Below are 72,089 nucleotides of genomic sequence, written 5' to 3'. Positions count from 1 at the left end.
TTATATCCCCCACACATGCTCTATTTTAATGTCAGAATTTTTACCTTTTTATATTGTATTTCCATTAATGCACTTTGGTGCTTATTGTTATTTTTAATATTTTGTCTTCTCACTTTTATAACAGGATTAAAATAGGTTATACACCATCAGATAGTATTGAAATATTATTTTTTATATATATTCATCTATACCAATGAGATTTAGACTTTTGTATGCTCTCATATTGCTGTTTAAAATCCATTTACTTCAATTTTAAATCTCTGTTTAGCACCTCTTGTGAGGCAGTTTTATCAATGACAAATTCCCTCAATTTTGCCTGTCTGGACAGTCTTTATGTCTCTATTTTTTAAAGATACTCTTGCCCAGTGTAAAATTTTTGTTTGGCAGTTTTATTCTTTCAGCCCTGTGAATATATCATTTCATTTTCCTCTGGCCTGCAAAGTTTCTACTAAAACATTTGCTGGTACTCTTATGGATGCTCCTTTTGTATTATAAATTCATTTTATTTTGCTTTCAAAATTCTCTTTTTGTCTTCAACTTCTGACAATTAATTATAGTAAGTCTTGTTATGGACCTTATCAAATAAGTCATGTGGGCTTCTTTAACCTGGATGTCCATTTCCCTCTCCAGATGTAGGAAGTTTTCAGCTATTATTTATTTAAATAATTTTGTATGTCCCCCCTTTTTTCTGAGATTCCCATGATACCTGTATTGTTTCACTTGATAGTGTCCCATGAATACCACAAGATCTCTATATTATTTTTTATTTTTGTTTTTCTGACTGTATGATTTCAAATGATCTGTCTTTGAATTGGCTGTTTCATTCTTTTGCTTGATCGAATTTGCCATCAACATTTCCTATTGAATTATTTAACTCAATCCTCTTCAGCCCAGAGTTTCTGTTTGTATCTTTTGTCTTGGTTTGTATCTCTTTGTCAAACTTCTCATTTTGTTCATGTATTGCTTTCCTAATTTTGTCTAATTGTTGATTTGTGTTCTCTTGTAGCTCCTGATCTTAGGAAAAAAATATTTTGAATTTTGTGTCAGGCAGGTTGTAGATTTCTCTGTCTTTGGGGTTACTCACTGGAGCTTTATTTTGTTCCCTGTAGGGTCAAGTTTTTTATTCTTCATGATCTTTGTATCCTTGCATTGGGGTATGTGCATTTAAAGATGTAATCATTTCTTTCAATCTTTAGGGGATGGCTTTGCCAGGAAAAACCCTTCAATAGCAGCCTGGCCAAAGATTCTGGGCAGATAAGTTGGCTGGGTCCATGGGCAATCAAGATTCGGGGACATGCAGTCAAGCTTGCTGCTGGGGTTTGTAAGTGTGCCTGCTACCAGGGGCTATGGGCTGGCTGTGAGATTGTAAAGTGAAACCAGTGTTCTTACCTTTTTAATAAATCTTTTCTCCTTTCTGTGTCCCACCTCGGTGTTTTAACCTCTAATCTGAATTCTAAAGACCTAATGAAGGTATTTTTCCCACTAATAGTTGTTAAATAAGTTTTCCTGTGAGGGATGAAGGCTGAGGCCGCCTATCCTACCATCTTTATGACCTCTTTCCCATTTTTAAAATCAAAGCTTATGCCAATTTCTTAACAAAGAGTGGAAGTTAATACTCTTTTCCTATGTATGTATGTGGGATGTACATACACAACTAATAATGCTTCACTAAATTTTTTATATTGCTGCAGATTTTTTTTACTACAAAATATTCATAACAGTATAAAATGCTGTAAATTTGAAAGTGGATTAATCCATTTTTAAATAGTATTTCTGTTTTCTTTCTAAAGTTTCAAATAATAATATCTTCCAATATTAGTGTGGTGTACCTAAACAAGATAGAACCAAACTGTGTAGGATAAATTTACCGACTGAGGAGCACCTTTTACAAAATAGTGCCTGAACAAGTTATCTATCGGTATGGAGGTGTCCCAGTGCCATCACTGAAAGTCAGGCCTACCAATCGAGGGAAAATGGAAAATCTGGAAAGCATCTAAATCATTGTGCAACTTTTTCTCAGTTAACCATATATCCAAGGCAAACATTTGCTTTTATTTCCTCAAAATAGACAAGGCAATATGCCTGGTTGGGTTTAGTCTAAACTTAATACTACACTTAATTTAATGAATAAATGAAGCATAAAGAGAAGATGATCTCACAATTCAAAAGCCCTAGACATAACACTATTTTTTATATGTAAGAAGTGGATTTTTTATGTCATTCGGGTCTTTTTTTAGTATGAAACTTGTCTTTGCTTTCTTTAAGTAGGATGTGAAAGGTGGGCACATTTTTGTGGAAGGTTTTTTTTCCAGTCAGAGATGTGTAAGAAATTTTGATTATCCATTTTATTCAGCATATTATTATTATCAGAGTACAAAATTAATGTTTCCTTGTAATTTTGCTGGTATTTTACAGCATGGTTGTAAAAATTGTATTACTTCTATATTTTTTCCCAGCCATAGTGCCATGTTTTGGATCTAGTCGGCTTATCTTATTCAAAACTGATTATAACTATAATAATCATAATAAATTTGGGTCTTTCTAAGATTTTAAAGATTCTTTACAAGCCATAAAAATATGTAGTAAATACTAATAAAGTGAATCATAAGTACTTTATTGACTTTTTAAATATGTCAGAATGCATAAAATGCTAAACATATTTAAATGCAAACTTATTTGCAATGATTTTCTGGAAAATCAAATACTCTCCCTACTACAACAGTGATAATCACCAAAAAGCCTGATACCATCTCCAATTCAAAGAACTCAACTGTGTTGTTTCATCACTGAGGAAAACTACGTATTTGCGTATAAAAAAAATGCTTCATGGAAAATGTAATTTCTCTTGAGATTTCAGTGAGTACCTAATTATAAATAGTTATCTAATTTATTTAATTATAACAATAAAGAATAATCATTAAGATGGTTGTTTTCTAAATAGTTGGTGTCTTCATAAGCATAACAAAGGTAAAAAATGGTCACCATAGGCTACATATCCCATGAATACTACATTGAAGGTCACCAAATCCCAAAAGAGACTGACACTAGATGCAACTTTTTCTCAGATAACCAGATATACAAGGTGAACGTTTGCTTTTATCCCCTCGGAACAGACAGGGGAATATGCTTGGGTGGGTTTAGTCTAAAATTAATATTTCATTTAATGAATAAATTAAGCATGCAGAGAAAATGATCTCACAATTCAAAGACTGTAGATAAAAGATGATTCTTTACATGTAAGAAGTGGATGACTTTTTTTTTTTTTTTGACATAATTCTGTGTATTCCACAGCATTGTATGTTCTAAGTCAGTCTCCATGAAAGCCTCAAAGAGACAGCCTTGTGCTAATTCATTAAATTGTTAAGGCATGAGAAATCACATAGTAGGGAGTAAGGATTTTCTAAAGATAGATTGTTGGGGGGGGAAAGGTGCTTTTTCTGAAGACTTTTTGGGGAAAATGATCTTCTCTACAACAAATAAAAAACCAGAACAGTTCAATAGATATTTAACATTTTGCAAGATATCCAATGCTATCAAAATTCATCCCAGATTTTCAAGATTGAGTTCTGGTTATCCCTTTTAAATCATATATGACACCTAGCAACCTCTCTCACTTACTTTCATAGTTTTATCAGACTTACCTTCATTGTTCTATCAGACTCAGTTCTTCGTAACGGAAGCAAACATCAAATAACGTATCTTCTAAGACGTATTTGAGACCCAGATACCAAAAGTAGAATAGCTTTCTATTTTGGTCACGTTACATATTCAAAAAGAACCCAAATAAAGCAAGTATTTCACTTGAAGGTGGAGCGTTGACTCTCTGGAACAAAACAAGATATCTTAATTTACTGTGATAATAAACAATTTCCTATATCCTGATACGCAGAAAAAATGTGAGAAAATACCTTTTGTAAAACTACAGATTGAGTGTAGATTCTGCATGTCTTTCAAGTGTAACTTCCCCAGGTCTATCAGGTGTTATCTCCCATAGTCAATCAAACTTCAATTCAATTCTTTATCAGCAGTGTGATCTTAGAGAAATTCCTTTTCTTAGCCGCAGCTCCTCATCTGCAAAATGGGATCATTGCTACTATTTATTTCCTAGAATTATCTTCAGCATGAAATAAGATCATACATGCCACCATCCTCTAATGCCACCTTCAGTACCACCATCCTCACCACTAAAATGATGATTCAGAGATTATATCATGATTGAGAAGAAGTAAGGAAACTCATTTGCTAGTCATACTTCATTATTATAATTGCAGCTTTGTTATGACTATCTTTGAGGTCATGGAAAAAAAATAGCATTACCTTTCTCCCAGATTTGTCTGCCCTTTGTTTATTTTCCTCTTGTTCTTCAGCATGGATATAAACTGACATCAAGTGCCAGAATTTAGTTGCATATCCCATAATTTTGAAAAAGATAAATTACTTGCTGTGGGATAATTTTAGCATTCAGCACCTGTGTAATAAAGTTCTGCATCTTTTATCTTTGTGATTGGAAAGACCCATAGCTAGGCATAGAAACCAATGTTTATAACTCTTATAGAATTGGAGTAACTTGGAAGCAATAATAGAATGCTAACAACAACAACATGAAGAAAAGAAAAAACCATTAAATTTAGAAAGGAGAAAAAGAGAAGGCAATAATTTGAGAAAACTCCAGTAAGGGATTTCAGTTGCCATTAGGATATGTTCCAAAAATAAGGACCCCAGGGAACTTAGATTAATCCATCATTTATCTTACCCACGAGGTGGATCTGTAAATGACTTCATTGATCCACAGCTGTGTTCAGTATCTTACACAACAGTGGATCAGGCAGAAATAAGATTGTGTGGGCAAAGGGGCATTAATAGAAAAGATTGAGCTAGAATTAGTTTCTCAGATTCTTTGCTGGTGTGTCCTGACAGCTTCCACCTGTTTGGTTTTAAACTCAAAGGAAATTTCTTCTTACATGATTATTATCATGGAATGCTGTTCAACGCTGAAGCAATTCCTTTCATTTTTTTTTTCCACTGGCCAAATAAAGGAGATTTCTAAACACATGCTATCAAATCATGTTCTCATCACCGATCTGCAATGTTTATAGTTTAGTGGCTATTTACAGGGGATTTTAAAGTTGATCTGTAAAATTTTAAAACGTATATTTTAATTAAAATCAAATTCAGCTCAGAGGCAACAATTTAAGATTCTTTGTGACTAAATCCCAGGGAGGTCCCGGATTAGCATAGATTCATGTTCCATGAAATTCAGAACATCTTCCAGATACCATCTTACTGTTCCTTCAAGATTAGAAAAGGAAACGTATTGGCATTATGTACTGCTCTAGGTATAAGAAGTGTGTCTTACAGAAGTAGCTCTGGCAGCACAAGGTTGCTACAAATCTCTGACAATACTATCATCTGACCCATGTGGGTTTGTAACTTCTAGAACAATCCTTCTGGTATGCATTCACAAAGGTCACCTGAAAACATTACTGAAACAGAATGTCTATGTGTTTCCAAATGAACTCAATTTTGGTCCTGACGTGGCAACACTGAGAATCAGCCCATTGAGAGATTTGCTTAATTTCCTATATTACTTATTCAGGCCAAATTTTTTATTGGAAAGCAGTCTGATTTTTGAATAAAGAATCTAGGAAGATTGAACAAGATTTTTCTGCTGTCACACAGATGAACTGTTTCTCTTTCCCAAAACAAGTTTCTGCTTTACATCTTTATCAGTGCTCTTTTCTGGTATTGCCCTTGCTTATGAGAGAATTGGCGCATGACTCAAATATTGACTAGACTTGTGGTCCTCTTGCCACCAGATGTAATTTGACTTGCCCAGTGGTAACTCTATGCATGTGGCCACTTGTGGGGAACTCGCATTGATGTTACATCTCTTCCTTTTATTGGTTAGCAGAGATTACTTTGTCTCCTAAAGTATTTTCCTGCAAATTCTTAGTTTGGTATGAGAAATGGCAAGCAAATATGTGTAGAACAAAAGAGAGCCACATATCTATTATTTGAACTTCTTTTTAAAATGCAACATGTGGGCAAGTAAGTTGTTTCAAAAGTTGGTTGGAGCCTGTAATCCCAGCATTTTGGGAGGCCGAGACGGGTGGATCACGAGGTCAGGAGATCGAGACCATCCTGGGTAACATGGTGAAACCCCGTCTCTACTAAAAAATACAAAAAACTCGCTGGACCAGGTGGCAGGCGCCTGTAGTCCCAGCTACTCGGGAGGCTGAGGCAGGAGAATGGCGTGAATCCGGGAGGCGGAGCTTGCAGTGAGCTGAGATCGGCCCCTGCACTCCAGCCTGGGCGACAGAGTGAGACTCCGTCTCAAAAAAAAAAAAAAAAAAAAAAAAAGTTGGTTGGTTGGTTATGTGACCAGGTGTTAATGATCGTATCTTGAGTGCAATACATGCCACTCTCTGTCACTCAACATGACTAAAAGCTTGATATGCATATACACTTTGTGTGAGAAGTTTGAGTGAAACTAAAATGGAAAACCAGAGTTACAAGTCTGAGTAGGCATGAATGAGGAAAGAGTCAAGTAAGGTGTGATAAAGGAGACTAAAAGATTAACAGAAAGAATGGAGACCTTGAGAACATAAATTTTAAAGAATTGGCAAAAATCTTGGAGAATACGGAGCAGTTTTAAAAGATACTGAATTTTAATTTAACTCTGAGTATAAGAGAGCTGTTGATAATATTTGGTTATATAATTTAAACAATAAATAAATATTTTTTTTTAAATAAATAGCTTTATTTCTGACTGAGTTTAGAAAATGAGACCAAAATGAGGCAGGAGGATTTTTCCAGTCTTTTATAATTTTATGTTATCCAAAAAGTTGAAATGTATACTAAATATAATGTGGGCATAAGTCAGGACTACTTCTGTGCAATTGACAAAAAGCAAACAAACATATACTAGCAGAAATATGAAAACAAATGCATTGCCCTCTTTATCTGGTAAATTAAAGAGCTTTCAGATCCAATGGTTCAAAGAATGTCACCAAGTTATTTATTCTTTTAAGTGCCATCTTGTCATCTTTTGGAAGGAAAACTTTTAGGAAATAGTGAATTCCTTGTCAATGTAATTGTGCATGACAAAATTGAATGATTCACATATTATAGAGATAATTTTAGGCTATGGATAGAGGTCATGTGTATACCCAATGAGATCAATGTCCTTGAAACCTCATAATTCCATGATGCTACTAATTCTTTTATCAAGAGTCTAGAGGTAGAGACTTTAAACTGTTAAAAAACATGCTTGGTAAGCATTTAAGCTAATGCATATGGGGCTTAATACCTAGGTGATGGGTTGATAGGTGCCGCAAACCACCATGGCACATATTTACCGATGTAAGAATCCTGCGTGTTCTGCACATGTATCCTGGAACTTAAAATAAAATTGAATTAAAAAAAATCTTCCTTTCATGCTATCACCCCCACTCAACTGGTCTTTCTTTCTCTGGAGACCTTCGAATGCTTTGACATTAGCATCAAAATCATGGCTGTCCCTTCTCCTCATTGCTAAATGTGAAATGCTGTGGTGGTGTGAAATATGAAAGCAACAACATTGAAATGGTGCCCTCTCCAAACCCTTGGGACTGGTCTGGCTCTGGCCCACCCTAGGGACCCTAGGGACAGTGGGTCATTTTCTATAGCAGCTCAGGCCCAGCTTTAACATCAACCCCAAAGCCAAAAAAAAAAATGCACCTTTCTTCTGTGGAATTCAGAAAACAGCACCCCAAAATGAAGGCTTCAGAAATAGCCCCAGAAGTAAAAGGTTTTCTCTGACCTTCTTCTGCCTTCCTGTCTCTCAGTCCCATTCCTCACCCAAGGCTAGCCAGAGAATCTAGAATCCCTCTTCTCCAATGCAAGTTACAGAAATCAGAATGTGTTTTCCCCAAAGCCAGCCATACCAGCTAAAACTGTTACTCGAGTTTTCCCTTCACCTTTCTGTGTAAAAACTGGCCATAAAGCAGCTATCTGACCTAGCTTGTTTGACTGTAGGTCATTAAGATTCCCATTCCAGAGAGGGCCCTGCCCCATGCCCAGAAGAAAGGAATGCTGCCCGAGAGGCCAAGAAGAGTCTAGACAGTCAGGCTCTGCTGGGCTCCCCGACTCAGGCTATTAGCATGAGATCAGACCTTTTGTATGCAATCGTGTTTCTACACAGCTGTCCATACTTTGTTGAACCTAAGCATAAAAATGGAAAATCTCCTCTATATTTTTGAGCTTTCGTTCTGTATGCTCTCATGTATACATGCATGTTAAATAAATTGGTATGCCCTCCCCCCACAGAAAAACAGATGTTTTAGATGTTTTAGTGACTATAGATAATAATAATAAAGTATTGCATGTTTCAAAATAGCTAGAAGAGAGGATTTTTAAATGTTCTCACCACAAAGAAATGAAAATATTTGAGGCAATGGATATGCTATTGATCATCACGCAATGTATAGATGTATCAAAACATCACGTTTCACCCCATAAGTATATACAATTATTTGTCAATTAAACAATAAAGTAAAACTTTAGAGAAACAAAAAACAGAGACTTACAAAATCAATTAAAATAAATGATAAATAATTTATGCAATTATAATGGGAAATCAGGTTTTAAAAATCAAATTCCAATTTACATGCAGATTCTCAGGAATAATATCAGTATTTTAATTGACAGGTAGTTGCTTTTATTTTGTGGGGGGAGGGACAAGATTTTAATACCCCATCCACCCAGACCACCCAGACAGCTAGCCGGTCAGGCAGCCATTTGTTACTCATTTATAAATAAATATTGAGCAGCAAATATATACCAAGGTTTTTCTAAGAGCATGAGATATTATCAGACATGGCCCCTGCCCTCATGCAACTCATATTTCTAGTGGGAAAGGCAGACACAAAGTAGGTTCAAAAATAAATACTTTACATTAGAATGAGGAAGGAGTTATATAGGACGATCGAAAGGTCTCTCCAAAGACCTGACATTCAACTTAAGGTGAAATTTGAGGTCTCAACCTTGAGCAAAGAAAAGCAAAGGGTATTCCAGTAGAGCGAGTATCAACAAAAGTCTTGAAGGGAGCAAAGAACTGGCCATATCAAAGATGTGAGGAAAATCTTTATCATTGAAGTCAGAGAGAAAAGAATGATATTAGATACAATTGTGACAGGAAGCCAGTGCCAGATTATGTACATTTGGAGTTTGGACTTTATTTTAAATGCAATAAGAAACCATGACCAGGCGTGGTGGCTCATGCCTGTAATCCCAGCTGTTTGGGAGGCTGAGGCAAGTGGATCTCTGCAGGTCAGGAGTTCGGGAGCAGCCTGGCCAACATGATGAAACCCCCGTCTCTACTAAAAATGCAAAAATTAGCTGGGCGTGTTGGCAGCCACCTGTAATCCCAGCTACTCAGGAGACTGAGGCAAGAGAATCTCTTGAACCCGGGAGGCAGAGGTTGCAGTGAGCTGAGATAGCTAGATAGCACCATTGTACTCCAGCCTGGGTGACAAGAGCAAAATTCCATCTCAAAAAAGAAAAAAAAAAAAAAAGGAAAAGAAAAAAAGAAACCATTAAACCGTTTTACATAGGAAAGAAACATGATGTTATTTATAAGAAACTTCAAAAGCAGATGAGTAGAAAATGTATTGAAAGTGAGAAAAAGTAGAACCAAGGGAAAATTAATGGATTTGAGATATAACGTAAGGTGAAAATGATACCATATGCTACTAAATTGAAAAACTATGTTTTAGGCAATGCTGAAACCACAAACCAGTTTGAAAACTCTGCATAATAATAAAGACATCACCGTCCTTCCAGTGGTAGCAGCCCTGCTCTCATTTACTGTTTGTTAACACTAAGTTCCCACTAAATAATAGAGAAAAAGACTCACAGCAATTTCCCCAATAAAAAGCAATATTCTGTGTTCATTGAGTCAATACAGGTTCTACTAACTTCCTAAAATTTTCATTATTCTCGTAGGCAATGACTACCAAATTGTGTGGTGAAACAGTTAACAGTAACACTTTAAAAAATGAGAGAATAACCTGTACCTGAAGAGTAGTTTGCCATCACTTTTCTCCTTCATTTTCTTGAGATATTACACATTTGTGCAATAGGTATTATTATTCATGTTTTACAGATAGAAGTAACTGAAGATCCCAAAGGTTAAATGACTTGCCAAAGGTTGCAAAACTAAAAAAGCAACAGTCCTGATCAAACCTAGGTCTTCTGACTCTTAACCATTAACTCATTCCACCATGTAACACTGCCTTCTCCATGCAAATTGGATCTGTCCTGCTTTATCTCATGCTTAAATATGGATTTGTATGAAGTGGCTATATTCAAAATTTGCTTGTAATACCAAGCCAGCAGGAATAGTCACAGAAAGAAGAAGCGAATTTAGCCTCTTTAGTCAAGCCTTGGCCTTTCTGTTTAGACTGCAAATTAGCACTGATTGTGTTAGAGGTTTCCATGGTGTAGGCACTAGTCTCTCATGAACTGATCTTACATCATCAACATTTAAAGCTGAAAACCATTAGACAACAGCAACTCAGGTCACTTGTTACCATTAAGAATTTATGCAGCACTTTATATTTGGAAAGAGGTCAATGAAATGTAGACAGATTTGAGTGCTGCCTAAATGGATAAATCTGTGCTGGCGTCCCAACAGCACAGTCACTTCATAATACAGTTTTTATCCCTTTTGATTTACGACAGAATGTGGTAATGTGGTATTTATAACACAGTGCACAGTTTAATATGTACAAACCTTCACTCATACTAAACCAAAAAATACCATATTTGTTTTAAGTTAACAGCTTTATCATTAACTATTCCTGGGCATCAGTAAACTTGTAAAAGATACAATTTATTCCTTGGTCCCCAGGTATTAAGGAAAAAAAGAAAAGTCTTAGGCGTATCAGGCTTAGTTCATATTGAAACCATTTAGTATAGTTTGATAGTTGTATTCTTTGAAGTCAAGGCACACACAGCTTTCAATTCTTTTATCTGACCTTCTGGTAATTCTGTGACTTTTACGTAGGTCATTTAACTTTTCTCTATCTTTAACAGCATTTTTTAGGGGTTAAAGAAAACATATGGGTATCATTTATGATCTTTGGCCACCTAGCCACTGATGTAATTCCCACTAATCCTAAGCTGCTATTCCCAATCTTATACTTACTTTTTAAATCCTTCCTTGTGGGCAGACACTTGAACTATAATTTGTCAATCACCAAAGTCACCCTAGATATTGATTTAGGATCTAGTGATGCAAGAATTAGGGGACCCCACAGAAATGACAGAAGCTGTATCTCTTTTTCCAGGGGCAGAGGTAGGCAGTGTTTGCAACAATGTCTACTGTTGGGTACCCATCTTGTCATTTGGCATACCAGATGCCATGTGGGTATAGTGTACAGAAAGGAAAATGGGACTGTCACTAAATGGATTCTCCCCCATGCTTTTGGGTTTTCCTTCTGGTTCTTTTTGGCCCCTTACAGTTCTACTCTGGGTTTTCCAATCCTTTTTCAAATAACCTTTTTCTTCTGGCTAAATTATCCCAATCATCTCTTGTTGCTTGCACCAATGAACCTTCGACTTAGAATAAAAGTAGGGAATTGGGTATCTGACAGTTTTAGGTATTAGCTTTGAAGGTTTTCAAGACCTTTCTTATATATTACTTCCCTTAGTCATTGCAGTAATACAATGAAAAGATTAACAATTTATTGAAGACACTGGTGGTCAGAGAGGTCACATCAAGTTCCCAGTTTTACATTTGGGAGCTACCAGAATTAATTATTTTATTTTCCTGAAAGTATATTTGTTATTTATTATTAAATCATAACTGTTCAGACATAGCATCTATGTGGGTTCTTGGGTATCCATTTTAACAAAGAACAACAATGCATATTTAAGTCATAAGATGTTGCATACAAGACAATTTAATTTATGTAGAGCAACCAGCCACCCTCACATAGCACACTTATTATGGCTATTATAACATTAAAGTTTGCATAAAGTAGACATTTTGACAAGATTCCTTCAGTTTCCAATCTCCTATCATGCATTATAAAACAAAAATGTATGATTTTCTAATTTGCAACAAGCAGAGGAATATTATAATGTAAAAATTTCATATTTATTATAAAATATCTCAAGTTAAAAATTTACTGATTCCTATAGAATATAAATTTGTGACTTTAAATAAAAATCCAGAAGTACTCAAATATGTCATTTCCTAGAAGTTCTCAACATCTCATTCAAGATGCATTACACTACCAATATGTTACTTATTTCTTTGAGAACTTAAAAATATTAATTGTAACGGTCAACAAATGCCTCACTTATGGAAAAATCATATTGTATGCTAAGATTTCAAATTGGTACAACAACTTTAGTTAATGACACAAACTCAAGTTGAACATGTGCAAATTCTGTAACTCAGAAATCCCCCTTCTATGCATGCACTTAGAGGAACAATTGTATCTGTCTAACCGTGAGGAGCATACAAGAATATTAATTATGTCACTGCTTATAATGACAAAATATTAGAAATAAATCAATGACAATCAACAGGAGAATGGAAAAGTTGTGGTATAGTTTTACAATGCATTATAAAACATTAGAAAGAATAAATGATAGCTGCACACAAAATGGATGGATCTCAAATACATAGTATTAAGTAGATAAAAAGCAGCAAATCAGAAAACAAAGTCATACTTTATGATTTCATTCATCATAGTTCAAAACCAGACAAATCTAAATGATATTTTTAGGGTTGCATATAAATGTAGCAAACTGTAGAGAAAAGTGAGCTTTTAAAAACTAGAAAATTCATGGTAGCTTTTGCTCCTGAAAAAGGCAAGAATGTGGTGAACCTTGAAAATGTATTGGTGGTATGATTAAATAAGTGATGATTTTATTTGTATTTTAGTAACTTAAACTGCAAGTATGACCAAATTCTTCAAATAACAGATTTTAAGAAAGAGTATATATGTGAATTACCTATTAATCATCCTAAGTATTCAATTGTTAAAAGAGTTCACAGATCTCAAATCGTTTATGCTCATAGAACAGCTTTATCACAGGCAACGGTACAATATAGCAAGAGCAGGAGTCTGCATTCCAGGGGTCCTCATTTTTAACGCAGTCTACGTGACTACAGCATAGTCTTCTTTTTCCTACCTCCACTGGTCAAATTGCACAGAACACATTGTATCAAGGTCTCAAACTGCTACCTTGTAGCTACGTCACTATCAGAAAGTTCAACGTCTGTCTTCTTCCAGGGGGTTCTCTTATAGGGAACTGGTCTGTTCACACAGGTGTAAGCACATTCTAATTTTCTAACTGTGTGACATTTCTTAACCATTAAAACAACATCTACCTGCTTATGGTGGCTCAAGCACATACCCACACACGCCTCTACCCTGCAACCCACTTCCCAGGACAGGCTCTACCACACAAGTCGCAAACCAGAAATCCATTTAAAATTACTAAGTAATGTTGATGGACTAATGCAAATGGAGCAACTAAGAAACCTGTGGTCATAGAGCACCATTTTTCATAATTAATAGATTTCATAGTACTGGCCAAGGGTCAGTACTTCTGGGTATAAGTACGGGGTCAATCCAGAGCAGGTGAGAGTAATGCATGCTGTGCGATATATATTATGACACATGTGCACCCCTGATATGGTAGTATTGACTACATGTCAAAAATATGAGTAATTATTAACTGGCCTATGTGTTTCCATATCCATCTAATCTTGATGGCTAAGCCACTTAACGCCTACCTCTAGGCTTAGTCCAGCTGCTGATTTTTGGAATCCTCTGTTCCTAAGTAGAAGCAATATAGGGAGTATTTTCTTCAGCCAGCCTCAAATGTGCCTTCTCAGTGGTCTTTTTTTTAACAGCTTTGGTTTATTTTTATTTTTATTTTTAAATTTTTATTTTTATTTTATGTTTTTTTTCCGAGACGAAGTCTCGCTCTGTCACCCAGGCTGGAGTGCAGTGGCGCAATCTCGGCTCACTGCAAGCTCCGCCTCCAGGGCTCACGCCATTCTCCCGCCTCAGCCTCCCAAGCAGCTGTGACTACAGGTGCCCGCCACCACGTCCAGCTAATTTTTTGCATTTTTAGTAGAGACGTGGTTTCACCGTGTTAGCCAGGATGGTCTCATTCTCCTGACCTCATGGTCCGCCTACCTCAGCCTCCCAAAGTGTTGGGATTACAGGCGTGAGCCACTGCGCCTGGCCTAACAGCTTTGTTTTTAATAATGGCTATGATAAGGAATACCATGTAGTAAGAACCTTTTACATTAAGCACCAGACTTAATATAAAACATACAAAAAATTATTATCTCATTCAATGTATACAACAAGAAAATTGGAAGAAATTGAGATTCCGGGCATTTGCATAATTTTCCCAAGGCTATAAAAAAAAAGCCTGTCAGTTAGACATGCTTTCAGCTACAAGTATCAAAAACTTCATCGTAACGTGCTAAACAAATTGGGGGTTATTCTTCTCTCACAGCAATAGCTCTGGCCTAGGTTGTACAATGACATCAGCACTAGGTTCTCTATGATACGTTCAGCTTCTTAAGTTGCAAGAGAGCTGCTACAGTGACATGAATTGTATTTGCATTTGAGGCAGGAAGGGGAAAGGGGCAACATCACTCAAAAAAAGAAAAAGAAAAAGTCCTTCTTATTAGGAAAGTGGAGTAAAATTTTCTACAGAAGCTCCCAACAAATTCTCCTTAGTTCTTATGTAGAAGTGTCATGCGGACACACTCAACTGCAGGAGCGAGGGAAAGAAGAAAGTATTTAGACTTGGATGTGGTGTAGGCCAACAAGAGTGTGTGTTAGCCAGTTAAGGGTAGTGCCTGAATACAAAAATTAATATTAAGCAGCCACTTCTCTCATGCTCTTTGAATTAAATTGGTGTTCCACAATCAGGTTGTATTTTTAGTTTGTTGTTTTTAATCTTGCGTTTGAGTCCTTACCTTGATTCCCTATGGAGAACACTAATTTATCTGAGAATGCTGTCCCACCATCTCTTACTCCACTGACCATCCATTCTTTGCTCCTCGAAGCAGAGTGTGCCCTTTTCTGGGCATCCATAATATTTTCTTATTTTGATCTGCTGGTTTGATCCATCCTTCCACTTGATACAATTATGGTCATTTGTTTTTCTCATTAGTCCATTTATTGCACCTGGAATATAACCTAGCTTTTTCTCTTAAGATTGTGCCTGGGATGGCCTCTCTTCAAGGACTGTCAATTATTCCAGCAACAACACATTATCATACTGGAATGATCTCAGAACATCACACCTATAGACAGATCTCTATTCTATGAAGAAAAGTAGAATGTATCATCTACCATTTGTTTGAAAAATAATCTCTTGCCCTGTGAAATCTGTTGATATATTTGTTACCAGGTATATAATTTTTTTACTTTAAATTTTAGAAAAATACAGTTTAATAGAAAGAACATTGAATTTATAAATTGCTTTGGGCAGTTTATCCATTTTAATTATGTTGATTCTTCCTATCCATGAGTATGGAATGTTCTTCCATTTGTTTGTGTCATCTCTGATATATTTGGGCAGTGTTTTTTCAGTTCTCCTTGTAGAGATCTTTCACCTCCCTAGTTAGTTGTATTCATAGGTATTTTATTCTCTTTATGGCAATTTTGAATGAAAGTTCATTCCTGATTTGGCTCTTGGCTTGACTGCTGTTGGTGTAGAGGAATGCTAGTGATATTTTCCACACTGATTTTGTATCCTGAGACTTTGCTGAAGTTGTTTATTTGCTTAAGAAGCTTTTGGGTTGAGACAATGGGGTTTTCTAGATATAGGATTGTGTCATCTGCAAACAGGGATAGGTTGACTTTCTCTCTTCCTATTTTAATGCTCTTTATTTCTTAATCTTGCCTGATTGCACCAGCCAGGACTTCCAGTGCACAGGAGATACAGGCAATGCCAAAACTCTGCATCAGGCAAGGCTTGCATTCCTCCCTCTTCTTTCATGGCCCACAGCCTCATCACCATGAGATGCCTTGGAATCTGTCTAAATTAACTCTATTACGCCTTTGGTTTCTCTTTACTTCAGTCCCCAAAGGAAGATAACCTCTTGTTATCTCTCATCACCTAGAATCCCACCCTTATAAAGTTTCATGCATCCCTAGTGTCATCTTTTCTTTTGCTCTTCACTAATTCCCAAAACTCTTCCATTATTCTGCCTGAAACAGAGGTACCAGTCGCTTTATTCTGATCTTTTCTGAGCATTGTCTTCACCCTCCAGTTTTAATGGAAACTTGACCATTTTCTAAGCACACTGGTTTCCTGGAAATTCTCTTACGTGCTACTTCTCTGTCTGTACATTTCAAGTTACCAAGCTGGGAAGTGCAGCAAGTATTTATCATTGTTACTTCCAGACCATTTCTCATCTCTGCTCTATTTACAAATAGAAATGGGAGAAAACAATTTTAAAACCGTGTTAGTAGTTTTGTCAAACTCTACTCTTCTTTTGTGCAATTATCTATAAAATGTATCTTTTTTATTCATTGTTTTATCTCCACATTCTCTCTTATATTTCACCTGTCAGTATTCTTGGTAACTTTAATAATCTCAAAAGCAATCCTTCAAATACAGCCTCTTAGTTTTTTAACATTATCTGCTTTGATCATCTGATCTGATCTACCTCTATTTTAAACATACACTCCCATAATTAGATGCTAACCTCTTCTATTACCAGCAACTAAACCCCTTTGCATAACATCAATGGTAATAACTTCTCTCTGACAATCTCTGATTTATCCAGCGCATCCTCTCTAGAACCTTAATTCAACAACTTTCTTTATATCTAAAAACTATGAACATTTTATCTAATCATTTTTCTGCTATAGCCTTCCACTTTTATATCTCATTAATTGTGCTTTGTAGTTCATGGTCTATTATTACAGCTATTGCTAAAACATATCCTCATATCCCCACATTTCTTGCACTTTCTCCTTTGTTCGTATCTCCTGGATAAACCCCAACCCTGAATTACTACAACTCTTTTACTGTTCTTTGAACGAAAGCAAATAAATGTGGTTTGGAAGCACATAACCCCAAAGACAAAAACCTATTACTTGGTCTCAGACCATTAAATATAGGTGTTACTTGACATTTTTGTTATATTGTGTTGTCCCTATTATCATTATTCAATTTATCTTATTAAAAACTATTTTATACTTTCTCCAATAACTGTCCCAACAAATCCACTCTTGGAAAATAACCTTAATTCCTATTTCACTAATAGTATAAGCATGATCAGAAGATATATCATCTATAATTTCTTCTATACCCCTATCAACCTACCTGCATCTGTACTCCAGCTTATTTCCTGTAACCACAGGTGAACCATCACACTACTATTTAATATCAACTTTTGCATATGTGTATATGTTTTAACTCATTCCTCCTATTTGCTAAAAATTATCTCTTCAAAAATTTTGCCCTCTTTACCATTAATTATTTGCTTTCTACTAGATCATTTCAACAGCATATAAACGTGTGATAGCATCTTCCATAATGAAAAGGTAATTTAATCCCAATCACATTGTCTCATCTATTCTCCTTTTCAAAGTCCCTCTTAAAAATAAAACTCCCAGAAATGCACATCTATACTATTTAAGTTCCTCTTTTGCTCTTCAGCCAATACCAATCATTCCTTCTTCCATCCCTTCCTAGAAAACTGCTGTTTCAAGGTCATAAATCACGAATTGTTCAGGCAGTGGTTTATTAGGAGCCCTCATCTTGCTTTACCTAAAGCATTTAACACAATTGTTCATCATCTACCACATGAAGCAATTTGTTCACTTGGCTTCCAGAATATACTCTTTCCCAGTTCTACTCCTACTTACAGGCTGTTCTTCATCTGCCCCATCTGCTGCATCCTCATCTTCTTGGAGTCCCTCAGGGATGTGTCCTTGGATCTCTTCTCTTTTATTTTTCATGCTCATTCTGTTGCAATCTCATCAAGTCTCATGGCTTTGATACTGTCTATATACTGAAGACTCTCACAAGTATATCTCCATCCCAGACCAAGATCATGAGCTCCAGGTTTGTTTACCCAACTATTCTCTCAGCATTCTCACTTGGATTTTAGATAGCTTAACGTGTCCCAATTTGAATTTTTAATTTACTTCTTCAAACGTGAATTTTTTTTTTTTTTTTTTTTTTTTTGAGACGGAGTCTCGCTCTGTCGCCCAGGCTGGGGTGCAGTGGCACGATCTCAGCTCACTGCAAGCTCCGCCTCCCAGGTTCACGCCATTCTCCTGCCTCAGCCTCCCGAGTAGCTGGGACCACAGGCCACCTCGCCTGGCTAGTTTTTTGTATTTTTAGTAGAGACGGGGTTTCACCGTGTTAACCAGGATGGTCTCGATCTCCTGACCTCGTGATCGGCCCGTCTCGGCCTCCCAAAGTGCTGGGATTACAGGCTTGAGCCACCGCGCCCGGCCCAAACGTGAATTTCTAATTTACTTCTTCAAATGCGATCCTCCCTTGTGTTCTGCAGCTCAGTGAGTGGCAATCTTTACCTTCAGTTGCTTAGGTTAAAAATTGTAAGTCAGTTTGACACCTCTTTCTCTTCATTCCACATCTAACTTGTCAGCAAATTCCTTTGACTTGGATTTCAAAATATGTAAAATATCCAATCTTATCTCGTAACTTTTGCTATTATCACCATAACTGGTGTTACCAGGATTATTGCAATAGTGTTCTAACTCAGAGGTCTACAGATTATTGCCTGAGGGCTAACTTATTTGTTCATATCTTTTGTGCATTTTGACGTGGATTATTTATCTTTTACTTACTGATATGTAGGCAATAGTCATATATCCTAAATACTACTCATTTGTCTGCTGTATATTTTGCAGCTGTCATCTTCTAATCTTTAGCTTACTTTTTACCATGATTTATAGTATTATTAGTGTATAATTTTTCACACATTTTACCAGCTAACTAAACGTTAAATTCCCTGAGGACATTGGTCCTTGCCTGCTACAACTTTAGTATCCTACTATGGCTAACTCATCATGAGTGTTTAATCAACCTTTGTTGGTGGATTCATCCAAAATATTGCATTTCACTTGAGTGAAATTTTCAGTACACAGCACACAGGTAACAAAGTTATAATATTCAGCAGTCTACACTAGCACTGACCTGTACCCTATCAGCAGCCAGAAATGAGCTTTGGAGGATAAGCTGGTTTCTCATGTTTCACTGTGTCAGAACTCAGGTACACAGGGCAAGAAGTAGGAGGCAGCGTATAAATGCACAGAGGATTCCAGACAGAATCTTAAAGTAGTAAATGCACTTTCAGAAATGAAAAGGTTCGCTTCAAGGTCCCGGTTCTTTACGCTGTTAGAAATATTATTCAGGAAAAGTCTTTTAAAGAAGCTCTGTTCACATAGTGTGCAATTTCATACACACAGGACAGTCAAGCTACTAGGGACTAGTTTTGTATTCTATAATTCATTTGCCACCTTCAACTGTTAGCTTGCATGTATGTTTATGTAAGACTCTATTTTACATTTACTACCAGATCAAATAATATATATGCGGCACCAAGAGAATGTATTCCTACTGCCCCTGCAATAATATCATTCACTAAAACTTTAAAATATAGAAGAGATCCCTTTCTAGCCATACACTTACTCTGTCTCCTTTTTTCCTCTCACTGTCTCTCTCTTCTCTCAAAAGAAATAACTATCTTGGAATTTTACGGAGTTCATAAGCCTGCAAATAAGTTATCCTGATATAACAAAAGTCAGGAGGGACAACATCTGAGCAAGATAAATCTGAGGGAAGAGAAAAGGAAAACATATTCAATGCTACAAAAACTATGAATTAATTAACGTGAGACTCACACTTGATTTGTACGTATAGGTTTTGCCTGGTTATTGCATCTGTGTGTCTGACTAGGGCATGCTTTTAATGATTTCTCAACATCTTAAGTCTGCTGGAAAACTACTATCTTATATAGAAAGAGTGAGCATAACATAAGGGACTAGTCTGACAGTAGCAGACCTAAAAGGAATAGATGAACATTAGGAAGGGAAGTACTTGAAGACAGAGACTGAAAGAGAAACAGGTGTATAGAGAGGAGTTAAAGCAGCAGCCGGTTCTGAAATGAAAGCTAAGATGACATAATATTTTCATATAAATGATTTACATACTCAACACATTATTGCTATTTATTTATTACACTGTGAAATATCAGCTAATGTTCTTAAACTCGTATGGTTAGAAGGATTGCCTGGAGAACTTTTAAAACATGATTCTCCAGATCTATTCCTCTGTCTCTGAACCTCCACCCCACTTTATGGTTCAGGATGGCAACTGGTCTTTTATGTATATATTTATTTACTTTTAAAGTATCTTGGCTGTTTATTTGTATACAAATGCATTATACAAATGCATCATATATGTATGTATGAGGTTCTGGAGGTGATCTTGATTTCCAAAGAGGTTTGGGAACCTCAGACTAATTTTGTGGTAGGAAGGTGTCTCTGGTTTTTTTTCTCTGCCTCCTTAGCTTTTCCTTCAAAATTAGAAGAAATACTAGTCCCATTGAATGAGGTTTCAGGCCTGCCATTAAAACATAGGATTCACTGGATAAACTCTCTCTTCTGCTAGACTGATAAAAGGACTAGGATCTGAAGTTCTAACAAGCAGATGTGGCCAACATACTTCTTTCTCTGTTCCATTTAATCAAGATTTCTTTGATCCCTTCAATGATTTGTTTCTTGAAACCAACTTGAGGTAAGGTTTGGACTTATATGGAGAAATGTTCCTAAGAATTTCTCTCAAAGTAGTTAATTTATAGCTTTTTCAAGTGTCAATTGTGACTCTGTAAAATAGAGATAATAACACCTATCTTCCTTTTGGTTTTGAAAGAGTGTAAATAAATAATGTATATGTATGCCTAGAATTTAAATGTGTTAATGTGTTCATGTATTTAGATATGCTAATATGTTCATATATGCTAATGTTTATATAACAAATACGGAAAATAGCATATAATATTATTCTTATAGTTTGTCAAAGATAGAATTATGTTTCAACTACAAAACTAGACTTATAAGGTGCCCAGTAGTTTTTGATCATTTTTCTAAAACAAATCGCACTGCATGGTACATGGTCTCTGGTTGCTGATCCAGCCCAATATTTCCAGACACCTAATATATTAATCATTGATACTATTTTAAAAAATTCATTAAATTCTTTATTCCATCTGCATATACAAAGAAAAGGGAAATCAGACCAGTTCATGCTGTTGAAAAGTATTCTGAGATATGCAGCCTTGGTTATCAAAATAACATAATCTTATAGTCAGAGACTTCAGATTACTGAACCATGCTAAAGTAAAAGGGAAAAAAATTAAATATATATTTCAAAAACAATTTTATAAGAGTTATAAGAGACTTCAACTATCTTACCTGCATTTGCTAATAGTCTTTGAATAATTATTTAACCTTGTTAGGTGAAATTTTCTTCAGATTTAAATCATCACAATGATTATCTCTACCATATTTGAGTGTTGTAAGGATTAAATGTCATCATTTACATAGAAAATACTGTATCATTTCTGGCATATTTTAAGTGCTATACACAAGTTATCTATTTTTATTTACCATTATACTAATTTAACATCATAATAACAGAATTCAAACTCCAATAAGTCCTCTGCGTATTCTAACCTACTCCCTCAACTATTATTTTACAATTTCATTCATACATTGTTATAGACTTATATCCCCAATTCATATGCTGAGATCCTAATCCTTAGTGTGATAGTATCAGGAGGTGAGGCCTTTGGCAGGTGATAAGATCATGATGATGGAGCCCCCATGAACGGACCCTGGAGAGTTCCCTCACTCCTTCTGTCACTTGAGGGTACAGGAAGTAGTTGACCATCTTTGACCGGAAAACAGGACTTCACCAGAGCACAATAGTGCTGATATCCTGGAATAGGGCTTCCAGCCTACAAAACAATAAGGAACAAATTTCTGTTATTTATAAGCTACCCTGTCTGTGTTAGTTTGTTATAGCAGCCCAAACAAACCAAGACATACAAATAAAAACTTGTTTCAAAATATGCATTTTAATTATTACAAAAATTATAGAAGGTTGAGTTTTTATGCTCAATCCATCATTTTAGTATAAAACACAGCATAGTAATAGAAATATTTATATATTTGTTATAAATTAAATGAGACAATAAGCTGATTCTATCTACTAAAATATATTTATAAAATGTATTAATTAATTCTTCATTGATTTCTCAAAAACAAAAAAAAGATACTGTCACTGGCTATAGGAGCAAATTTAACATGATATTAAAGGGAATTTTCACACCAAACTGAAATTCAAACACTGGCTCCGGAAATTTTAATCGATGATAAGGAGCACAAACATATAAAATATCTAGATATTTTTCAAAATATCATTTATTTATTTATCTGTCCATCTATATAACATGTCTCTTTGACAAGACACATTTTGAAAAATTGCATTTTACAAAACATGAGATGCAAAATGACACTACTAACAAATCATTAGGCTTTCAACTACTTTCACTGTAAAAACATATCCAGAATTTTGCCTAACATCAAATTTAAGAAAAGGATCTTGCTTTTGAGAAAGTGTTAAATAAGTCATGATGGGCCAAAGCTTAGAGTTCAACAACTAGGAAAACTTGGATTAAAAATATTAATTATATTTTTATGATACCCATGTGCTCTTGAAGCAACGAAAAAATAGATTAACAAGAATTTTTTTTTTTTTTTTTTGAGACAGAGTCTCACTCTGTCGCCCAGGCTGAAGTGCAGTGGCGTGATCTCAGCTCACTGCAAGCTCTGCCTCCTAGGTTCACGCCATCCTCCTGCCTCAGCCTCCCAAGTAGCTGGGACTACAGGCACCCTTCACCACGCCCGGCTAATTTTTTTTTGTATTTTTTAGTAGAGACGGGGTTTCACCGTGTTAGCCAGCATGGTCTCGATCTCCTGACCTCGTGATCTGCCCATCTCGGCCTCCCAAAGTGCTGGGATTACAGGCGTGAGCCACCGCACCCGGCGATTAACAAGAATTTTATAGAGAAAAAGTAAGTAAGTAAGTAAGTTGATAATCTGAGGCAGTTTATTTGCTTATTTGCAAATTCTTGTTATGAATTAAAAATCAAACTTGCTCAGGCAGAAAAAATCTGTGGGATGAAAGAGTAGCCAACAGAACTTTACCCATCATGAGTTGTTGGTGAAACACATTGGAAACTTATGAGGATTCAAAGACGTGACTTGTTTTTCTGTTAGATATTTTCTAAACTCTTCTCCACCAGAGGCTAGGGTGTCAGAGTAATAGCTTCTAAGTGGCTAAGTAAAATGTCCTATAGTTTTATAAATTATAGCAATCAAAAAATTGTTAAAATTCATTACTTTTTTCAAACATTAATGTATTTTTAAGTCCATATAGTTGAGGAAATGGGCTGAAACATCTGAATATCCAAGTTGAGATATCCTAATGTTTTGGGGCTGAGAAAATGGAGAACTAACATATATTCAAACTGACAATGTAAAGAATCATGTACTAGATAGGGACTGAACAAGGAAGTGTGAATCTTAATACACCTAAGCTCCTACCATTTGTTTGAATTCAAATGATAAATCTCTTACTAGTTTTCAAAAAGAATAGAAATAAAAACGTTTTTGGTGAAAACTAACATTATCTCAACACTGTCCATCACACAGCCAACAATTACTAGTCAACGTGGCAAGAAAATATGGCTTATAATTAATGTAAAAAAAAAACAGAAAACAGATGGATATTCACAGTTTTTTGATATTTTGGACTTAACAGAAAATAATTATCATTAATATGTCACAGAAAACAAAAAAGAATTGATAGATCAAATACATGAAAAGATTAATATCACCAAAGAACTGGAATGTGTAAAACAGAATCAAATGAACATTCTAGAATTAAAAAATGCAAACTCTGATGTCAAAAAATTCAAAGTTTAGTTAATTTATAGTTTAGATAATATAGAACAGTGTTATTAAACTCAAACATACATTTAAAATAATTACTGATTAGTTAAAATTTACTATTGACATTTGGCCCACTGTTTTTTGAATGTTTTATAGTTCCTTCATTTGTTTCTTCCTCTCTTGTTGTTTTTCTTCATAATTTGTTGATTTTTTTTGTAGTGGCATGTTTTGATTCCTTTCTCTTTATCCTTTGGGTTTCTACTTACGTCTTTTTTTTCTTTGTGGTTACTACAGGGCTTACATTAAATATCTTATTGTTATAGATTTAATTTTAAGGTAATAATAATGTTAATTGCATACAAAACTCCACATTTTTACTTTTCCCTGCCACCACATTCTATGCTATTGATGTCACAATAGCCAAAACATTCCTAAGCTAAAACAACAAAGCCAGAGGCATCACATTACCCAACTTCAAACTAAACACCAAAGTTACAGAAACCCTAAGAGCATGGCACTCTTAAAATATATATAAAATCTATATTATATATCATATATTGATATATATTTATATAATAATATATATTATTATATTATATATTATATATAATAATTATATATTTATTATTTGTTATAATTATATATAAATATATTAATATGTGTTAATATATAATATATGTTACATAGATAGAGAGAGAGAGGGGCCAATGGAACAGGATACAAAACTCAGAAATACAGCCTGATTCTCATCTGATTCTCAAAAAGACCAACAAAACAAGCAATGGGGAAAAGACTCCTTATTTGATAAATGGTGCTGGGATAACTGGCTAGCCATATGCAGATGAGTGAAGCTGGACCCCTACCGTTCACCACATACAGAAATCAACTCAAAATGGATCAAATGTTTAAATGGAAGACTTCAAACTATAAAAATCATAGAAGACAGCCTAGGAAATACTTTTCTTATCACTGACCTTTGTAAAGAATTTTTGGCTAAGTTCCCAAAAGCAATTGCAACAACAAAAATTGACAAGTGGAGCCTAAGATTAAACTAAAGAGCTTCCACACAGCCAAAGAAACTATCGAAGCAGTAAATAGAAACCTGTGGAATGGGATAAGAGATTCACAAACTATGCATCTAAGGCCTAATATCCAGAATTCATAGATAATGTAAACAAATCTACATACAAAAACAACTCCATTAAAAAGAATGGGCAAAGGGCATAAGCAGCCACTTTTCAAAAGAAGAGATATAAGCAGCCAAAAAAATACGAAAAAATGTTCATCATTTGTAATTATTGGAGAAATGCAAATCAAAAGCACAATGAGATACCATCTCACACCAGTCAGAATGACTATTATCAAAAAGTCAAAAAACAACAGATGATATTAAGGCTCTGGAGAAAAGGAAATGCTTAGACATTGTTGATGGGAGGGTAATTTAGTTCAGCCACTGTGGAAAGCAGTTTGGAGATTTCTCAAAGAACTTAGAGCAGAACTACAATTTGACCCAGCAGTGCCATTACTGGGTATCTATTCAAAGGAAAATAAATCATTCAACCAAAAAGACGCATGCACCTGTATGTTCATCACTGCACTGTTCACAATAGCAAAGACATGGAATCAACCGAGGAGCCCATCAATGTTAGATTGGATTTTAAATGTGGTACATAGACACCAAGGAATATGCAGCAATAAAAAAGAATCTTGTCCTTTGCAGCAACATAGGTACAATTGGAGACCATAATCCTAAGCAAATGAATGCAGGAACAGAAAACCAAATGCCATATGTTCTCACTTGTAAGTGGAAACTAAACACGAGCTGACATGGATATAGACATGGCAACAATAGACACAGCATGCTACTAGAGTGGAGAGGGAGGCAGGGGCATGGGTGGAAAAACTACCTATCAGATACTACGCTCACTACCTGAGTGATGGGATATGTACCCAAAACCTCAGTGTCACACAATATTCCCACAAAAAAACTGTACATGCACCCTCTGTATCTAAAACTAAAGTTGAAATTTAAAAAACAATAGCAAAAATAAATTATTGTCATACTGATAAGGTAGAATTTACATCTGTCGTATTACCATGTAATTAATTTCCATATGCCTAATATCCTTCTTTGTCTTCTGTTCCTCCATTATTGCCTTCTTTTGTGTACATGCTATCTATTGTAGCATTTGAATTCTCTTATTAAAACAATAGTTTCCATTACTATAATAAAATAAAATAGAGTAGAAATAAAAATAATGGGGAAAACAGAAGATAACTCAAGGAATATCTGAATAAAGCCAAAATTTAGCCTTTATGTAACAAGTACAATAAAGAGAAGATAGAAAGATGAGATAGTAGTAGTTTTGAAAAAAACGTGGTAGGGAATTTTCCAAAACTGCTGAAAGAGATCAACAAACATACTTCAGTTCTCAGAAAACAAAGCAGGAAAAATGCATACAAACATAAAGAAAAAAATAAAAGAAAGAAAGAGAATAAAATATATAGAGAGAGAAAGAGAGAGAGATTATAAGAATAATCATAGTAGACCCTTTAATTTGTCCCTCTAATAAACCTGTTGATCTGGTCTTCCCTGTTGCCAGAATCTCTCCCTTCAACAAAATGGGTGTTCTTTTTATTTACTCCACTTCTTGGAGAAGATGATTTGAAGGCTTACTTGAAGCATTTTCCAAGAGTATAGATCTCATGAATCAGACGCCCCATGCAAATGATACCAATATTCACCAAGACTTCAAGCAACCTAAGTGATATCTGTCAAGGCAATTTGCCTCTTACTGATTTTGACATCACCACACCTGTTGATTAGTTCATTTACTAACTTCCTGTTCAGGTACCCCAATGCCCTATAAGGTTCTACAATCCTCAGCATGTTAACTGAAGCATTGTTGAGCTTAACAAAGGTTGCATTGATGATCTGACAAAGGGGAAGAAGCTGCAACACCTTTTGGACCTTTGGTCTCACAACATTGATACTTCTGGTCCTGATGACAAATGGCAATTTGGGTTCTGCAGGTATGTAAAAGTTGCCAACTTTTCTTGTCAGCCTAGTCATCCAAATCTCAGTTGTGTACATCTGCTCATATTCCTTTAGTTTCTTCATAGATATGTCTTCTTCATCCCTTTCAAAGCATTTATGGGTAAACTTCTTTCTCAGGTACTTGATCTTCAGCTCTGCAAAATTTCTTCACTTTTTCTTAAAGATTTCTGCCACAACAGAAGCCTGCTTTGTCTTCTCTTCATTATCCTCCATGGTTCCAGCTGGAAAAGATCCATTTTAACTATTTTTAAGTGTACAGTTTGGTGATATGAAGTATATTCACATTGTTGTGAGCCAGATTTCCACAGGTTTTTCATTTTGCAAACCAAAGGCTTTATTCATGAAACACTGCCCTCCATCCTAGCCCTTGGTATTCACTACTCTGCTTTCTGTTTCTATGAGTTTAACTACTTTAGATTCCTTATAAAAGTGAAATAATACAGTATTTGTCTTTTTGTGACTGACTAATTTCAGTTAACACAATATCCATCACATTCATTCACACGATAGCACATGCCAGTATGCCTTTATTTTTTGTTTTATAATTTTTGTGTATTTATTTAAGGGAATATTATAAAATAGTGAAAATGAACTAGCTACTTTTTTGTTTTTAAAAATTAGGTTTATTACATGATCTTTTTTCTTTTTTAGTATTACAGTACTTTAAGTTCTAGGTTACATGTGCACAACGTGCAGGTTTGTTACATATGGATACATGTGCCAGGTTGGTGTGCTGCACCCATTAACTAGTCATTTACATTAGGTATATCTCCTAATGCTATCCCTCCCCACTCCCCTTACCCACGACAGGGCCCAGTATGTGATGTTCCCCATCTTGTGCCCCGGTATTAACATTGTTCAATTCCCACCTATGAGTGAGAGCATGTGGTATTTGGTTTTCTGTCCTTGTGACAGTTTGCTCAGAATGATGGTTTCTAGCTTCATACCTGTCCCTACGAAGGACATGAAGTCATCCTTTTTTATGGCTGCATAGTATTCCATGGTGTATAGGTGCCACATTTCCTTAATCCAGTCTATCAGTGATGGTCATTTGGGTTGGATCCAAGTCTTTGCTATTATCAGTAGTGCCACAATAAATATACGTGTGCATGTGCCTTTATAGCAGCATGATTTATAATCCTTTGGGTATATACCCAGTAATGGGATGGCTGGGTCAAATGGTATTGCTAGTTCTAGATCCTGGAGGAATTGCCACACTATCTTCCACAATGGTTGAATTAGTTTACAGTCCCACCAACAGTGTAAAAGTGTTCCTATTTTTCCACATTCTCTCCAGCACCTGTTGTTTCCTGACTTTTTAATGATCACCATTCTAACTGGTGTGAGATGGTATCTCATTGTGGTTTTGATTTGCATTTCTCTGATGGCCAGTGATGGTGAGCATTTTTTAATATGTCTGTTGGCTGCATACGTGTCTTCTTTTAAGAAGTGTCTGTTCATATCCTTCACCCAATTTTTCATGGGGTCGTTTGATTTTTTCTCGTAAATTTGTTTAAGTTCTTTGTAGATTCTCAATATTAGCCCTTTGTCAGATGGGTAGATTGTAAAAATTTTCTCCCATTCTATAGGTTGCCTGTTCACTCCGATGGTAGTTTCTTTTGCTGTGCAGAAGCTCTTTAGTTTAATTAGATCCCATTTGTCAATTTTGGCTTTTGTTGCCATTGTTTTTGGTGTTTTAGTCATGAAGTTCTTGCCCATGCCTATGTCCTGAATGGTACTGCCTAGGATTTCTACTAGGGTTTTTATGGTTTTAGGTTTAACATTTAAGTCTTTAATCCATCTTGAATTAATTTTTGCATAAGGTGTAAGGAAAGGATCCAGTTTCAGCTTTCTATATATGGCTAGCCGGTTTTCAAAGCACCATTTATTAAATAGGGAATCCTTTCCCCATCCATTGTTTTTGTCAGGTTTGTCAAAGATCAGATGGTGGTAGATGTGTGGTATTATTTCTGAGGACTCTGTTCTGTTCCATTGGTCTATATATCTGTTTTGGTACCAGTACCATGCTGTTTTGGTTACTGTAGCCTTGTAGTATAGTTTGAAGTCAGGTAGCATGATGCCTCTAGCTTTGTTCTTTTGACTTAGGATTGTCTTGGCAATGTAGGCTCTTTTTTGGTTCCATTTGAACTTTAAAGTAGTTTTTTTCCAATTCTGTGAAGAAAATCATTGGTAGCTTCATGGAGATGGCATTGAATCTATAAATTACTTTTGGCAAAGTACTTTGGGCAGTGTGGCCATTTTCATGATATCGATTCTTCCTATCCATGAGCATGGAATGTTCTTCCATTTTTTTGTGTCCTCTTTTATTTCATTGAGCAGTGATTTGTAGTTTTCCTTGAAGAGGTCCTTCACATCCCTCGTAAGTTTTATTCCTAGGTACTTTATTATCTTTGAAGCAATTGTGAATGGTAGTTCACTCATGATTTGGCTCTCTGTTTGTCTGTTATTGGTGTATAGGAATGCTTGTGAATTTTGCACATTGATTTTGTATCCTGAGACTTTGCTGAAGTTGCTTATCAGCTTAAGGAGATTTTGGGCTGAGACAGTGGCATTTTCTAAATATACATTCGTGTCATCTGCAAACAGAGACAATTTGACTTCCTTTTTTCCTAATTGAATACCATCTATTTCTTTCTCTTGCCTGATTGTCCTGACCAGAACTTCCAACACTATGTTGAATAGGAGTGGTGAGAGACGGCATCCCTGTCCTGTGCCAGTTTTCAAAGGGAATGCTTCCAGTTTTTGCCCATTGAGTATGATATTAGCTGTGGGTTTGTCATAAATAGCTCTTATTATTTTGAGATATGTCCCATCAATACCTAGTTTATTGGGAGTTTTTAGCATGAAGGGCTGTTGAATTTTGTCGAAGGCCTTTTCTGCATCTATTGAGATAATCATGCGGTTTTTGTCTCTGGTTCTACTGATATGATGAATTACATGTATTGACTTGTGTATGATGAACCAACCTTGCATCCCAGGGATGAAGCCAACTTGATCATGGTGGAAAAGCTTTTTTATCTGCTACTGGATTCAGTTTGCCAGTATTTTACTGAGGATTTTTACATCAATGTTCATCAGGAATAGTGGTCTAATATTCTCTTTTTTGTGTGTGTCTCTGCCAGACTTTGTTATCAGGATCATGTTGGCCTCATAAAATGAGTTAGGAAGGATTCCCTCTTTTTCTATTGATTGGAATAGTTTCAGAAGGAATGGTACCAGCTCCTTTTTGTACCTCTGGTAGCATTTGGCTGTGAATCCATCTGGTCCTGAACTTTTTTTTTTTTTTTGGTTGATAGGCTATTAATTATTGCCTCAACTTCAGAGCCTGTTATTTGTCTATTCAGGGATTCAACTTCTTCCTGGTTTAGTCTTAGGAGGGTGTATGTATCCAGGAATTTACCCGTTTCTTCTGGATTTTCTAGTTTTTTTGTGTAGAGGTGTTTATAGCCTTCTCTGATGGTAGTTTGTATTTCTGTGGGATCGGTGGTGATATCCCTTTTATCATTTTTTATTGTGTCTGTTGGATTCTTCTCTCTTTTCTTCTTTATTAGTCTTGCTAGCAGTCTATCAGTTTTGTTGATCTTTTCAAAAACCAACTCTGGGTTCATTGATTTTTTGAAGGGATTTTTGTGTCTCTATCTCCTCCAGTTCTGCTCTGATCTTACTTATTTCTTACCTTCTGCTAGCTTTTGAATGTGTTTGCTCTTGCTTCTCTAGGTCTTTTAATTGTGATTTTAGGGTGTCAATTTATAGATCTTTCCTGCTTTCTCTTGTGGGCATTTAGTGCTATAAATTTCCCTCTACACACTGCTTTAAATGTGTCCCAGAGATTCTGGTATGTTGTATCTTTGTTCTCACTGGTTTCAAAGAACATCTTTATTTCTGCCTTCATTTCATTATGTACCCAGTAGTCATTCAGGAGCAGGTTGTTCAGTTTCTATGTAATTGAGAAGTTTTGAGTGAGTTTCTTAATCCTGAGTCCTAGTTTGATTGCACTGTGGTCTGAGAGAGAGTTTGTTATATTTTCTGTTCTTTTACATTTGCTGAGGAGTGCTTCCAACTACATGGTCAATTTTGGAATAAGTGTGATGTGGTGGTGAGAAGAATGTATATTCTGTTGATTTGGGGTGGAGAGTTCTGTAGATGTCTATTAGATCTACTTAGTGCAGAGCTGAGTTCAATTCCTGGATATCCTTGTTAATTTTCTGTCTCACTGATCTGTCTAATGTTGACAGTGGGGTTTTAAACTCTCCTATTATTATTATGTGGGAGTCTAATTCTCTTTGTAGGTCTCTAAGGACTTGCTTTATGAATCTGGATGCTTCTGTATTGGGTGCATATATATTTAAGATAGTTGGCTCTTCTTGTTGAATTGATCCCTTTGCCATTATGTAATGGCCTTTTTTGTCTCTTTTGATCTTTGTTGGTTTAAAGTCTGTTTTACCAGAGACTAGGATTGCAATCCCTGCTTTTTTTTTTTTTTTTTCTCTTCATGTGCTTGGTAGATCTTCCTCCATCCCTTTATTTTGAGCCTATGTGTGTCTCTGCACATGAGATGGGTCTCCTGAATAGAGCACACTGATGGGTCTTGACTCTTTATCCAATTTTCCAGTGTGTGTCTTTTAATTGGAGCATTTAGCCCATTTGCATTTAAGGTTAAGATTGTTACGTGTGAATTTGATAGTGTCATTATGATGTTAGCTGGTTATTTTGTTCGTTAGTTGATGCAGTTTCTTGCTACCATTGACGGTCCTTACAATTTGGCATGTTTTTGCAGTGACTGGTACCAGTTGTTCCTTTCCATGTTTAGTGCTTCCTTCAGGAACTCTTGTAAGGGAGGCTTGGTGGTGACAAAATCTCTCGGAATTTGCTTGTCTGTAAAGAATTTTATTTCTCCTTCACTTATGAAGCTTAGTTTGGCTGGATATGAAATTCTGGGTTGAAAATTCTTTTCTTTAAGAATGTTCAATATTCTCTTCTGGCTTGTAGAGTTTCTGCTGAGAGATCTGCTGTTAGTCTGATGGGCTTCCCTTTGTGGGTAACCTGACCTTTCTCTCCGGCTACCCTTAACATTTTTCCTTCATTTCTACTTTGGTGAATCTGACAATTATGTGTCTTTTAGTTGCTCTCCTCCAGGAGTATCTTTGTGGTGTTCTCTGTATTTCCCGAATTTGAATGTTTGCCTGCCTTGCTAGGTTGGGGAAGCTCTCCTGGATAATATCTTGAAGAGTGTTTTCCGACTTGGTTCCATTCTCCCCATCACTTTCAGGTACACCAATCAGATGTAGATTTGGTCTTTTCACATAGTCCCATATTTCTTGGAGGCTTTGTTCATTTCTGTTCATTCTTTTTTCTCTAAACTTCTCTTCTCACTTCATTTCATTAATTTGATCTTCAATCACTGATACCCTTTCTTCCATTTGTAAAATCGGCTACTGAAGCTTGTGTATGTGTTACCCAGTTCTTGTGCCATGGTTTTCCACTCCATCGGGTCATTTAAGGTCTTCTCTGTGCTGTTTATTCTAGTTAGACATTCGTCTAATCTTTTTTCAAGACTTTTAGCTTCTTTGTGATGGGTCAAACATCCTCCTTTAGTTTGGAGAAGTTTGTTATTACTGATCATCTGAAGCCTTCTTCTCTCAACTCGTCAAAGTCATTCTCTATCCAGCTTTGTTCTGTTGCTGGTGAGGAGCTGTGTTCCTTTGGAGGAGAAGAGGTGCTTTGGTTTTTAGAATTTTCAGCTTTTCTGCTCTGGTTTCTCCCCATCTTTGTGGTTTTATTTACCTTTGGTCTTTGATGATGGTGACATACAGATGGTGTGAATGTCCTTTCTGTTTGTTTGTTTTCCTTCTAACAGTCAGGACCCTCAACTGCAGGTCTGTTGGAGTTTGCTGGAGGTCCACTCCAGACCCTATTTACCTGGGTATCACCAGCGGACGCGGCAGAACAGCAAATATTTCAGAACGGAAAATGTTGCTACCTGATCCATCCTCTGGAAGCTTTGTCTCAGAGGGGCACACAGCCATATGAGGTGTCAGTCGGCCCGTACTGGGAGGTGTCTCCCAGTTAGGCTACTTGGGGGTCAGGGACCCACTTGAGGAGGCAGTCTGTTCGTTCTCAGATCTCAAACTCCATGCTGGGAGCACCACTACTCTCTTCAAAGCTGTCAGAAAGGGATGTTTAAGTCTACAGAAGTTTCTGCTGCCTTTTGTCTAGTTATGCCCTGCCCCCAGAGGTGGAGTCTACAGAGGCAGGCAGGCCTCCTTGAGCTGCAGTGGGCTCCACTCAATTCAAGCTTCCTGGCTGCTTTGTTTACCTACTCAAGCCTCAGCAACTGCAGACACCCCTCCCACAGCCTCACTGCCACCTTGCAGTTAGATCTCAGACTGCTGTGCTAGCAGTGAGCGAGGCTCTGTGGGCATGGGACCCTCCCAGCCAGGTATGGTATATAATCTCCTGGTGTGCCGTTTGCTAAGACTATTGGAAAAGTGCAGTATTAGGGTGGGAGTGTCCCGATTTTCCAGGTACCATCTGTCATGGCTTCCCTTGGCTAGGAAAGGGAATTCCCTGACCCTTTGCACTTCCCAGGTGAGGCGATGCCCCTCCCTGCTTTGACTCAGGCTCCTTGGGCTGCACCCACTGTCTGACAAGCCCCAGTGAGATGAACCTGGTACCTCAGTTGGAAATGCAGAAATCAGCCATCTTCTGCGTCGCTCACACTAGTAGCTGTAGACTGGAGCTGTTCCTATTTGGCCATCTTGGAACCTCCGCCTTTACTTTTAAGGCTGAATAATATTCCATTGTGTGTGTCTGTGTTATATATGAAATTTAAAAAATAAAGTTGGTACACATACTTTATTTTTCTAATCTCAACCTTTAGGTTCGTGGGAGTATGTGTGCAGGTTCGTTATATGGTAAGTTGTGTGTTTTTGGTATTTGGTGTACAAATGATTTCATCAGCAAGGTAGTAAGCATAATATCTGATAGACTGTTTTTCAATGCTTTACCCTCCTCCTAACTTCTTGCCTCAAGTAGGCCCCAGTGTCTATTGCCCCTATGTTTGTGTCCATGTGTACTCAATGTCTAGCTCTCGCTTGTAAGTCAGAACATTCAGTGTTTGGTTCTCTGATCCTGCTTTAATTCAGTCAGGAAAATGGCCTCCAGCTGCTTCCATGTTGCTGCAAAGGATGTAATTTCATACAAAAAGAAGAGCTGGTAACAATCCTATTGAAATTTTTCCAAAACATCAAGGAGGAAGGATTCCTCTCTAATTAATTTTATGAGGTCAGTATCTTTCTGATACCAAAATCTAGCAAAGACAATACCAAAAAAGAAAATTTCATATCCCTGATGAACCTAGATGCAAAAATACTCAACAAAATACTAGCAAGCCAAACTCAAAAGCACATCAAAGAGCTAATACACCATAATCAAGTAGACTTTACCCTTGGGATGCAAGATTTGCTTAAGATATGCATGTCAATAAATATGATTCATCTCATTAACAGAACTAAAGACAAAAACCACATGATCATCTCAATGAATTCAGAAAAAGCCTTCAATAAAATCCAACATTCTTCATATTAAAAACCCTCAACAAACTAAGCATTGAAGGAACATACCTCAAAATAATAAGAGCCATTTATAACAAACCCACAGCCAACATCATACTGAATGGGCAAAAACTAGAATCATTCACCTTGAGAACCGGACTAAGACAAGTATGTCCACTCTCACTACTCCTATTCAACATAGTACTGGAAGTCCTAGTGTGATCAATCAGGCAAGAGAAGGAAGTAACAAGCATCCAAACAGGAAAAGAGGAAGTCAAATTGTCTCTCTTTACAGACGACATGATTCTATACCTCGAAAACCCCATAGTCTACCCAGAAGCTCCCAGTACTGATAAACAACTTCAGTAAAGTTTCTAGACACAAAATCAATGTAAACATTTTTTATTCATTTACTCCTTGATGGACATTGAAGTTGCTTCCATCTTTATTGTGAATAATGCTTTTATAAACATGGATGTGCAAATATCTCTCCAAGCTCCTTCTTTTAATTCTTTTGGATATATACCTAGAATTGAGATTACTAGATCATATAGTAGTTCTATTTTCAATTTTTTGAGGAAGCTCAATACTGTTTTCTATACGAGTTGTATAACTTTACAACTCCACAAACAGTGTTCAAGGGTTTTATTTTCTCCATATTTTTACCAACACTTGTTATCTTGCGGTTTTTGCTTGTTTTGTTTTTGATAGCAGCTATCCTAATAGGTATGTCTTTACTTGTGAAAGATCATTTCACTGTGTACAAAATTCTAGCTTGGCATTTTTTTTTCTTTCAATACTGAAATATTTAATGCATTGTCTTTTTTCCTATATGGTTCCTGAAGAGAAGATTCATGACAGTCTTATTCTTGTTCCTCTATTGGTAAGTTTTTGTTTCTGGTTGCTTTTTATTCAAGTTATTTGTTTTCTTTGGTTTTCTGCAGTTTAAACACAATATCCCTAGGTACAGATATTTTTGGTGTGTATCCTGTTTAACGTTTGCTTCTGGGATCTATGGTTTGATGTCTCTCATTAATTTTAGAAAATTCTCACCAATTATGACTTTAAATATTTCTTCTACTCCTTTATGTTTTTTCCTTTCTAATATTCCCACTACATATATGCTACATCTTTTGTAATTGTGTCACCATTATTGAATATTTTATTCCATTTTATTCATTATTTTTTCTCTTTGCATTCAATTTGGAAAGTTTCTGTTGACGTATCTTCAAGTTCAGTGATTCTTTCCTTGGCCATGTCCAGTCTACTAAAGAGCCCATTGAAGACACTCTCCATTCTCTTACATTTTTTTCCAGCATTTACTTTTGATTTGTTTTTAGATATTTTATCTTTCTGCATGCATTATCAATTATTCTTACATGCTATCTACTTTTTACATTAGAGCCTAAACATATTCATCATAGTTATTTTAAATTTTCTATTGAATGATTCCAAAACCAGTATCATATACGAATATGCTTTGTCTTTTTGGACTCGTAGTGTGTCTTATAACTTTTTATTGAAAGCTGTTGATGACTGATGCATCTGGTAATAGGGACATTTAGGTATTTTCTCACCAGTTACTGAATCCAATGACTTCTGCTCCTAGTAAGCTAACTTTGGCTGTGATTCTAAACATTTGTCTATCTCTCTAGTTTTTAGGGTGGTGACTTCTCCTGTGACCTCAGTTCTCTGAAGGATCTAAGAAAAGTCAATGGTTATCTAACGGGGGAGCCAGCCCCCAATATTTCAATGTAGGTTCTTTTCTATTTTCCCTAATTGTCAGCCGGTCTGAGAAATAAAGAGAAAGAGTATAAAATAAATAAATTTTACAGCTGGTCTGACACCACATGTTGGCAGGTTCCGTGATGCCCCCAAGACACAAAACCAGCAAGTTTTTATTAGCGATTTTCAAAGGGGAGGGAGTGTACGAATAGGGTGTGGGTCACAGAGATCACATGCTTCAAAGGCAATAAAATATCACAAGGCAAATTGGGGCAGAGCAAGATCACAAGCCCAGAGTGAAATTAGAATTACTAATGAGGTACCATGTCCTGCTGGGCACACATTGTTGTTTATAAACATCTTAACAGGAAACAGGGTTTGAGAGCAGACAACCAGTCTGACTAGAATTCGCCAGGCTGGAATTTCCTAATCCCAGCAAGTCTGGGGGCACTGCAGGAGACCAGGGTGTATTTCATCCCTTATCTACAACTGCATAAGACATTCACTCCCAGAGTGACCATTTTAGAGACTCCCCCGCCATGCATTCATTTCCCAGGGTTATTCCTAGCTGAGAAAATAATTCAGTGATATTTCTGCTATTCACTTTCTGAAAGAAGAGAAATATGACTCTGTTCTGCCCAGTCCAACAGGCAGTCAGACTTTATGGTTATCTCCCTTGTTCCCTGAAAATCACTGTTAACCTGTTCTTTTCAAGGTGCCCAGATTTCATATTGCTCAAACACACATGCTTTACAAACAATTTGTACAATTAACACAATCATCACAGTGTCCTGAGGTGACATATATCCTCAGCCTACCAAGATGATGGGATTAAGAGATTAAAGACAGGCATACGAAATTATAAGAGTATTGATAGGGGAAGTGATAAGGGTCCATGAAGTCTTCACAATTTTTGTTCAGAGATTACAGTAAAGACAGGTGTAAGAAATTGCAAAAGTAGACACGTGTAAGAAATTGCAAAAGTAGACACGTGTAAGAAATTGCAAAAGTATTAATTTGGGGAACTAACAAATGTCCATGAAATCTTCACAATTTATGTTCTTCTGCCATGGCGTCAGCCAGTCCCTCTGTTTGGGTTCCCTGACTTCCCGCAACAGTTCATTTATCAGCTTATTCAACCTTTTTTTTTTTTTTTTATTGTGAATGTAAGAATGATGGCTTCCAAGCTTCATGCTCTTTAGATTTTGGAACTGAAACAAGAATTCCTAAGTGTTGCTTTTAATACTGTGGGTTTATAATAGAGCTATAATTTTTATAAACACCTAAATATACATTTATAAACATGCTTTTTTACTTCTTTTAAAAATATATAGAATATTAAAGTTTAATTAAAACATAATTCTACCTCTCTTTTACCCAAATTTTACAAAATAAGAAGTGAAAATTTTTACCTATTGAACTCCTTGGCTTTTCCACTTCACTCCATTCAGGGCTAATTATTATTTTCTGATTATTATTATATATCTTTCCTGACTTTACCTAAAAGTATACAGATGCATACATATACTTTTAAAACAAAGGTAGAATCATGTTTTACCAATTGTTCTGTAACCTGAAGATACTTAACTCCATAAAGAAAGATAGTGGAAATAATGAAAGTAATAGGACCAAATTACATTTTGTTACATAATAACTCTACTATAGGTGCTCTTGGCTAGTTTTGTAATGGTTATCATCCAAAGCAGGCATTTGTTGAGCATCTATTTTGTTCAAAGCACACCAGTAGATGCTGGGATAATAAGGGAGGATTGCAGAAACAAAACATACATATCTGAATATTGCACTAGAAATTAAAGAGAGTATGGTATTAAAAATCAAAACACTAACACAAATATATAACTGCTGTAAGTTATAGGAGAGAAACATTACTATCTTATGCAACTGCATTGTTTTCATTTGGATAGGATGTGGGTAGAAATATAATAATTGGATATGAGAGGCATATAATTCAGGGAAGAAATCAAATAGTAAAATTTTTGTTAAGCTAACTTATATTGACCATCTATCTTGTGCCTTTTCTGTTCTAGAAACTTTGCATACATTAATACATTTAATACTCAACAATCCTATGAAATAGATACTCTTCTTATCTCCAGTTTCACTCTCAGGAGACTAAGACATAGAAAGAGCAATAACTTGCCCAAGTTAATGCAGGTTTTGAAGCAAGATATTCTCTAGATCCAGTGCTTTTCACAATGCTAAATCCAGAAGGTGGACACATATATCATTTGGGGAGGGGAAAAGAGTAATGTTGGAAAAGTAAATTAAAGCTTAATTTTGCTGGCTTCTGAATGCCAAGCTAAGTATTTTGAATACTTTTCCCCCAAGCAATATGGAGTCAATGAAAACTCGACCAGAAGAATAGCTGGTACAAAAGAGTGTTTTAAGATAATTAACATAATAGCAGTATATGGAATGATCTGAGTTTGAAATAGACAAAAAGCAGAATAATTATTGAGAAATTTGTTTCAATAGTTAAGTAGTGAAGGGGTGAGTGCCTATTTAAAGGTAATGGCAAGAAATAAAATCAAAGGGCAGATATTTCAGTCATATTCATCCTTTAATTCTACCAAAGGCACTATTATTATCACACCAAAAAGAAAAGAAAAAATGGCTTTCATAGTCTGAAATGTCAAACACAAAAGATCTTGCCTCTTAGTCTAGCCAAATACAAGATTGGGCAGATGGAAAAAAATTCTCAATTGCCATTCAATGCATTTGCCAACATTTAGCACTTTCTAAAGATGTTTTATAATATGAAATTGTAAATGATGTATATGTTTGAAAAGTTGAAAGATAAAGATATTCATGATGAGGTCAAAATACATATGTTAATGTACCATATATTACCTTTAGTAAAGGAGTCATTCTCAAAGAGGTAAGTAGCAAAAGTCTTTTAACTGAGGCAGCACAAATAAGAGGAACCTCATTAAAGCATAAGCACTTGAGAAAATGAAAGAATACAAAAATAAAAGGAAGATCTGAAAAACAGATATTTTCAGGCATAGAGCAGAACATTCAATAATGTAATAAGAAAAGGCATTATAATAGAAAAAGGAGAAAGCATAAACACCTCTGGTACACAGACAAAAATAATAATTGTTTTTGGAAACCGAGAGATGGGTTCCAATTTCCATAACTTAATAAAAAGACACTTTACATGCAAAAGAACCCTAGAAAAGATTAGAGACTGAGTGATCTAAAATAATGCTTTAGAAGAGCCCTCTTTTTTGTCAAAATTTCACATTATTCAATATAATCATATGTACAAAAGTAATCTAGCAACAAATTAATTTTTAGTTGCCTGAATATAACAGAGGAGGACATGTGCAAATAAACTCAGCAGGTAGTTAATAGCTGGTTATTCGCAAGAACTGATTGTCATCTTTACATCTGAAAAAAAAATCAGCGTTCTGCCTTTGGGAATGTTTCTATCATATTTATATAGCTGATGCACCTCACTAGTTAATGGACATCAATATCCTGACACCAAAATAGAAATACTGGAAAGAGATTAAAATGAGCTCAAACAAAACATCTCACTCTAAGATAAATACTATAAAAATATAGTAGATTGCAGTTTCTTGGGCATAAATTGTCATGTGTACACACCTCATTAAAAAGGAATTTAATATTTAAAGAAACTATTCTTGTTACTCCAGTAATGTGTTCATTCTCCCCACCTCTAGTAGCAGCACAGCTTAGCTGATAAGTTAAATGCTAAAATAGCAGAAAAAAAGATTCTGCAATGGTAGAGCCAAGAGCTATTAGGGGTGGCTTAATGATCACAATTAAAGTACATAATTTTCCTAGAAAGAAATCCAAATCCAAATCCCACTAGCAATTCTACCTTCTTGTCTTGAAAGATAAATGAACTAGATTCCAAATACCTCATTGTATAAAGGTGCTTTACAGAGGACTATGAACACATAGCATTGTCTTAGGAAGCATGGGTGTAAAATACAAAATTTAGTTTGTAAAACTGTATTTTCAAAATACTTTTGAATGTTACAATTGCATTTTGTACAATTGTCTTCTCTTTCTATGGATTTATACTGTGATCTCAGTTTAAAATACAGAATTTTATAGTTCCGTTAATCAGTAGTTACTAAAAAATAAAAAATCTAGTTTCAGTGAACCAATCCCTGCCAAAGCCTCATGGGTCTTCTCTTCCATCTGTGCTTAATTAGCTCATCTGGCTATCAAAATGCTGTCTACATGACTGTCACTCATTGCCATAAAAAAGATTCCAGATCCATGATGAGTGTGGTTCCCAGTACCCTGGGAAGTACAAAAACTGTATCATCCTGGAAAAGTTATGTTAAGACTGTATTTTGCTCAGACTAAATGAAATAGTTGAACTTGATCTTTTAGAGACTTTTCAGCCTTTGGCTCCTACATTGTCATGCCTTCACCAGTATTTTCAGATTCCAAACTGATAAGTAAGAATGTCAAGTATGATGAACTGAGTGTTTGACAGTATTCAACCACTGAAATTCTATTAGGAATTACTGGGACAAAGTTATCCCTGGTCAAGCTATTTTCAACATATTAGCTTTGTACCCCACCGTGCTCAGCAGCTTTCTGTGTGTGTGGTAAAGATGCTTTTATGTTCTCGGTCAAATTCAAATTCAACCAACACTGACCAAGCAAAATCTGTGTGCCAGATACTATGCTGAGTTCTGTCACATAAATTATTTAACTTAATTATTACAAAAGTTCCTAAATTGTGGTGGGTCAGCACCATCATTTTACAGTTGCAAAAACTGATATGACTAGAGGCTAAGAAAGGGAAGAATAAAATTTTGAACCCCAATCTTCTGGTCCCTATACTTAAAGAGATGCTGTGTGTGTATGTGTTTGTGTGTGTGTATGTGTAGGTATAGTATTTATGTATGTACCATTATTAGAATATTAGCTATTGACCAGACATTGTACTATATGAGATGTGTGTGTGTGTGTGTGTGTGTGTTTGTGTGTGTGTGTGTTGCAAGGTAGAGATTATGTAATAGATAAGACACAGAGATTTAACAACTTGTCCAAGGTGACAGAGCTCTTATATGGTAGAGCAAGATTCAAGCTCAAACAGGTTTGATTTTAGTGTCCACGGTCTCAGCCACTTCATTATACTGCCTGCACACAGTATGCTTATTTCCATTCCAATTTTCATTAACTTTCATCACTACTGGACCACAGCTCAGAACAATTTTGAGGTTATTTGAATCCTACACAAGGATATGTGGGATAGACAAATATTTTTAATTATCCTTCTAAAGTCACCCAGCTTCTGTCAGATTAATAAGATGACAATGTGGAGAAAATGTTCCTTGCTTGATCTGTGCTTTGTTTTCTAGATAAAATTAAGAGATTTGCATATGCTAATTTGTCTAGTCTGTTTAGGGAAAAGCAGGGCCTGTTGCTCTAACCTCTGTGGTAGGGACTGTGAAGATCTTATGAACATTCTGCTCTTGGCCTGTGTTCCATTTGCATTGAGTGTGTGTGTGGAACGGGCAGGGAGGACACACACAGGGCTGTCCTACACCACATCTGACCTTTCAACCACCATCCAGAAAAAATGACCTGCAGAATAACACTGTGTTTAAATGCGAATTCCATTCAGCACAATCACTTGGATGACTGGCCATGCATTACTGTGTGGTTTTACACTCATAGATATACTCTCAGTTGCAGCTGTAATCTACCTCTAAATACCACATTTTTCCTCCAAAAAATTTTTTTCTTTTGAAAACTTAGCTTCAGTTCTCCAGAACAAAATTTGTCAATCTCCTTTGTGTTTTCAGTAGCAACAATGAAAAAAAAAAAAAAAAAGACAATTTCTTAAATGGAGAATTGACAAGTGACAGTGATTAATGACATTTTTGTTTATTGGCTTGGCTGTAAGCCAAGTATGAAACAGTGCTTCCTTAGACCCCTTGTTGCTAAAATTGCAGTTAAAAACAGGTGCAAAAACATTACACATAATGTAGTAAAAGAGGGCTTACATCCAAGAAAACCTACCCATATTAGTTTATATATTTTGTACTTTGCTAAAGGAGAAATGTAAATCCAATTTGTTCCAACACAGTTGGAAGCTCTACTTTCTCTTTTGGTCTATATATTCTTTAAAAAGCCAGTCAAGATAAATGTAAAACACTTATACTAGTTTCTATTTTATAATTATTTTTAATTTTTTGATGGTTCTTTACTTTTTAATTACTTTTTAAGCTACTTTTATCTTCGTAGCAAATATACTAATTATCAAATCAAAGAGTATTTATCGGCCAGGTGCAGTGGCTCACACGTGTAATCCCAGCACTTTGGGAGGCCAAAGCAGAAGAATCATGAGGTCAGGAGTTCAAGACCAGCCTGGCCTATATGGTGAAATCCTGTCACTACTAAAAATACAAAAAAATTAGTTGGGCATGGTGGCACACGCCTGTAGTCCCAGCTACTCAGGAGGCTGAGGCAGGAGAATTGCTTGAACCCAGCAGGCGGAGGTTGCAGTGAGCCGAGATTGCCCCACTGCACTCCAACCTGGGCTACAGAGCAAGATTCAGTCTCAATAATAATAATAATAATAATAATAATAATAGAAGAGTATTTCTAAAACCGTAGCTTCACTTTCCTCTTTATATATTCTATGGGACATAGTCTCTGTCCTTGCAAAGCTTCCATTCTGATTAGGAAAACAAAACTTTCAGCATGGGCTGCTGTCTTCCTTAACTAGACAGTAGCTCCTGCAGCTCCATTAACATCCCATATGCTTCAGTTACACTAGTTATTTCTCTTTCCACCATCTCATTCCTTAGATTCCATATTTGAATTATTAATGCATCAAATGTTCACATTAAATTTATTGACTGTGATGTCCTCATAGGAGAGAAAGAAAAGTCAACTCAGGCTCTCACAGTCTACAGGCACAGATGAAGGAGGTAGAAGACAAGGAAAACACAGTGAGTGACTCATTTTCACTGAGGGAAAAATAAAATGGAAAACTTCAGATGAAAAGAAAGCCCATAATATGCAAGTACTCAAACAGGTACATTGAATTAATTTAAAAAAAAAATTGTAAGCCAAAATAGGCTTATAAAGAAAAATATCATAATTTTTAAAATGTATCTATTTTATTTAATATCAGACATCTTGGGGCCACCTCTAGTGTTCCTCAACATTTTCTAAGAATCATTCAAGTACTCTAAACTATTATGTGAATTTCTCCTGACATACTCTCTGGATTTGAATATTATTAAAGTACTTATTTCTATCAATTAAATGAATATATCTCCTATGAAACCAGTACCTAGACTCAGGTTTGCAACCCCCTACTGTACACTAATATTGTGAGAAAGAAATAAAGTTGTAATAGCAATAACTTTAATATGTTAAAATTTTGTTATGACTTTTAGAGTTCTTTACCCTTAAGGCGTTTTTAAACCACAAAAGTTGAACAGAGAATTTGAAGCAACACCAGAATCCTCACCAACTGTTTAAAATGTAGTTCAGTCAAACATATCCAAACCATCAATCCCGGTTTCATTGTCAAAATTACCCTATAATCAGACAAACTAGCTAAGTAGTTTCCAGCCTCAAGAAATTCAATCCATTAGGAGCATTTGAAAGTGAGTGGGGGCATTTTAAGCTGTCTAGCAAAATGATGGATTGTTCCAACAAAATTTCCAGTGGCATCCCCTATGGAAAATAACTGCCCAAATCTAGCTCTTTCTCCATAAAAATACAATAAAATAACCCTAAAACCTAGAAAAGAAATGTCCTACATGAGCAAATGTCAACCCTAGTTTTGTGGGCACCCCAGGGTATCCCCAGTTATCTCAAATGGATTAATGACATTTTGCAAAAACTCCTCAAAGTGAAGGTTTAGGACCTATTTAAAATGAAAATTCTGTGCTGCATTTTATGGTGAGAAGGTCTTGAGATCAAGCTAGGTAAGGTACCAAAACTCCTAGTTCAAGAGCCTGTGTTAGGGAGCTTATTACTTTACAGCTTCCTGCAAAAAGTAGGCTATTGTAGGGGCAGGCGCCCTGGCTCACACCTCTAATCCCAGCACTTTGGGAGGCTGAGGCGGGTGGATCAGGGGTCAGATGAAACCCCATCTCTACTAAAAACACACACAAAAAATTAGCCGGGCGTGGTGGCGGGCACCAGTACTCCCAGCTACTTGGGAGGCTGAGACAGGAGAATGGCGTGAACCCGGGAGGCAGAGCTTGCAGTGAGCCGAGATGGCGCCACTGCACTTCAGCCTGGGTGACAGAGCGAGACTCCGTCTCAAAAAAAAAAAAAAGTAGGATATTGCAAATCATCTATAGCTTTGCAAGATCAAATGAATGGACTAGATGAGTGGGTAAATATTTTGAACAATGCAAAGTGCTGTAAAGAATGTCAATTAACCAGGTGTTTTCTTGTTCTTGTGTAGTTTTGTAGTAAATTGAGGAGAAACTAGTAACTATTTCAAAAATGTGAATGGAATAAGAACCTTTAGAATACAGAAACCAAACCTATTGCAGGTTTTTCTAACTTGTTGTCTCGTGAGTTAGCCCCTCAGTACAATAATTTTTAGTAAATTTATAACATTTTCTATCAATCGGTGAATTAAAGAGACAAAAATAATGTCGGTGTAAGAAGTTCTGAAAGTTTGATTATTAATTTTATTTTTTAAGATTTTCAAGTGTATTGTCTATATTATCTTGGTAAAATGTTTCCATTTACTCACTGATTCATTGATTCATTCATCTACCACTAAAAAGGCTTCTGTTATCCATATTTATGGGCAAAACAGTTTGCCCTGTACTAGATAATTTAGGAGAAAACAAAGACATATAAGACAAAAGACCTTAAAAGACCTACTCTCTAAGAGTTTACAACTTTCAGGTCTTCTTTGACAAAATAAATAATAAAACATTCCACAAAGATGTTGATTTGACAGCAAATAAATTATTGCTGAGGTATTATACTAGGTCACTTCTATATCATAATATAAATCTAGAAATGCCATCTAGAGAGAGTAAAATAATGTCAAATTTATTGTGTTCCACACTGTCCTAAGTGCTCTTACGAAACCACAAATTAGCCTGAAATAGCCTAATCATTTCTCTATTCACCAAAAAGGGGTGACACCAAGTTTGCATTCTCTCAGATAAATGTTCATGATTTGCCATTTTTGCTCTGATCCTAGATTTCAAATAGGCATTCCAATCTAAAGTAATGACAAAAAAAGCAAAACTGCAACATTAGGATGATTGACACTTTTATGGTATCTTCAGCAGACATATTCAGTAAAATACTTTTCTGTACGTCTTCTTTTACTTTTCTACTATTATTCTGTCAGTCTTCAGTTGGATACAAATTTAAAAATATGATTGTCACAAAAGTCTGTCCCCTCCTCTCACATATCTGTGTGTGTATATATATATATATGTGTGTGTGTGTGTATATATGTGGGCATATATAGATACATGCACACACATACACATATATGTGTGTATATATATAAAATAAGTATAGGTATATAGATGTATGTATATATGCATTTATTTACTGACGCACACCATTTAGGTGCATATTTAGATAGATAGATATAAAAAGGGAGAGAATAAGAAAGGAAGAACAGAAAAAAAGAAAAGGAAGAAAGGAGAGAGGAGGGAGGGAGAGAGTAAAGATATCTTTACCACGTTCAAATGTGTAGACCCAACATTGTATAACTTTATTTTAGGTAATTTCATTCCTAAGAAAAGACAGCCATGTTCCTTTTTAAAGTTCTTAAACCATGGATACCATTTTTCAGGGACTAATGTTCCAAACTGAATTACTTAGGCCTTTGGATGTTCCTCTTTTTTTCCTGCCGTCTGTCTCTGGATAACTTCACAGATCAGTACATCAATCAAAAAACTAGAAAAAAATGTTAGAGATGAAATTAAAATCTTTAAATTCATTTTGTGCATATCTCTGGGCAGGAGCTTTGGTTAGTGAAAAATTAAAAATGACTACTGCCTCATTTCATTTGGGTTTGTTTGCTTAATTTTAACAGAGACAGCCTAAAACAAACACACCAAAACTGGCTCTCCTTCAAACTAAGATCCATCCCCATTCTCTCCTTTCAAAATCAGATCTGCTGAAAAACTGCCTTTACCCACAATTTCCCTCACTGATTCTCTGGCATTCTGTTCACACCCCTATCATTCTATTGAAATTTCTTTCTTAACGGCCATCTATGGGCTATTCTTTGTCAAATCCAATGACCTTTTCTCGATTCTCTCATTTTACCCTCTGCGACATTTTCCATTCTGTACCATTTTCTCCCAGGATCCCTTCTCTCGTGATCTCAGCAAAAGTCTCGCAACTCTCTAGTTTTCTATCCTCTCTGAATGTTGGGCATTCTCCTTCCAACCAGTCAGCAAGCCTTCCTCACACACACACACACACAACTTACAATCAGCTTTTCAGTGTCTTAGTCTTAAATATGAATGCCTAGCTAAGGTCCTAAGACATTTGAAGAAAGCCTTCAATGTGAAATAGCGCAGAAAACATAGAGGAAATTAGATAAATTTGACAAAATGCACTACATAGGAAAAAAAGCAAACCAACAACAAAAAAACTTCTTTCTTGGTTTAGTGATTTCTTGTAAGTTTGTATCCTTTGTCATATGCAGTTACGGAAGTCTCTGCTTATATAGCTTAGTGGTCAGATAATAATTGGTCAGAGTGTTCCTTAAATGCCTGGAAACAGTAAGCCTCCCAGTCCTTGCCAAAGTAATCTGTGTGCATTTTGAGGCACATTTTTGACTCTCAAGCCCATTGATTTATAACTCTGCCTTAGCCTTCGTTTCCTTCTTAAGGTGCAACTGCAAGATTCCCCAGAAGTTAAATCACAGGGTCCCAGTTCTTTGCTGACCATACACATAACTCTCGGCATGCACAAAACTGTTCACATGTGTATCACCCTCTAGAATCCTAGGACCATGTTTGAGGTTTTCAAAGTCCCTATAGACATCTCATTTCCCTCGATTTTCCTGTTAAGCTTTTTGATTTGCCTCTTGGTTGCCCAAACTTTTACTCAAGCACCCACAATGTTACAGATTGAATCCATGCATGTCTTTCAGTGCTATTTTACTTTTCTACTGTATAAATCTGATAAAAATAAAATTCTAAAAAACTAAGTAAATAAACATTTAACAAATGTATAAATACAGAAAAAACTTCGTATTTTCATATGTTTAATGAGGAACTACACTTTGCTTAGTTAATCTTTCCCATCCTACAAGTCTTTGTGCGAAGGCTGTTTCCTTAAGGAAGTCCCCTGTAACTTCCCATCAACCTCCAACTATGTTTAACACTACTGCACAGCCTCCAAATGTATTAGATGAAACTTATCACAGTTGATATATCTAAATATTGGTATAATTCTTTGACTACTGCTGTTAGCCTAGTATAAATTCCCCCTGGGCAAGCACATATCTGCTTTGGTTACCTCCGTATCCTTACCACTTACTGCACTTGCTGTCACATAATAGAGTGTTAAAAACGTGTTGAATAATTGCATCTCTACATTCTAGCCATGGGAGAACTCACCTAATTCCATGACTTTATTTCCTCTACATACATGCATAACTCCAGTCTCCAGAGGTCCATATGCTAAATTCCTAACTGTCTGCTGAACATTTACCCAAAGGAGGTCCATTAGGAACACAAACCTAAATGTCTTCCTCTTCAAATATGCTTCCCTTTTTCCAATGCCAACTTATTTGTATATACCCTGCAGCTACTACCATGCTTAGAACATATTCGTTATTCCACATCAATTTATGGACTTACAATTACTGCCTAAAAGCTGACAGACTTCTCAAATCTTGAAACTCTATACTATTTATTTTCTATACAATGACAAATAGATAAGCCAAATATCTAGTTATTTGCTATTTCCCATGAAAATAACATGGAAGAGCTCTATTTTATCAAAATTTGTAAGTCATGTAAATTGCTGTGTTGTAGCATCAACATAGAAATCTGATGCTATAGTGTGAACTAAAGTAGTTTACCATATTGTAGTTGTTTACTTATTCTAAATTTATATCCAGAGACTCATTTGTTAAACAAAATACACATAGTTTTGTTTACAAATTTTATTGTAACCTTATTTTTATTTTATTTATTTTTAAATTTATTTTAGACAACTATAATGCAGGTACCTAATTAAAATTTTAAGTAGAACAAAAGGGTATTCAAATGCTAATATTTATAGTGTTTTTCTTTTCTTTTTTAAAATTATACTTTAAGTTCTAGGATACATATGCAGAATGTGCAGATTTGTTACATAGGTATACATGTGCCATGGTCGTTTGCTGCACTCATCAACCTGTCATCTACATTAGGTATTTCTCCTAATGCTATCCCTCCCCTAAACCCCCAACCCCCTGACAAGCCCCCACACAGAGATTTCCCCTCTCTGTGCCCATGTGTTCTCATTGTGATAACACAAGGTGTTTGGTTTTCTGTTCCTGTGTTAGTTTGCTGAGAATGATGGTTTCCAGCTTTATCCATGACCCTCCAAAGACGTGAACTCATTCTTTTTCAGGGCTGCATAGTATTCCATGGTGTATATGTGCTACATTTTCTCTATTTAGTCTCTAATTGATTTGGGTTGGTTCCAAGTCTTTGCTATTGTGAACAGTGCTGCAATAAACTTACGTGTGCCTGTGTCCTCATAGTAGAATTATTTATAATCCTTTGGGTATATACCCAGTAATGGGATTGCAGGGTCAAATGATATTTTTAATTCTAGATCCTTGAGGAATCACCACACTATCTGTCACAATGGTTGAACTAATTTACACCACCACCAACAGTGTAAAAGTATTCCTATTTCTCCACATCCTCTCCAGCATCTGTTGTTCTGTGACTTTTTACTGATGGCCATTGTAAGTAGCATGAGATAGTATCTCATTGTGGTTTTGATTTGCATTTCTCTAATGACCAGTGATGATGAGTTTTTTTCATATGTTTCTTGGATGCATAAATGTCTTCTTTTGAGATGTGTCTGCTCATATCCTTTGCCCATTTTTTGATCAGATTGTCTGGTTTTTTTACTTGTAAATTTGTTTAAGTTATTTGTAGATTCTGGATATTAGCCCTTTGTCAGATGGGTAGATCGCAGACATTTTCTCCCATTCTGTTGGTTGCCTGTTCATTCTGATGATAGTTTCTTTTGGAGTGCAGAAGCTCTTTAGTTAAATTAGATCCTAATTTGTCTATTTTGGCTTTTTTTTTTTTTTTTTTTTTTTTTAACCATTGCTTTTGATGTTTTAGTCATGAAGTTTTGCCCATGCCAACGCCCTGAATGGCATCACCTATGTTTTCTTCTAGGGCTTATATGGTTTTAGGTCTTACATTTAAGTCTTTATTCCATCTTGAATTAATTTTTTTATAAGGTGTAAAGGAAGGGGTCCAGTTTCAGTTTTCTGCATATGGCTAGCTAGTTTTCCTAACACCATTTATTAAATAGAAACTTCTTTCTCCATTGCTTGTTTTTGTAAGGTTTGTCAAAGATCAGATGATTGTAGATGTGTGGCATTATTTCTGAGGTCTCTTTTCTGTTCAATTGCTCTATATATCTGTTTTGGTACCAGTACCATACTGTTTTGGTTACTGTAGACTTGTAGTAGAGTTTGACGTCAGGTAGTGTGATGCTTCCAGCTTTGTTCTTTTCGTTTAAGATTGTCTTGGCTACATGGGCTCTTTTTGGTTCCACATGAAATTTAAAGTAATATTTTTCTAATTCTGTGAAGAAAGTCAATGGTAGCTTGATGGGGATAGCATTGAATCTATAAATTACTTTGAGCAGTATAGCCATTTTCACAATATTGATTCTCCCTATCCATGAGCATGGAATATTTTTCCTTTTGTTCGTGTCCTCTCTTATTTCCTTCAGCAGTGGTTTGTATTTCTCCTTGAAGAGGTCCTTCATATCCCTTGTAAGTCGTATTCCTAGGTATTTTATTCTCTGTGGCAATTGTGAATGGGAGTTCACTCATGATTTGGCTCTCTATTATTGGTTTATATCAATGCTTGTGATTTTTGCACATTGATTTTTGTATCCTGAGAATTCGCTGAACTTCCTTATCAGCTTGAGGAGACTTTGGGCTGAGATGATGTGGTTTTCTAAATACAAAATCATGTAATCTGCAAACAGGAACAATTTGACTACCCATTATTTCTTTCTCTTGCCTGATTGCCCTGACCAGAAATTCCAATACTATGTTGAATAGGAGGAGTGAGAGAGGTTATCCTTGTCTTGTCCCAGTTTTCAAAGGGAATGCTTTCACTTTTGCTCATTCAGTATGATATTGGCTGTGGGTTTGTCATAAACAGCTCTTATTATTTTGAGATACGTTCCATCAACACCTTGTTTATTGAGAGTTTTTAGCATGAAGGGGTGTCGAATTTTATCAAAGCCTTTTCTGCATCTATTGAGATAATCATGTGGTTTTTGTCATTGTTTCCGTTTATGTGATGGATTATATTTATTGATTTTTGTACATTGAACCAGCCTTGCATCCCAGGGATGAAGCTGACTTGATTGTGGCAGTGCTGCTGGATTTGGGTTGCCAGTATTTTATTGAGGATTTTCACATCAATGTTCATCAGGGATACTGGCCTGAAATTTTCTTTTTTTGTTGTGCCTCTGCCAGGTTTTGGTTCCAGGATGATGCTGACCTCATAAAATGAGTTAGGGAGGATTCCGTCTTTTTCTATTGATGGGAATAGTTTCAGAAGGAATGGTACCAGTTCGTCTTAGTACCTCTGGTAGAATTCGGCTGTGAATCCATCTGGTCCTGGGCATTTATTAAATAGGGAGAGCATTTATTAGATAGGGACTTCTTTCTCCATTGCTTGTTTCTGTAAAGTTTGTCAAAGATCAGATGATTATAGATGTGTGGCATTATTTCTGAGATCTCTTTTCTGTTCCATTGCTCTATATATCTGTTTTGGTACCGGTACCATGCTGTTTTGGTTACTGTAGACTTGTAGTAGAGTTTGAGGTCAGATAGTGTGATGCCTCCAGCTTTGTTCTTTTTGTTTAAGATTGTCTTGGCTATATAGGCTCTTTTTGACTCCACATGAAATTTAAAGATGTATTTTTCTAATTCTGTGAAGAAAGTCAATGGTAGCTTGATGGGGATAGCATTGAATCTATAAATTACTTTGAGCAGTATAGCCATTTTCAGGGATTGGTAAGCTATTTTTTGGTTGGTAAACTATTAATTACTGCCTTAATTTCAGAACTTGTTGTTGGTCCATTCAAGGATTCGACTTCTTCCTGATTTAGTCTTGGGAGGGTGTATGTGTCCAGGAATTTATTCATTTCTTCTAGATTTTCTAGTTTATTTGCATAGAGGTGTTTATAGTATTCTCTGATGGAAGTTTGCATTTCTGTGGGATCAGTGGTGATATCCTCTTTATTATTTTTTATTGTATCTATTTGATTCTTCTCTCTTTTCCTGTTTATTAGTCTGGCTAATGGTCTATTTTGTTGATCTTTTCAAAAAACCAGTTCCTGGATTCATTGATTTTTTTAAGGTGTTTTTGTGTCTCTATCTCCTTCAGTTCTGCTCTGATCTTAGTTATTTCTTGTCTTCGGCTATCTTTTGAATTTGTTTGCTCTTGCTTCTCCATTTGTTTTAATTGTGATGTTAGGGTGTCAATTTTAGATGTTTCCCACTTTCTCCAGTGGGCATTTAGTGCTATAAAGTTCCCTCTAAACACTGCTTTACCTGTGTCACAAACTTTCAGTGCATTTGTGAACCTTCTCAGGCATATACACACACACACACACACACACACATACACACGTGTCTTCTGTTTTCACATTATAGAGAACATGTAATAAACAGTAATCACAGATTCCATACAATGTGTAACAGGAAGCGATGTGATGGAGAATGAAAATTCTGGTCAATGGAAAATTAGAAGGAACTGAAAATAGTCTATGTGATAGGATAAATGCTGCTCTGATGTGTTTGTGGCTCTAAAGTAATTTGAATGTAATTTTGACACTATTTTCTGAGTGATATGTTGGTCCCATGGGGCGAGAGGAGCCACAGAAAACAAACTCAATCATGGTTTGGTTTTCAGTAGAAATTGCTTGCTTCCTTTGTCATGTGTCATCACTGACAGAGCTCCTGTCTTCACACTGAATCCCACAACAACTTGGAGCATTTTCTTTGGAGAAGGGCATCAGAATAGCTCATATGAAACAAGGAAATTGGTAAGTGAAAGTAAAGAAAGAAGTATAACTTACAGGTTCACATTAACTCACTTGAAAATTTTTTGTAAGTTGTAGGATACATAAAGAGGCAATTGCACAAAGAAAAGGAAATAGGTGCCTGGTCATGTTGAAGGGAAAGAAAAATATTATTTTTGGGAAAATGTTGTTTTTAAGGTTTCAAGATATGAGGTTTTAATCTGATGTGTTTCTTCAGTGAAATGTCAGCTCTTGAAAGAAGGGTACTTTTTATGCTCCGATCAATTTGTGCAGTCTCAGCGCATATTAAAGGACTGTTGAATGATTAAAGGATGGTTGAATTCAGAAGAGCTTCTAGGGCATTACCTCATCCAAGCAAACAAGAAACACTAGAGCTTAAAATGAGAGATGAAAATCAAATATTGAGGATAGTCACCCTGAAAAACCAGGTTCCTAGATGACCTTCTAAACCAGATCCCATCCACCTATTGTAGACTATTTTTAGAGAGATAAAATATCTGATTTATTTAAGCATAGTATTTTGGAGTCATGCTGCTACAATAGTAAGACTACCCAATAACTAATACCAAAGTAGGAAATGAAAATACACTTCCATTATAAACAACCTAAAATATAAAGCATTGGCTCAGGGGACAGTAAGAAAACAGATGTTGCAGACTTGAAAGCTATGAGCCTTGTGATGTCATGTCCGAATATTTTAAACTGTCACCTGCAATAACTAAGAAAGTAGATCACATGTAACTTTTGGGCTTAAAGATAAAAACAGAAAGTTACAGTGTTTTGAATTTTCCTTAATGCATTTGACAAGGTGTTATAAGAAACGGCCCAGCCAAAAACTGACAAATTTGCATACCAGAAATTGAACAGACTAGAATTCTATAAGGAAGATTTTTATCTGTCTTTAGCCTCAGTTGGATTGTCCAGTAATAGTAGGCAGGTTTGGGAAAGTCATCTGCTTACATAACTCACACAGTAGAAAATAATGCTCCAGACATTTGTTAACATTTATCTTGATGACTTCTCAAGCAGAGAAATGGGAACTAGCCTACTGGTAAAGATCAGGTTAATGGTTACTGTACGAAAAGGTAGTAACCATTACTGTCTTTTCACACAGTAACCATTAAAGCAAGGAAGAAAGAAAAGGATGCTAGAACAGAATTCAGTCTTTAATACAGGCTTAGATAATTCTGTCCAAATATTAACTGCAGTAAGGTTAGTGGCACATGAAAATTATTGGAACTAAATTCATATGAAGGCTAGTACGTTTTTTTTTTTTTTTTTTTTTTAATTTATTTATTATTATTATACTTTAAGTTGTAGGGTACATGTGCATAACGTGCAGGTTTGTTACATATGTATACTTGTGCCATGTTGCTGTGCTGCACCCATCAACTCGTCATTTACATCAGGTATAACTCCCAATGCAATCCCTCCCCCCTCCCCCCTCCCCATGATAGGCCCCGGTGTGTGATGTTCCCCTTCCTGAGTCCGAGTGATCTCATTGTTCAGTTCCCACCTATGAGTGAGAACATGCGGTGTTTGGTTTTCTGTTCTTGTGATAGTTTGCTAAGAATGATGGATTCCAGCTGCATCCAAGTCCCTACAAAGGACTCAAACTCATCCTTTTTTATGGCTGCATAGTATTCCATGGTGTATATGTGCCACATTTTCTTAATCCAATCTGTCACTGATGGACATTTGGGTTGATTCCAAGTCTTTGCTATTGTGAATAGTGCTGCAATAAACATACGTGTGCATGTGTCTTTATAGCAGCATAATTTATAATCCTTTGGGTATATACCCAGTAATGGGATGGCTGGGTCATATGGTACATCTAGTTCTAGATCCTTGAGGAATCGCCATACTGTTTTCCATAATGGTTGAACTAGTTTACAATCCCACCAACAGTGTAAAAGTGTTCCTATTTCTCCACATCCTCTCCAGCACCTGTTGTTTCCTGACTTTTTAATGATTGCCATTCTAACTGGTGTGAGATGGTATCTCATTGTGGTTTTGATTTGCATTTCTCTGATGGCCAGTGATGATGAGCATTTTTTCATGTGTCTGTTGGCTGTATGAATGTCTTCTTTTGAGAAATGTCTGTTCATGTCCTTTGCCCACTTTTTGATGGGGTTGTTTGTTTTTTTCTTGTAAATTTGTTTGAGTTCTTTGTAGGTTCTGGATATTAGCCCTTTGTCAGATGAGTAGATTGCAAAAATTTTCTCCCATTCTGTAGGTTGCCTGTTCACTCTGATGGTAGTGTCTTTTGCTGTGCAGAAGCTCTTTAGTTTAATGAGATCCCATTTGTCAATTTTGGCTTTTGCTGCCGTTGCTTTTGGTGTTTTAGACATGAAATCTTTGCCCATGCCTATGTCCTGAATGGTACTACCTAGGTTTTCCTCTAGGATTTTTATGGTATTAGGTCTAACATTTAAGTCTCTAATCCATCTTGAATTAATTTTCGTATAAGGAGTAAGGAAAGGATCCAGTTTCAGCTTTCTACTTATGGCTAGCCAATTTTCCCAGCACCATTTATTAAATAGGGAATCCTTTCCCCATTTCTTGTTTCTCTCAGGTTTGTCAAAGATCAAATGGCTGTAGATGTGTGGTATTATTTCTGAGGACTCTGTTCTGTTCCATTGGTCTATATCTCTGTTTTGGTACCAATACCATGCTGTTTTGGTTACTGTAGCCTTGTAGTAGAGTTTGAAGTCAGGTAGCGTGATGCCTCCAGCTTTGTTCTTTTGACTTAGGATTGTCTTGGAGATGCGGGCTCTTTTTTGGTTCCATATGAACTTTAAAGCAGTTTTTTCCAATTCTGTGAAGAAACTCATTGGTAGCTTGATGGGGATGGCATTGAATCTATAAATTACCTTGGGCAGTATGGCCATTTTCACAATATTGATTCTTCCTATCCATGAGCATGGTATGTTCTTCCATTTGTTTGTGTCCTCTTTGATTTCACTGAGCAGTGGTTTGTAGTTCTCCTTGAAGAGGTCCTTTACATCCCTTGTAAGTTGGATTCCTAGGTATTTGATTCTCTTTGAAGCAATTGTGAATGGAAGTTCATTCCTGATTTGGCTCTCTGTTTGTCTGTTACTGGTGTATAAGAATGCTTGTGATTTTTGCACATTAATTTTGTATCCTGAGACTTTGCTGAAGTTGCTTATCAGCTTAAGGAGATTTTGGGCTGAGACGATGGGGTTTTCTAAATATACAATCATGTCATCTGCAAAGAGGGACAATTTGACTTCTTCTTTTCCTATCTGAATACCCTTGATTTCTTTCTCTTGCCTGATTGCCCTAGCCAGAACTTCCAGCACTATGTTGAATAGGAGTGGTGAGAGAGGGCATCCCTGTCTTGTGCCAGTTTTCAAAGGGAATTTTTCCAGTTTTTGCCCATTCAGTATGATATTGGCTGTGGGTTTGTCATAAATAGCTCTTATGATTTTGAGGTACGTTCCATCAATACCGAATTTATTGAGCGTTTTTAGCATGAAGGGCTGTTGAATTTTGTCAAAAGCCTTTTCTGCATCAATTGAGATAATCATGTGGTTCTTGTCTTTGGTTCTGTTTATATGCTGGATTATGTTTATTGATTTGCGAATGTTGAACCAGCCTTGCATCCCAGGGATGAAGCCCACTTGATCATGGTGGATAAGCTTTTTGATGTGTTGCTGAATCCGGTTTGCCAGTATTTTATTGAGGATTTTTGCATCGATGTTCATCAGGGATATTGGTCTAAAATTCTCTTTTTTTGTTGTGTCTCTGCCAGGCTTTGGTATCAGGATGATGTTGGCCTCATAAAATGAGTTAGGGAGGATTCCCTCTTTTTCTATTGATTGGAATAGTTTCAGAAGGAATGGTACCAACTCCTCTTTGTACCTCTGGTAGAATTCAGCTGTGAATCCATCTGGTCCTGGACTTTTTTTGGTTGGTAGGCTATTAATTGTTGCCTCAATTTCAGAGCCTGCTATTGGTCTATTCAGGGATTCAACTTCTTCCTGGTTTAGTCTTGGAAGAGTGCAAGTGTCCAGGAAATTATCCATTTCTTCTAGATTTTCCAGTTTATTTGCGTAGAGGTGTTTATAGTATTCTCTGATGGTAGTTTGTATTTCTGTGGGGTCGGTGGTGATATCCCCTTTATCATTTTTAATTGCGTCGATTTCATTCTTCTCTCTTTTCTTCTTTATTAGTCTGGCTAGTGGTCTGTCAATTTTGTTGATCTTTTCAAAAAACCAACTCCTGGATTCATTGATTTTTTGGAGGGTTTTTTGTGCCTCTATCTCCTTCAGTTCTGCTCTGATCTTAGTTATTTCTAGCCTTCTGCTAGCTTTCGAATGTGTTTGCTCTTGCTTCTCTAGTTCTTTTAATTGCGATGTTAGAGTGTCAATTTTACATCTTTCCTGCTTTCTCTTGTGGGCATTTAGTGCTATAAATTTCCCTCTACACACTGCTTTAAATGTGTCCCAGAGATTCTGGTATGTTGTATCTTTGTTCTCATTGGTTTCAAAGAACATCTTTATTTCTGCCTTCATTTCGTTATGTACCCAGTAGTCATTCAGGAGCAGGTTGTTCAGTTTCCATGTAGTTGAGCGGTTTTGAGTGAGTTTCTTAGTCCTGAGTTCTAGTTTGATTGCACTGTGGTCTGAGAGACAGTTTGTTATAATTTCTGTTCTTGTACATTTGCTGAGGAGTGCTTTACTTCCAATTACGTGGTCAATTTTGGAGTAAGTATGATGTGGTGCTGAGAAGAATGTATATTCTGTTGATTTGGGGTGGAGAGTTCTATAGATGTCTATTAGGTCTGCTTGCTGCAGAGATGAGTTCAATTCCTGGATATCCTTGTTAACTTTCTGTCTCGTTGATCTGTCTAATGTTGACAGTGGAGTGTTGAAGTCTCCCATTATTATTGTATGGGAGTCTAAGTCTCTTTGTAAGTCTCTAAGGACTTGCTTTATGAATCTGGGTGCTCCTGTATTGGGTGCATATATATTTAGGATAGTTAGCTCTTCCTGTTGAATTGATCCCTTTACCATTATGTAATGGCCTTCTTTGTCTCTTTTGATCTTTGATGGTTTAAAGTCTGTTTTATCAGAGACTAGTATTGCAACCCCCGCTTTTTTTTGTTCTCCATTTGCTTGGTAAATCTTCCTCCATCCCTTTATTTTGAGCCTATGTATGTCTCTGCGTGTGAGATGGGTCTCCTGAATACAGCAGACTGATGGGTCTTGACTCTTTATCCAGTTTGCCAGTCTGTGTCTTTTAATTGGAGCATTTAGTCCATTTACATTTAAGGTTAATATTGTTATGTGTGAACTTGATCCTGCCATTATGATATTAACTGGTTATTTTGCTCATTAGTTGATGCAGTTTCTTCCTAGCCTCAATGGTCTTTACATTTTGGCATGTTTTTGCAGTGGCTGGTACCGGTTGTTCCTTTCCATGTTTAGTGCTTCCTTCAGGATCTCTTGTAAGGCAGGCCTAGTGGTGACAAAATCTCTAAGCATTTGCTTATCTGTAAAGGATTTTATTTCTCCTTCACTTATGAAACTTAGTTTGGCTGGATATGAAATTCTGGGATTAAAATTCTTTTCTTTAAGAATGTTGAATATTGGCCCCCACTCTCTTCTGGCTTGTAGAGTTTCTGCTGAGAGATCTGCTGTTAGTCTGATGGGCTTCCCTTTGTGGGTAACCCGACCTTTCTCTCTGGCTGCCCTTAAGATTTTTTCCTTCATTTCAACTTTGGTGAATCTGGCAATTATGTGTCTTGGAGTTGCTCTTCTCGAGGAGTATCTTTGTGGCGTTCTCTGTATTTCCTGGATTTGAATGTTGGCCTGCCCTACTAGGTTGGGGAAGTTCTCCTGGATGATATCCTGAAGAGTGTTTTCCAACTTGGTTCCATTTTCCCCCTCACTTTCAGGCACCCCAATCAGACGTAGATTTGGTCTTTTTACATAATCCCATACTTCTTGCAGGCTTTGTTCATTTCTTTTTCTTCTTTTTTCTTTTGGTTTCTCTTCTCGCTTCATTTCATTCATTTGATCCTCAATCGCTGATACTCTTTCTTCCAGTTGATCAAGTCGGTTACTGAAGCTTGTGCATTTGTCACGTATTTCTCGTGTCATGGTTTTCATCTCTTTCATTTCGTTTAGGACCTTCTCTGCATTAATTACTCTAGCCATCAATTCTTCCACTTTTTTTTCAAGATTTTTAGTTTCTTTGCGCTGGGTACGTAATTCCTCCTTTAGCTCTGAGAAATTTGATGGACTGAAGCCTTCTTCTCTCATCTCATCAAAGTCATTCTCCGTCCAGCTTTGATCCGTTGCTGGCGATGAGCTGCGCTCCTTTGCCGGGGGAGATGCGCTCTTATTTTTGGAATTTCCAGCTTTTCTGCCCTGCTTTTTCCCCATCTTTGTGGTTTTATCTGCCTCTGGTCTTTGATGATGGTGATGTACTGATGGGGTTTTGGTGTAGGTGTCCTTCCTGTTTGATAGTTTTCCTTCTAACAGTCAGGACCCTCAGCTGTAGGTCTGTTGGAGATTGCTTGAGGTCCACTCCAGACCCTGTTTGCCTGGGTATCAGCAGCAGAGGCTGCAGAAGATAGAATATTTCTGAACAGCGAGTGTACCTGTCTGATTCTTGCTTTGGAAGCTTCCTCTCAGGGGTGTACTCCACCCTGTGAGGTGTGGGGTGTCAGACTGCCCCTAGTGGGGGATGTCTCCCAGTTAGGCTACTCAGGGGTCAGGGACCCACTTGAGCAGGGAGTCTGTCCCTTCTCAGATCTCAACCTCCGTGTTGGGAGATCCCCTGCTCTCTTCAAAGCTGTCAGACAGAGTCGTTTGCGTCTGTGCAGAGGTGTCTGTGTGTCTTAGTTTACTGTGCCCTGTCCCCAGAGGTGGAGTCTACAGAGACAGGCAGGTTTCCTTGAGCTGCTGTGAGCTCCACCCAGTTCGAGCTTCCCTGCAGCTTTGTTTACCTACTTAAGCCTCAGCAATGGCGGGCGCCCCTCCCCCAGCCTCGCTGCTGCCTTGCCGGTAGATCACAGACTGCTGCGCTAGCAACGAGGGAGGCTCCGTGGGTGTGGGACCCTCCCGGCCAGGTGTGGGATATGATCTCCTGGTGTGCCTGTTTCCTAAAGCGCAGTATTGGGGTGGGAGTTACCCGATTTTCCAGGTGTTGTGTGTCTCAGTTCCCCTGGCTAGGAAAAGGGACTCCCTTCCCCCTTGCGCTTCCCAGGTGAGGCGATGCCTCGCCCTGCTTCAGCTCTCGCTGGTCGGGCTGCAGCAGCTGACCAGCTCCGATCGTCCGGCACTCCCCAGTGAGATGAACCCAGTACCTCAGTTGAAAATGCAGAAATCACCGGTCTTCTGTGTCGCTCGCGCTGGGAGTTGGAGACTGGAGCTGCTCCTATTCGGCCATCTTGCTCCGCCTCTCTGGCTAGTACGTTTTTAAAAAAATTTTACTGTCAGTTGGGCGCGGTGGCTCACATCTGTAATTCCAGCACTTTGGGAGGCCGAGGTGGGAGGATCACCTCAGGTCAGGAGTTTGGGACCAGCCTGGAAAACATGGTGAAACCCCGTCTCTAGTAAAAATACACAAATTAGCTGGGCATGGTGGGGCGCACCTGTAGTCCCAGCTCCTCAGGAGGCTGAGGCAGGAAAATTGCTTGAACCCAGGAAGCAGAGGTTGCAGTGAGCCGAAATTGTACCATTGCACTCCAGCCCAGGCAACAGAGCAAGACTCTGTCAAAAAAAGAAAGGGAGAAAGAGAGAGAGAGAGAAAGGAAAGAAGGAAGGAAAGAAAGAAGGAAGGAAGGAAGGAAGGAAGGAAGGAAGGAAGGAAGGAAGGAAGGAAGGAAGGAAGGAAGGAAGGAAGGAAGGGAGAGAGAGAGAGGGAGAGAGGGAGAGAGGAGAGAGCGGGGGAGAGAGAGAGAGAGAAAGAAAGAAAAAAGAAAGAAAGAAAGAAAGAAAGAAAGAGAGAGAGAGAGAGAGAGAGAGAGAGAGAAAGAAAGAAAGAAAGAAAGAAAGAAGAAACATCCATTCAATATTTCCAAACCGTGTGATTGAGCTTCAAAATTATTCTTGAACTTTTAGGCCTGTACCAGCAAGAAGTGGGCTACAAAAGCTGGAGAGTTCTGTAATGCCCAGTTTGGCCACAGAAAAAGGCAGAACTTCCTAAAGGACTAAATCAGAAGTCACAGAAAACAATGGTCAAAATTATCTCTTTCCAAAAACCAAAACTAGTGTCTGATAAAGAAATTTATTTCATTGTAAAAGTGCATAATTTTTGTTCAGCAGGATTTCATCATCGATAGCACTTTGTAACTGTCATGTCTTCCATTTTTCCCTTTCTCAAATGGAAAGTTGTTCTTGCATTGATCGTGTACTACTCTCCCTTGGTGACTGTGATTTCATGGGAAAAGAGTGAGCATAGGCACCTTTATGGCCAAAAGGAACAGAAAGCAGAAAGTGCCAACCATCGTTCAGGATGCATTTTCCTCCCACTCATCCTCATAGTAATTATTTGTCCCCACTTAGTGTTAGCTGAGCACATATCTACTCAACTAGAGACTATGTTCCTCAGCTATAATCATGGCTATTGCCCCAAGCCTACTGTGGTGGTAAATCTTACATGACAACTTGTCTGGGCCACCATGCCCAGATAATTGGTCAAACATTATTCTGAATGTTCCTGTTAAAGTGTGTTTTGGCTTAGATTAACATTTCAGTCAGTGGACTTTGAGCAAAACAGATTACCCTCCATGATGTGGGGGAGGTCCTATCCGGTCACCTGAAGCCCTTAATAGAACAAAGACTGACCTTCCCCAAGTAAGAAGGAATTCTTCCAGCAGACTACCTTTGAACTGGAACTGTAATTGTTCCCTGAATCTTCAGTCTGCCACCCAACGCCATGGAGATTTTAGACTTTGCAAACCTCTGCAATCATGCGAGCCAATACACATCCACATCCACACACATATGCATAACATTGATTCTGTTTCTCTGGAGAATTCTGATTAATAAACCTACCCTGCTACTTCTCAGTCTTTGATATCATTATAAAATTACCATTTTTCTAATGACAGCCTATTTCTCAACTTTGGATTTCCCTACCTTCTACAAATATGTATTAAAGATATATTATGTACCAGACTCTAGTTTTAGAATACAAATGAGTCTCTGTCTTGTGAAGAAATACATTTTAGTGGAGAAAACAAATAATCAATTAATCAATCAATCAACAACATAGAGAAAGTGATATGAAGCAAAGAACAGCAGAGGAAGGGACGCAAAAACAACTAGAAGGGAATGTTCATTTACAGAAGGAGAGGTTTTCTCAGGGGAGGTTTTCTTGATTAGATTATTCAAAAGTTGATCAATGATATTTTGAAGTGGAGTTAGTCACAAAGAAAACTTTTCTAACAAAAAAGTCCGGGCTGAGGAAGCAGTAAGGATAAAGCTCTCGTGGGGATAGAATGCTTGGTGTGTTTCAGAATGGAATGGCCTCAGAATTAAGCTGGAAAGAGGTTTCTGTTTTTGAGATTCTAATTTGGACAAAAGACAGACCTTAAACTAGGGATAAGAAATGCCTTAATGTGTCCTAGAGTAAATTTCCAGTGTATCAATTTTAAAATTTCTAGATAACCTTGAGAGTCATCCTAAAATGAAGTGTCTTCTAAGTGTAGACATATTCATAATTAGTTAAGAAATCTGCCTGTAAGTTACTCCAAACTAAAGATGAGATAAATGTTTTGTGTCATATTTACATAGTTACATGCTATTTTTTATATTCCTGGAAATGTAAACTGTCTAGAACTTAATTAGACTAGCCTAGTCTCAGATGCACATTAGCAATATGAAGAAAGAGTATGAACTTGGATCTAAGCAGAAGAGCCATCCTTTGCCCCAAGCCCAGGGCAGTGAGAAGGTGAAACCAGTCATTAGGGAAACAGAGTGAGGAGATTAAGGTCCAGGCTTTCTCATTAATGTGGAGAGTTTTCTTAGTTTACCAAAAGAGAGGATCTGAATTGTATTTTATTAAGGAGGTAGTAGTTTTCTTACCATGTGTAGCCTTGTATCCAATCTTACATTTCTGGCTTTTAGTCCTAGATTATCTATTTGGTCCTGCTTTGATAAACAGAACTTGTTAGCAGAGGAGAAAGTTGGGAAATAGAACCTCAAGTTTTAAGGCATTTCCCTCTTTCTTTACAACTTAATCACAGCCTCCGGAGGGTGAGGCCTCATTGCAAATATTGTTCTTAAATGAAACATAGCAATAGGCTCACTCTTGTCATCAAACACAATCCAAACTCCCCATGTTGGTAAGCTAAAGAGAATCTCAATGCGGACAGAGAGTAGATTCAAACACCTATTTTTCCTTCTAGGAAGCTGTATGGAATAACAGCCATCCTGTGTGAGGTGGCATTCTTAAAACATAGCTAAAGGAGGTTTTATTTTTTAAAGACTACTTATTAGCAGAGGTGTGTAAGATGTAGGTTTAAGGGTATTATATAAAGGAAGAGAGTATCCCTAGGCTCAGTAGCATCTTCTGTTACCAGCCCATGTCCAAAGGGACAAAAGGAGGGAAACTTGTTAAAACCCAGAGGAACAGAGTCACAGAAGTTAAGCGACTTTGAGAGAAACAGTACACTTCAGTGTGAGGATAGGGATACAAGCAAGTAGAGAAGGGACTAGCGCAATAAATTACTGACTTCATTCTCCTCACTCTTTTAATATCCTATCACCAAACCCAAGTGAGATAATTAGAGAATATGAGAATCATGATGGGATCTAGGACAGTGAGCAGGACAGGGAAGGGTCAGAAATTAACCTGGAGGGACAAATACAAACTATTGAGCACTTTTCTCTCTACCCTACAGCAGAATCTTTCCTGAGGTCATTTCAACAAGCAGCATCTCCATAAATGTGAGAGATAACTATTCCTTTTATCCTGTTATTGATACAGATACTATGAGAGAGACAGGCTCATAACTATGCCTAGTACATACAATGTTCTGAAGGATGGAAAACTTTCTATCAGTAGATTAGTTGCTATTTCCTTGGGAAGAAGAGTAAAGTGGAGGTGGGAAAGAGATATTGGAAATGTTACTTTCAATAGTCTCCAATTAAAGGAGAACTGAGGTCTTCTTATCAATGAACTCAAAGAAAGAACTCGAAGACAGGAGATCTTTTTAGTTATCATGGCCACAGATGTTAGTATCTGAAGTTAATAATTTTCAAAAGAGAATAATATCCAGGCACATTTGTCACTTTCATAATACCTAGACTTATTTTGTCATTTTTAAAGAATACTTCTGTTAATATTGGAAATATATTTGCCTCCTTCCTGGGCTGAGGATTCTCAGCCTGACCTTAGGACATTCTTTACGGATTTGCAAAGTGAAGCCCTAAATGAAAAGATGAGTCTTTTCAGTTCTTTCTAAAGGTCACCATGCTGAAGATCATAGTAACCTTTAATTTGTGAGTCCCAAGGTACCAGAAACACCCATGTAATATAAACTGAGATTTTTCTTTATTTTGTTATCTAGTGTTAATCAATAAAGTTCACGTTTTCAAACACGCGTATTTTAAAATCAAAGAGACTATGTGTGTATGTTGTACATAATTCAGTAAAATTAATCCTCCCTATTTTAACTTTTATTCTTATGAACAAAAGGAAGGGAAAGAAAACCGAAAACAATCAAGTGAGATTTTGTATTAGTCAAAAGCCCAGGATGAAAAACAAAAGTTTCTTTTTTTTTTATACTGAAATACCCACATGAGAGCAGAATACTATAGCATAATTTTTATTTGTTTATATTTCACTTAGATACACAGTAAATTATGTCATATATAGTCATAGTATCTTTAAGTACTCTGACATATCGTAATTTATATCACAGATTGCACAAGTGGTGGTACAGTTTCTAAACAATAAAAAATTAACACCAATAAAAGAAGCGTTGATTTGACATTATTAAAAAATACCATGAACAAAATATGAAGCCAAATAGCAAACAGACAAAATAGCAACAATAACATTATATATAAATATACAAAAGCAGCTGATCAACAAATCATAAGAATTAAAAAATAAATACTCAATTTGAAAATAGAGAAAACTGAAGAGTTTAATCATACATCAAATTTATCTACATCACTCAATTTCTACCGTAGTCTAATTATCATAATTTTTCTCTCTCTCAGACTGTAAAATAGCCTCCTGTAGTCCTCTTCTAATAGTCTTCACCTTTGCCTTTTTTCTAATCAATCCATTATCCATGGATCAGCCAAATAATCTTAACACATTAATTTGATCACGCTCTTTTTACCAGTTTAAATTTTTTTATTGTGTACCATTACCTTTAGATCAAATTCAAAATTCCAATCGATAGTTACATTATCCTTCATGAGGTTGTGATGGTTAATTTTACATGTCAACTTGACTGGATTAAGAGGTACCTAGATAGCTTGTAAAGCATTATTTCTGGAATTGTCTATGAGGTTGTTTATGAAAGAGATTGGTATTTCACTTAATAGAATGAGTAAGACATATCTGCCTCCATCAGTATGGATGGGCTCCATCCAATCAGCTGAGGGCACATATAAAATGAAAAAACAGAGGAGGCAAATTCTTTCTTCCTGACTTGCTTTCTTTGTCTATCTCTTCTGGAACTTGGACATCCATCTTCTCCTGCCCTTGGACACCAGAATTCCAGGTTTTCCTGCCTTTGGACTTTAGGACTTGCACCAGCAGCCCAGGTTCTCAAGCCTTTGGCCTCAGACTGAGAGCTACACCACTGGCTACCCCGTTTCTCAAGCCTTCAGACTTGGACTGAGCCATGCCACCAGATTCTCTCACTTTTCAGCTTGCAGATGGCATAGCATTGGACTTCTCAGCCTCCATAATCATATGAACCAATTCCCTTAATAAATGTCCTGTCATCTATCTAATCTTCTACTGGTTCTGTTCCCTAGAAAACCGTAATACAGAGGTTATTTCCGTATAGTCCACTGTAATTTTTTGCCCTATCACTCCCCTTTCCCCTAGCGAGCTCTGATCCAATAATATCAGTCTTATGTGCATTCATTGAACATTCCAAGCTTATTCCTATCATAGACTTACTTAGTGTCTTTGGAGAACTCTCCCCTAATAAAGGCAAGTGACTCACTCCCTAATTTAATTCTGGACCCTGCTTAAAAATTCCAAGTTCTTTCACATCTGAGGCTTTTAGCATATTCTTCTAAATCTTCCTTAAATTTTCTACCTATTTCTTTTCAAAACTCTGGCTGTTTATTATTCTTTCTCCAATTATATGTAAACTTTATGGAAACATTCTTCATATACTTCATGTTTGAAAGGTACTTCTTATTTCTGGTTTTAAAATAAAGGCTATCTTCTTCTTTACTCAGAAATTATACCAAATAAATTTATCAATGAGAAAATACAACTTAAGTTTTATCTTCTATAGTAGATGGGAATATCTATGGTTCGGGCTGACTTTTGTGACATTCACCAAAATTCTTGCCTCCTGGTATATATACCCTGTTTAATTCTCTTATGAGAATCTGATAGACCATCACGTCCATGATTAGTTACTAATCAGTTGACTTTAACCAAAGGGAAATTTTCCCGAATGGGCTTGACCCAACTTGATGAGCTTTTATAAAAAGGTAAAACATCAGAGACATTCTTCTGCTAGAATCCCAAATGGAAAAAAAACTACCATGTTTTGGAAAAGGAAACATGGCAGGGATAATATATAGATCCTACAAAAGGAGGACCTGTCTTACAACTGCAGGGAACTCAATTCTGCCAACAACCAGTAAGCTTGGGAGGACCCTGAATCTTAGACAAGATAACAGTCTCTGCTAGTACTTTGATTTCATCCTGATGACGGCCTGAGCTAAGAGCTCACTGTAGGTGTGCCTAGGATTCTGACCTACAGAACTGTAAGATAATAAATTTATGTTGTTTTTTTTTTAAGTTGTTGAGATCGTGGTACCTTGTTACACAGTAATAGAAAACTAATATATTCTGTATATAACACACATTATAAAGAACTTTCAAATTCAATGGAAGTGAAATAAAAAGTGTAGGGATAGGCTAGGAGAGAAGGCTTGCGGTCATTCTTCTCAGAATTACATGACACATACTTAGAGGGGAAAAAATCAGCAACCCGTGTTTTGAACAGTAAGAACTGGCTGCACAGGCTGATGTTTAAAATTCCACTGTACCTGTTTTCTTCTCTATGGAGAATTAGGAAAAGCAGGTTTAAGTAATACATCACATTGACTTCTTAAATTTGGTATTACAGATGAAGGAAACAATTTGAAAGTCATGAACAGTCTAGCGGTTCCTGATCTCTGCTGGATTCGGATGAAATAAAGGATAAAGTAACTCACATAAGTACGATCTTCCATCATGAGAAACTTTGTTAGGAATGGACAGAATTCTACCTAGATTGGCCCTAATTGGCCCTAATTCTTCCCATGAGCATGAATGACCAAGGAATATTTCACCTTATAAGAGAAATACTTACTAAAAACGAACTAACATAGTCTTTATACAAAATGCAATTTAAAAGCAAAAAATTGGACATGAAAGAAAACAAATGTGTCAGTAGGGAAGACTTTATCTACTATTTACCATGAAGGCTATGCAAATCCCTAAAGTATTCAAATGTTTGTATATAACAAGAATACATGGTATATTTCAGAGACACTAGTAATAAAACAGCATTAAGAGATAAAACTTTAATTAGCAGTGCTCAGGAAAAAATTTAGAAAATAAATATTAAGTAAATTATAGTTTCTTCTTTTTTTAAAGATATAGAAAGCTAAAATAACATTGATTCTGGCCTGATAATAATAAAAATCCAGATAATCGACAAATTTATAATTTTTCTTGATTCCATTAGAGTTGAGGCAAGAGATGAATACAGCTAAACTGACTTAGAGTAACATGTTCATCTAAGAAGAGGCAGAACCTCAGAATGAAAAGTTTCACATTTTTCAGAGCTCAGGAGGAAGAGATATTGTCATAAAACAAGTTTAAGAACTGCAAAATATTAATAAGTTTTAAAAATCCTAATGGATGCTAAAGTGGCAATTGTGAATCTCTGGGAGACCCCATCACAAGAAAATTCTGAATGTGCTTACCAGCTCTTTGGAGCCTCCACTGGTAGTCACAAGAGAGAATGTAGGCAGAGCAGAAGGCCTGAGAGAGCCGCTTTTTGGCTTACAAAAGAATAAGACCCTATTAACTTCCCAGACCACCCTCAAGAAAAAGAAAAAAAAAAAAGGCTTAAGCAACTAGAAGAGAAGCAGAAAATCATGCCAGTCCTGGTAGTAGGCAAAAATCTACTGCACTAGGGAGGGATAAAACCAAAATCCATTTGACATTAGAGGAAAGACAGAAAACCACTCAAGCCAAAGATCCTGCACTGATACATTGTAGATGACTTCCATTTGGGGGGTTAGACAAGAGATTTACTATTTTAAAAGATCTTTACCCTAAGAGTATGATTTTAAAAAATCAGGTTTTTATGGAGACAGGGCAGAAAAACTGAAAAGGCTGCACCCACAAAACAGATAAACAAGGTCTGCCTAAGAGGATGAAGCAAAAATCAAGAAAATTCCTTCAGCTTTCTCAATGATAAATCTCAAACCAAATAGCAGGCAAGAACAGGCTCTCTGTGAGGGAGGAGGTAAGGTTGAAGAATGTTCTATTCTAGGGTATACATTTGAATCATCTGGTAAAATCTGATGGTGGAAGAGGAACCCTAAGAAAAAATGTAGGTATTTCAGGTCTCATACTATACAGAAGATAACATTAGCCCACCATATGAGCAGTTTTTTGTCTCTAGTGCACTAAAAGTTAAAAAACACAAAAATCTAATTTAGCTAATGGCTGCATTGACTCAACTCCCCATAATAACAAGCTGACAAAAATTTGGGTTGTAAATTATGAAATCATTTGGGTATAAATTATATTTACTTCCTCTTTTAATGCAACATTTAGCATTAGTAAAAAGTTACAAGACCCACAAAAAGTCAGGTGAAAGAAACCAAATCAGTTGTGAAGAGATAAAGCAGTCAATGGAATTAAACTCAGAGAAGGCTCAGAAGCTGAGACTACCACATAGAAACTTAATTTAAATAACTGAAACTATCTAATGGAATAAGTGGACAACATGCAAACATATAAAGAATTTCAGCAGAAAATATGAAAGCTATAATATAGTATACAATGAATACACTAAAAATTTTAAATATAAAAACAGAATATCAGAGATGCAAATGTCTTCTTTAGGCTAATCATCAGAATGAACCCAGTAAGAAAGTAATGGTGAACTTGAAGACCCACTAAAACTACACAAACCAAAATTTAAAGATACAAGATAATAGCAAGAAACAAAATTAAGAAAATTCAAAAGCTAAAGAAATATCAAATGGTCTAACATTCATATAACTGGAGGCTTAGTAGTAGAGAAAGAACAAGCAAAAATAAAGGTAAAGCTACATTAGTTGAGAATTTTCCATAATTACTGAAATATAGCAAACCATAAATTTAAGAAGCTCAGAGAAAATTATATATATATAATTTTATATAATTACTTATATATGTACAATTTTCTCTGAGCTTCTTAAATTTACATAATTTTCTCTGAGCTTCTTAAATATATATAAATATATATACACATATAAAAATATATATACACACATATCTAAATATATATACACACAAATATATATATACATATAAAGAAAAACACATCAAGGGACATTTTAGTCAAACTGATAGAAACTATAGGCAAGGAAAGACATTGAAGATGTCCAAATTAAAAAATAATAATACATACAGAAAGGAAAATATAAGAATTACAGTAAACTTCTCATCAGAAACTATGTAGCCCAGAAGACAACAGTAAAATCTTTGAAATATTGGCAAAAAAGAAACTATCAACCTATAATTCTGTATCCAGCAAAGATACCTTCCAAAAAAAGTTTGTTCTAAGACAAGAGCCAGACCTCAAAGAATTAATTACCAGAACATCTACACCACAAGAAACAGTAAAGATTTTCAGAAAGACGGCATATAATAACAAATGGTTACACAAAGTGAAGAATATCAGAACTATTAAAAATCTAGGTATATGAATAAAATACACATTTAAGTCTTTCTTCCCTGTTTAAAAGACAATTGTACAGACAAAAATTCTAACAATGATTATTGGTTTTATGACAAATATAGCAAGCAGTAGAATATATAACAACAAAAACAGTGAATATGGTAAATATTAAATAAAATGCTTGTAAGGTTCTTATACTATATGGGAAGTGGCATAATAATATTTAAAAAGACTATAATAATTTAAAGATGTGTACTGTAAATCCTAAAGCAACCACATGAAAATATAAATGAGGTATGACAAATGAACCAATAGTGGAGATGCAATAGAATCATAAAAAATATTTTTCCAAAACATAGGAAGAAGAATAGAAAAAAATGAAAGTCAATGAAGAAAAGATGAGAGAAATATATAACAAAAGCAAGATATTTCAACATATTAACAACTACATTAAATGCAAATGAATGAAACATATAAATTATACAATAGAGATAATCAGATTGAATATAAAAGCAGTATCAAACTATTTGCTGCTTACAAAAAAAAACCCAAAAACCTACAAAAAAATACTTATGTGGAAACACATACATAGGAATAAAAGAAAAGAATGAAATGAGTTATATTATGAAAATGCTAGTGGCTATATTCTTATAAGGCAAAGTAGATGAGGCATATTCACAGGGATAAAAGAAGACATAACATAATGATAAAAGAGCTATTTCATCAAAACAACAGAAACATATTAATGTATGAATCTAATCATAGCTTCAAAATACAAAATGGCAAAACTATTTGAACTGAAGAAAGTTAGATTTCAACACTGTTCTCTCAATCGTTCATATAAAAATAGAAATAAAATCAGAAATTGCATAACAAATTTGGTATTTTTAATCCACTTGTAGTTGACATTTACATTCTACCAACAATAGATGAATATACATTCTTCCCAAGTGCTCATGAAAATTCAGCAGGATAGACTCTTTCTGTGATGAGAAGCAAATCACACAGAATTTAAAAGAATTAAATAACAATTTTATTACCTGAACCTAAATAAATGAAATTAGAAATTTTTTTTTTAAAATTTTACGGTGAAGTCCCAATGTGTAAATTAAACTATACTCTTCTAAATAACCCATGGATCAAGGAAAATATAATAAATTAGATAACATTAGTGAAATTAAAATTCAAAGCTGTAATATGCAGTGAAACTAATGTTTAAAGAAATTTAATAATTTAAAGTAATATGCAGTAAAACTAACATTTAGAAAAGAATTTATATCAGTAAAATAAAATAAGCATGGTCTCAAAGCAATAAAGCTTCGAACTTAGAAAGTTAGAAAAAGAATAAACTAAATTTTAAATGAGCAAAAGGAAAGAACAAAAAAGGGCAGAAATTAGTGAAAAAACTCAAAAAACTAATGGAGAAAAATTAATAAAACAAATATTAGCTTTATGAAAAGATCATAAAGTTGATAAATCTCTCTTCAGAATAGTCAGGAAGAAGAGAAAAGACACAAACTATCAATGTCAATAATTAAAGATGGAACATCACAACAGATTTATTACATTAACACATAAAAACAACATATTATGGAAGATTTTATGCCAATAAGTGTTGTGTTAAATAAAATAGACAAAATCTTGGAGACACAATCTACCAAATTCACTTAAAAATAACTCGATCACCCAAATAGTTCTGTATTTAAAACATTTAATTAATAGTCAAAATGTGTTAAACAAACATACACACACAAAACTCTAAACTAGATGGCTTAACTGGGAAGCTCAAACAACTCTGTAAGAAAGAAATAGTATAAATCCTTCAAAAACTTTTCCAAAATATAGAGAAGAAAACGCTACTCAACTCATTTTACGAGGTCAATGTTAACTTGGTACCATAACCAAACAAAGATATTGAATGGAAAATTAGAACTATATCCCTAATGAACACGGGCTCAAACAACCTTCACAGTATTTTAAATAAAATCTAGCTTGATACAAAAGTACAATATATCATAAATAAGCAGGACCTAATCTAAAGAATGTAAAGCTAGCTCAACATTTGAAAATAAGTTGTGATGGTTGATTTTGGATGAAACTTGACTGAATTAAGGAATACTCAGGTAGCTGGTAAAGGGTTATTTATTCTCAGTGCTTCAGTAGGAACTGAACCCATTCCTCTTCTGCTGAAAGGGAATTCCAGGTGGTTTTCATTTTGATTAGAATGATTGAGCTTCTCCAGGTGTGTCTGTGAGGGTGTTCTTGGAGAA

Source organism: Macaca fascicularis, chromosome 11 (assembly GCF_037993035.2).
Source record: "Macaca fascicularis isolate 582-1 chromosome 11, T2T-MFA8v1.1".
Classification (NCBI taxonomy): Eukaryota; Metazoa; Chordata; class Mammalia; order Primates; family Cercopithecidae; genus Macaca; species Macaca fascicularis.
The sequence above is the reverse complement of the archived record's forward strand: the minus strand, read 5'-3'. Positions refer to the sequence as shown.